This window comes from Odocoileus virginianus, chromosome 7 (assembly GCF_023699985.2).
Source record: "Odocoileus virginianus isolate 20LAN1187 ecotype Illinois chromosome 7, Ovbor_1.2, whole genome shotgun sequence".
NCBI classification, from domain to species: domain Eukaryota; kingdom Metazoa; phylum Chordata; class Mammalia; order Artiodactyla; family Cervidae; genus Odocoileus; species Odocoileus virginianus.
In genome coordinates this window covers 9,781,463-9,853,551 of record NC_069680.1, presented here as the reverse complement: position 1 = coordinate 9,853,551, position 72,089 = coordinate 9,781,463, and positions in this window count along the sequence as shown.

Below are 72,089 nucleotides of genomic sequence, written 5' to 3'. Positions count from 1 at the left end.
AGAAGTCCCACATGGTCTTGCTTGGTTTCAATATCTGTGTGAACTGTGAAATTTCTTTAAATTTTCCCACAAGGTTCACTGCAAAATTATAGACAAACCCACTCCAGTGTTCTTGCCTGGAGAATCCCAGGGACGGCGGAGCCTGGTGTGGTAAGGAATCTGCCTGCAATGCAGGAAACAAGAAGGGATGCAGGTTCAACCCCTGGGTCAGGAAGATATCCTGGAGCAGGACCAGGCAACCCACTCCAGTATTCTTGCCTGGAGAATCCCACAGACAGAAGAGCCTGGTGGGCTACATTCTATAAGGTCTCAAAGAGTTGGATATGACTGAAGTGACTTAGCAGGCAGGCATGAAATAAAAGCCATGGTAAATATGAGACTGTTTGCCTCAGAGGATTTATTAAATTCTCCATTTCTTCCAGCCCTTGCTTTTCACTGAAGTTACCATTTAACAGCTGTCTTCATTTTCTCACCCTCATAGCTGAACTCTTGGCTGGCTCTTCCTTCCTCATCCTAAACTGGGAGATTGGTTATTCAGACCTAGATGAGTATGGACTAGAAACCCATAAAGAGGGGAAATAGACCTTTGTAACCTCATCTCATTTACTGACCATAGTACATGTAGGCTGTGGATCAGATAAGTAACACAATTATAAATGTCCCATGGGAAGATTAAGTATATGCTGAGTCTCAAGTACAATATATATATAGTTAGAGAATATATGTTTTTATTTTTCTATGGAAAGTAGTCCCATAAAACTGTAGGCAACTTCAACTCTAGTTAAATAAAAATAAAATGTAGCTCAACCACTAATTCAGAATAGAGGATATTGGCTAACATAAATTATAGGATTACCAAACATCCATATGATCTCTTTTTGGGGAAAATAATAATTTTTAATTAATTTTTTTATCAAAAGGAAAAATAAACCTGCCAAAGTCTTCTTAACTGGGAGAAAAATGCTACCCACATTGTAAAGGAGATAATTTCATTATACTGATACTGTCAAAAAATCAGATAAATACTAAATCAACATTTTATTTTCTGTAAACAGAAAGAAGTACTTGGAATATTAAAACTCGATCTTAGAAGCAAAAGCATTGTATATATGTGTTCTTGAGATATATCTATATAGACATGTATATCTACTTAATGCTTCTGAAGGGGACGACAGAGGATGAGATGGCTGGATGGCATCACCGACTCGATGGGCATGAGTTTGAATAAACTCCAGGAGTTGGTGATGGACAGGGAGACCTGACGTGCTGCGATTCATGGGGTCGCAAAGAGTCGGACATGGCTGAGTGACTGAACTGAACTGAACGGAACTGAAAGTAAGACTCGAGAAATTAGGCAAAATACCTTGATTCTTATAGTTAAAAAGATAGAGTTAGACTGATATTTTTAAATTAAAATCAAACTTTGAACTCAAGTCTCCACAATTCCAAGAATCACTTTCCACTGTATCATTTCAGTTCAGTTCAGTCGCTCCGTCGTGTATGACTCTTCGCGACCGACCCCATGAACCGCAGCATCACCAACTCACGGAGTTTACCAACTCGTGTCCATTGAGTCGGTGATGCCATCTAACCATCTCATCCTCTGTCATCCCCTTCTCCTCCTGCCCTCAATCTTTCCCAACATCATGGTCTTTTCAAATGAGTCAGCTTTTCACATCAGGTGGCCAAAATACTGGAGTTTCAGCTTCAGCATCAGTCCTTCCAGTGAACACCCAGGACTGATTTCCTTTAGGATGAACTGTATCATGTCTTCCTAATACAGAAGTTTTGATGGAGAGCCTGTCAGAATTTTCCAGACTGTTAAGACATTTGATGAAAAGGACAATATAGCCAGTCACTTCCAAAAATAATCAAAATCCATTTTCAGTGAGCCAGCTATAGCACTGCCAAAAATAATGGTGTCCATAACAGAGAAGGAGAGTCCAAAATGGCAAAGTAGTCAAGTATGTTTGGGATTCTCTGACAGGTTGAATGACATCAAACGCTTATGCTATTTTGCCAAAATTGAAATGTAATCAGATTTGCTATCCTTTGAAATTAAGTATTCGTAACTGCTATCTTTTCATATTATTTTATTTCATGCCATTAAAATGAATAATAATAGTAATACTAACAGCAAGACAAAGAAGGAAATACTCCATATATCCAAAGAATAATTAATATCCCCAGACCCTCCATGGGCTGAGATAAAGAAAAGAGGTAAGCTGGTCAGGAATGATTTGAAATCATTGGATTTGGGGCACAGAAGCAATCTCCAATACATCTCAGGAACAGATGGTAATGATAAAATCAGTCTTCCGAATTGGTTGCATGTAATTTCAGATCAGAAATCATTACTGTTCTGAGGGAAATAGGAAAGATATTTTGTAGGTTTTGTGTATTAGACTTAAAAGTCAGTACTGCAGTTTCTACCTCATTATTCCACCTCACCAACGTTAATGGGTAATTGAAGTAAAACTGGCTCATTATTGCTCTCACCATAGAAATACCCTGGTCGCAGCACAGTGGTACAAACAAATGGCCACATATCGACTCTAAAATGTTTGAAAAAATTATGTACATCTTTACCAAAGATTTTCTTAAGGGGACATCAGAGGGAAACTACACAACACAGCCTAAAGCAAAGCATCCTAAAAATCCTCTCTACTCAGTTACCTCCCCCAAATTATGTCCATCATGAAACAGTGCCTTATGAGGCACAAGTCTGCTAACTAAAGACCCAATCTGCACATCAGGCTCCACTTACCACATGCTTTAGAGATGGCAGGCTCATTTATACTTTGAATATGCATGAACATAGCACCAATTGGAGAAGGAAATGGCATCCCACTCTGGTACTCTTGCCTGGAAAATCCCATGGACGGAGAAGCCTGGTGCATGGGTTGCAAAGAGTCAGACATGACTAAGCGACTTCACTTTCACTTTCAATTATGAATTAGGCATGGAAAGATCTTTATCATTGCATTTTTTAAAGCTTTATGATTACATAATTATTATAGTTTCTCTTTAATGAAAGTAGACTACATGGTTACACAATATTTCCCTTATTTGGGGGGAGAGTCTGTCCCTTATTACCTACCTTGCTTAATGTCCTAACATCTCACAACATGAACTTGATCCCTTGAGATGTGTGTCTGTAACCGTGATCCCTAACACTGAAACACAGGCGATCTTGGTCTGTTAGTGATGTCCTAAACAAAGAAGAAATTCATTTAATGACCTATGTGGAGCCTATACTTTCAATCACATTTATATTCCAACAATACAAATTGAAGGTGGTATCTCTGTACATGATTAAAAAAAAGATACATAGTTTTATTTATTTCTGTGTGGACTTGAAGACATTGTACACAGGAAAGTTATAGAAAGGCAATACATGGTAAGTGGCCCTATTCCCAAAGAGCACTGGCCATTTTCCCAGCATATGGTGCTTTCCTGTCATCCTCTTCTTTTCCTCCTCTTTCTGCTCTTCTCCTTATTTTCTAACTTGACCTAATAATGTCTAGGATTTCAAGAAAAGATAGTAAAAATGTTTATGAGGTTATTAAGAGAAATGTCACTACCACTGCTTCAGGTATTCTTGAGATGACAGAGGACTCTTGCAGGGCACACAGTTGTGCTGAAACTCCTCGGTTGTTCACATTCCTCTTCACCTTCTCTTCTCTTCAAAATGTTATTTGTTTTAGGGTGGGGGTGCACAGGCATGGTCTTCTGTTTTTGAGTTAATGGAGAGAAGAAAAATGTAATCCATGTGATATAGTGCTAAGGAGGACATTTGAGAACAGCCCACCTTTTTCAAATAACATATGAGAGAGCAAAAGTTGAGAGAAGTGAAACAGGTTACTCAGTGTCAAACAACAGAGCAGGGACTGTCTTTCCATTTGCCATCATCCACAGATACCTACTTGCACCTGGTACATAATATGCACTTTATAAATGTTCACCTAGTAAAGAAACTGATGAATGAATTTGTTAATGGCATGGCTGGTAACAGTACTCAGACTCTCTAATTCCTTCTATTTTTCCCTGGTCCAGCTCACCTTAACAAAATTTCACTTGGGTTGTGATCCCCTTTGGATCCTCCTTGCATATGAAGGGAATGGTCATTAGGGTAAGATGACAGACAATTGAAAGTCAAACAGTTTACAATTTTGGGTGGACAATAGCAGTTTACAATTTTGGGTGGATAATAGCAGTTTACAATTTTGGGTGGACAATTTAGTAGACAATAATCATAAGCACAGTATCAGATGATCTAAATTCATAGTATTTTGATATGTAGTCAAAATATCAAATTGTAAGGTATAAATGCATTATTTTTATGTTTTATTATAATGCACAATGTATTAAATTTTTATAAATTAGTACACTTAAAATACATGAGTATATTTTAAAATACTAGAAATGCTACCCTCTATATAAAACTACTGTTCCCAGTTTCATTTATACACATCTACTTTTTCCTGTGTCATTGTATGCGTCTGTATTTTTACTTTTGAAAAATTACAGTGATAAAATATTAAATTCCTTTTTACCCTCTCTTGTTTAGGGCCCTTTCTTTCTTCTAATTTCACTGGTACATGAACTTGTTTTGATAACAGTCAACTAGTGTAAGAATACTAATGAAGCAATTATTCTTATCCTGAGAAAGGCACAGTTATTCTGAACTCAGTCATGCTTTCATAAGGAAAAATATATATTCTGCATGTAAATGCGTGTGTGTGTGTGTAGCTGTTTCATTTTTTATTTCCAGTTAAGCATTTCTAATGAAGTAGATATTAAAACATTTTTGCAAGTTCAACATATGAAAAAGGGAGGTCAGGATTAAGAGTGAAGTTAGTTTAGAATTAAACATTTCCCCCTAGATCATCTATTAAGTGAAAAATTTAGAGCTGAATGTGGTAGAATATTTATGACACAAATTTAGATTCGTTATTTCTAAACTGCTCAGCCATTTGGTCACAAGCAGCTTTCAAGTAAGGAAATAAATTCACTAATGAGTGATAGCAGACTTTCAATCAGGGCCATTGAGGACTTTTTTTTTTTTTTTTTTTTTGCCTGTGGAGCAAAGAGGAAAAATGAACATCTACTATCTTCAGGAGACCATGTTGAATATTTCAGACCTGGACTGTCTAACATGATAGCTACTACGTACATGAACCTATTAATATTTGCTTTTAAATTGTTTAATAATGAGTGTAATAAAAGCTCAATAGCACTAGTGATTTTTCAAGTGCTCAATAAGCCACCAATGGCCAGTGGGTATCATATAGGAAAGTGCAGATTTAAAATATTTCCTCAGTCCAGAAAGTTCTATGGACAGAAAACTCTATTTTGAAGAACATAAAACTCATATCCTCCATAGTACTGTTGAAGGGAAAAGATACCATGAGTGTGTGCTAAGTCGCTTCAGACTCTTTGCGACCCTATCTATGGATTGTAGCCCACCAGGCTCTTCACCAGGATTCATTAGATCTTCCAGGCAAGAATACTGAAGTGGATTGCCTTGCCCTCCTCTGGGGGATCTTCCTGACCCAGAAATCAAACCTGCATCTCTTAGGTCTCCTGCATTGGCAGACAGGATTTTTACCACTAGCACCACCTAGGAAACCCAAAGATACATACTATTTTAAATGCCAAACGCATGAGAATCATGATTTTAGCTAAGGTGATGTCAATCCATGGAAGTATGTAATTAAAGTTCAGACCTCATAGACCAGATCACACTTGAAGTGGGCATCAAAGAAAATTTCAATTTGGAATAGTAGAGAATAAGGTGAAGGTTTTCAGAGTGTGGATCCAAGGACAAAAAGGAGGGACTCTCACTAAATATAAGAATTTAACATTTTCTTGTCTGTGCTTATATCATGAATTGCTTTTTCAATCTATGATATCTTTCTACAGATTTTTTAAGTCACATAGACATTTCCTGGTCATTAGTAAAATTAACTGAATTTTTATTAATTGTCTTAACTGGACAAGTATAGATTCATTAAGTTGCAAAACACTGAAAATAAATAAGGATTTTAAGGTGTCTATATTAAACCCATTAACTTTTAAAAGTCACCTTTTTTATCAGGACATCTCTCATTGCATGTGATGAGTATCCACAACAACAACAATCAAAACAGCAATGTAGGAATGCATTTGAGTCAGTTCTAATGAGTTGGATGAATCTAGAACTTATTATACAGAGGGAAGTGAGTCAGAAATAGAAAGATAAATACCATATTCTAACACATATATATGGAATCTAGGAAAATGGTACTGAAGAATTTATTTACAGGGCAACAGTGGAGAAACAGACATAGAGAATACACTTATGGGCATTGGGAGAGGGGAGGAGAGGGTGAGTTGTATGGAAAGAGTAACATGGAAATTTACATTGCCATGTGTAAAATAGATAGCCAATGGGAATTTGTGTATGGCTCAGGAAACTCAAACAGGGGCACTGTATCAACCTAGGTGGAATGGGGAGGGGGATGGAGGGAGGTTTAAAAGTAAGGGGATACATGTATACCTATGGCTGATTCATGTTGAGGTTTGACAGAAAACAGAAAATTTTATAAAGCAATTATCCTTCAATAAAAAATAAGTGAATTTTAAAACAGCAACAATGTAAAGATCAGTAAAGCTCACTTTTTGTTTTTTTATAAAAATAAATACAAATGAACTTAGCAAAGTAAAGATTAGTAAAGTGTACCTTTTAAATTTTTTATAAAAATAGATACAAGTAAATTAGTTCTAGTATTTTCTTCCTTTATCCCAGGTTGAAGACCACTTCTAGAGAGATACAATTGAAGTCCTTGGCTCCACATATAACTCAGGTAATCACTTGCTGCAGTAAAATGGTGCATGTCATCTATACCGTAGTAAGATTTAATTACCTTTCCTGATATCAAGAAAACGTGACTTTGAATTGTCTTTCCTAAGAGCTCAGAGAAGCAAATGAAATATTGTATGAAATTACTGCATGTGAAACCTTTCTTTCAAGAGAACCAATTGCTGTAATTGAAACATCTCACAATATTTGATTTGCTTTTGCCCTATAACCAAATGTTTCAATTAAACTGATTTGTCTTTGCGAGACTGGAGATAATTCCAGTGCTTTGTCTAAATTATCACAGACTTCAGCCTGGAATCTCAAACTCAGACTTCAGAGGACATCGCCCAAGCTCTGGGCAGCTTGTGGACCAACTGTAACAGAGATCTTTATCCTTCCTGTATGGGAGTGCTCATTAGTGACTTATACACATTTTTTTTCTTTCTCTTTATACTTGAAACAGAAATTCTTCCACAGAGAGCTAATCAGCAGCTACAGCCCCAAATGGAATTCCAAAGCAGTTTTTCTATTTAAAGAGGTGTCTGGTTTCACACATAGTAATGGAAGATGAAAATACTCTTTTTGCTTGCATTTTGGAGCTATTCAAAATATTGAGATGTCGCTCTCGGCAAAGAAGTTGAAGTTCAGAACTCTCTTTCAGACCCCTTAACTGTGCTTCCCCTAAAGAATTAATGAGGACTGAGTTCTGAAATATTTGTCCAATTATTCTGAGATCTGGAATTTTATCCATTATATAAATTAAAATTTAATCACCTGGCAATATTATGGACTCCGGGGCATCCCAAATTGTGCCTAAATGTGAAGGAATAGTCCACTTCCCAGGCACAGTCCTAATTTGGGTATGTGGCATATCAATGGCATAAAGAGACCTCAATGGAACGAAGTGATCTGCATATTGATTGGTACTCACTGCAGTTTGGGCACCATGAATCACAGACTTAAAATTCAAAGAATGTGAAAATACAATCTGTGTTCCCCTAGATGATAATCTTAGGCCAGTGGAGGAGAAATGCCTTTGATTCAAGGTTGCAAAACTGTTCTCAAAGGGACGCAAGACTAGAATCAAGATCTTAAGGACCTCCATCTTGCACGTCTTTGAAATTTGTTTCTCTCTCTTTTTCTTCTCCTCTCTCCATCTCTTGTGTGAAATGTCAGAAAGGATTTTGAAGGTTTTACACATTTTCATTCTTTGAGTTTGTTAGCCTAACCCTCATCTCCAGTGCTCCAAAACCAACCAAGCAAAGGTTGATCTTGTGATTGAAGTTTATAAAGACTCCTTGCCTGAGCAAGTAGTTTTATCTTTAGTAAGTAAAGGTTGTGTGGAAGAGCAGCCCTTAGATCTTCAGAGCTAGGTTCAATACTCCCAGGATAATTTTGCTGTTCTTTTGTTAAAGGCTAGACAGAATCTCTAATCTGGACTTTTCTCTAGTAAACAATAATTTTGCTCTACTATGGGTACTTGACCAATTATTCCCTGATTCCAGAGAAGGTTTCATAATTATCATTACCACACAGGAGTTATCATTTGGAGGAGGAGAAACATAGAGGTTGAAGATTGTTTGGCATCAATTTCTGTTGACCAAACAAAATAAAAAGGCAGTTAGTTCCTAACTGTGATGAGTGGCCAATATCTAAGCAAATAGGAAAAGTTATTACTGGAAATAAAATATACTCACATCATAGAAGGCTTATTTTCTTATTTTTATTTTTCTTGTATGATTTCTGTGTCATCATTAGTTGATTCACAGAATGTGATTTCATGACTGGTCATCTACATAAATTTAAACACCAACAAAAAGCAAAGGATCTATAACTGAAGGTTGTCAAATATAATAGGAAAAAACTATTAGCTAATATGACCTTTGGTCATGCTAAAAAATCACATGAGGTTATTTTAAAAGGTAACTCTAATTTCTGTATTGAGATTGTTCTTCAAATGAATTCACCCCCATCACCCTTTTTCAGTCCTGTTGGAATAGCTTCAACATTAATACAAATTTCATCAAGCCCATCAAATTCAAGCTGCATCAGGGTTTTATAGATCTTATTACAGCCCCAAACAAACACAAAAAGAGAATTGTTCTCTAAAAGCAAAAATAACTAGTTGGCTTGATAAGGGACACTTGTTTCTTAAATTCTGATAATGCAGCAGGGATTAGCATGTTTAGTCTTCCTTGCAAACCAAGTACTCTTTTAGTGAAGAAAATCTCTATGCAAAATTCTGGTGAGACAAAGCAGTAATGATTATTAGTTTGTTGTTTTGGTTGAAGAGATGCTCATGGAAGGAAAACTCAGCTGCTGGAGTTTGTAGCATTCATATTTTCCAAAGTTGTGAGACAATCTAAGGAATTCTGATAACTTTAGCAAGGTACAAAATTGGTAGGTAGCTGAAAGACAAATTATGTAATTTTCTCCAAAGCTTTTCTGATATTTTTACATTAATTTTAAGTTAAGTATAGTTGATTTACAATATTACATTAGTTTCTTGTATACAGCATAATGAGTCAGTATTTTTGTTATGCTCCATTAAAAATTATTACAAAATAGTTGCTATAATTCCCTATGCTATACAATATATCCTTGTTGCTTGTCTATTTTATAGGTGATAGTTTGTATCTCTTAATTTCATAACATTATTTTCCTTTTCCCATTTCCATCTCTCCTTTGGTAACTACTAGCTTGTTTTCTATGTCTGTGAGTGTGTTTCTGTTTTGCATATATATTCATTTGTATTATATTTTAGATTCATGTATAAGTGATATCATATAGTATTTATCTTTTTTGTCTAAATTATTTCACTAAGCATAATAATTTCTAGGTCCACCCACTTTTTGCAAGTGGCAGAATTTCATTCTTTTTTATGGCTAAGCAATATAGCATATGCTTTTTCTTTGTCCATTTGTCTGTTGATGGCTATTTAGGTTGCTTCCATGTCTTAACTGTGATAAATAGTGCTGTTATGAACATTTGAGTGCATGTATCTTCTTGAATTAGTGTTTTTGTTGTTTCTGTATACATAGCCAGGAGTAAAATTGCTGAATTATATGGTAGTTCTATTTTAGTTTTTTGAGGAACCTCCACACTGTTTTTCATAGTGGCTGCACTAATTTATATTCGCACAAAAGTGTAGAAGAGTTCACTTTTTATCATACTTTCTCCAACATTATAGACTTTTTAATGATAGCCATTCTGACATGTGTGAGGTCATATACCATTGTTGTTTTGATTTGTACTTCTCTAAAAATTAGTGATTTGAGCATTGTTTCATGTGCCTGTTGGACATCTGTATGTCTTCTTTGAGAAAATATCTGTACAGGTCTTCTGCCCATTTTTTGATTGAACTATTTGGTTTTTTGGTTCTAACTTTTAAATATTGTAACTCATTACTACATTTGTGAAAATAGTTATGGAGAATAAAACAAGGAAACAAAGTTCTAGAACCATAGTGCATGGATAAACGAATTAACCCTCACATAGACACAGTATTCTTCCATCTGTTGTGTCATCTACTATTCTATGTTATATGAAAAGTCAGTTATACCTATTACCATTTTGCAGATTGGAAACTAAGGTCCTGAAAGAACCAACATTACTCAGAGTACACTCAGGCATCAGCCTGGTCCTAGGCTGGAGCTATTATGAGCCAAGAGGTAGAATTTGAGATGTTTGGGGAGAGGGGTTTTGGTTTTAAGGAAGTATGCGCTCTAGGAGAGGATACTGGGTTAAGTTAGCTTGCTTGAAAAACAGCAGTAGGAGCAGGTTCACTGGCGACTGGAAAGCACCAATTATCTATACATAGATATGCAAATATCCATACAATCTCTAGCACTGATGAGATCTTGTTGTTGATGTTCAATTCAGTTGCTAAGTCATGTCCAACTCTTTGAGACCTTGTAGACTGGCAGCACACCAAGCTTCCCTGTCCTTCACTATCTCCTGGAGTTTGCTCAAATTCATGTCCATTGAGTTGGTGATGCCATCCAACCATCTGATCCTCTGTCACCCCCTTCTCCTCCTGCCCTCACTCTTTCCCAGAATCAGGGTCTTTTCCAATGAATCGGCTCTTCGCATCAGGTAGTCAAAGTATTGCCATTTCAGCTTCAGCACCAGTTCTTCCAATGGATATTCAGGGTTGATTTCCTTTAGGATTGATTGGTTTGATCTCCTAGGTGACAAAGGGACTCTTAAGAGTCTTCTCCAGCACCACAGTTTGAAAGCACCAATTCTTTGGTGCTCAGCCTTTTTTGGGATTTTAGTGAATGCCAGAAAGAAATCAAAGAATACTCAGGATGTTAAAAGCAAACAACCCTGATGAATTCAGAGACTTCAACAACAGTTAACTTGAAATGATCACTTACCTGTCCACCACAGAGGAATTCATAGCATTAGGTTTGGTACATTCTTGGGACTATTATGAACCAACAGGTAGAATTTGAGATGTTTGGGAAGCAGGGTTCTGGTTTTAAAGAAATATGCTCTCTAGGAGTGTTTTTTTTTTTTTTTTTTAATTCTGGCTGACATCCCTGGGAGATTTACTGGGACTTTGGTGAAGAAGGCAGGATTAATTTAAAACATTTTTTCAAGGAGTCTCAGAAGTTACAAGAGGGATTTCTAGATCTCTGCAAGCTAATTCTGTGTGAAATAAAATAGTAGAATAAGTCCAAAGTCTTTTCTCACCACTCACCATGTGAGATATCAGTCTGGACTTTAGGAGAATCTTCCATTCTTCTCGATGTCACTCTTTGTTTCTTAAAAGGTGTGTTGCCAATCACAGCTACTCCCATGTGTCATCCTTTGCATTTCATCCTTGCTAAAGCAGAACATAGCAAGGTGGATAGTCTCTCCCATAATGAACTTGTAAGAGAATATTGTAATTGTGTAAGAACAACAACAAAAAGAAGTATATAGTATATTTTGTATATTTATATAGAAATAGGTGGAAGAATGTAAGAAAGAAAATTTATAAATGAATATAAATACATAATGTTGTTGTTCAGTCACTCAGTCATGTCTGACTCTTTGAGACCCCATGGACTGCAGCACGCCAGGATTTCCTATCTTTCGCCATCTCCCAGAGATTGCTCAAACTCATGGCCATTGAGTTGGTGATGCCATCCAACCATCTCATCCACTGCTGACCCTTCTCTCCCTGCCTTCAATCCTTCCCAGCATCAGGGTCTTTTCTAATGAGTTGGTTCTTCGCATCACGTGGCTAAAGTATTTGAGCTTCAGCTTCAGCATCAGTCCTTCCAATAAGTATTCAGGGTTGATTTCCTTTAGGATTGACTGGTTTGATCTCCTCCTACATCCAAGGGACTTTCAAGAGTCTTCTCTAACACCACAGTTCAAAAGAATCAATTCTTCAGCACTCAGCAATCTTTGTTGCCTAAACATGGCAACATTTCAAGGGTCATATGGTGCCCAGTGCAGCAAGCGGTTATTGTACTTATACACAGATTTACTCAGCCAAATTTCATGCTTTATTCTGATTTAAAAGGTTTCCCTGGCAGCTCAGCGGTAAAGAATCCTCCTATAATGCAGGAGACCCGGTTCCATCCCTGAGTTGGGAAGATCCCCTGGAGGAAAGCATGGCAACCCACTCCAGTACTCTTGCCTGGAGAATCCCATGGACTGAGGAGCCTGGCAGGCTTCAGTCCATAGTGTCGCAAAGAGTTGAACATGACTGAGCATGCAAAAGGCTGCCACATGTATGGTACCACCTTGTGAACTTAGTCATGTCTGTTATTCTCTATAACTAGTTTGCATAATGGCCCCTAACCCTGAAAAGTCAAAAATACCTAGCACAGCATTGTTATGGTCTCCAAAACGTATGCATTTTTGCCTCTCCCAGTCTTATTTCACTGTCCCTTCATCTTCCTCTGCTCCAGCCATATTGATTTCTTTTCACTCCTTGAACATACCTGCATTTTCCCTGACTCTGGGCCTTTTCCATCTGACGTTCTTTCTTCCTAGAATACCCATCCTCCAGATTTTTTATGTCTGGATTTCTTAATATTCAGATTTCAGCCCATACATCACTGCCTTATAGAGATTTTCCATGATTAGTTCTATTAAGCATCCCCTCTCCCCACACAAACACCAGCAGTCTCTCGTTTCCCAGTTTTATTTTTGTAATGTTTACCACTATTTGAAATTCCTAATTTTTAGTTTTCTTACTGTTTATCTCCATCTGCTAGAATGTAAACATTATTAAAATAGACATCTTTGTATCTTTTTTAGTGTCATTACCAGAATTCAAAACAGTGCCTGGTACTTAGTAAGTGATTAAAGTTTGAATGATTACAAGTCTAACAAAATAAACTATACCATTATTGCTATGAATGATCTAAATTAGGAATTTCTGCCAGATACTCTGGAAATTGTTTCATCAGCCAGGCGCTATGCTTTCTCCAAGGGCTCTTCCTTTATTCTGTACCTCTGGATCCAATAATTGAACATATCTAGGGTTTGTAAAGAGTTGAACTTAGTAGGGTGCAGTAATAAAAGCAATGTTTTTTTCCTCTCCTTTTCCCACTAGTCTTGCCTACAGATCCCCTCTTCTTCAGTATCTGGATTAATCTCAGTCAGGCCTCTTGGCTTTCTCAGTCAATTTTAGACAGTAAAAAGGGTCTTTGTTCATGTTCAAGCATTTATGATGTAACTTAACAACTCTAAAATCTTTGAAAGTTAAAACTTTTTCTCTAGCTATGCTCCAGTGACTGCTGTAGGAACAGGGATCTTGGCTGGCTTCTTTCCTTTTTTAATTTACCACCTCAAACTATTAGCTGGCTTCTGATTCTTCCCCTTACAGGGTTGAACCTCTGGGAGAAGAGTTTAGGAGGAAAAGGGTAAGACTTCACATGGAAAATATAGATGCCTTGGCACCCTCTAGGCACAGATTGACCAAAGATGACTCTTCTTCAGGAACATTTTGCAGGGTCTTCACATTTCTTCTAGGCTTCAGTTCTCTCACCCTGAGTAATGCCTCCCCTATGTGAGCCAATTATGACTCATTCTCCACTTATTATATTGGAACCCTTTAATCTCTCTCTGTGGTCTATTTCTGTAGGACTCTGTAAGTAAACCTCAGTCCACTTTGTTTTCTGAGGATCCACATCAAAGTTTTAAAAAATATGCAGATATTTTATTCCCTGTAAAATGCGAGGGAAAACGCAAGTTGACTCTCCACACAGCCCTCCACACTGCAGGGTCAGAAAGGGATACTCCATAGCTTCCTCCGGGGCACCCTGGGCAGTGTGGAGCTACAAGCACTTGTGTGGATAATTTTTTCTCTAGGTGTGTGTGTGTGTGTGTGTGTGTGTGTGTGCGCGTGCGCGCGGGCGTGCATATACATACATACACTTCTCTGTAAATACAGAGTAAGTTCTCTGCTGGCAAAGACCATGTTTTTGCTGCCTGTGTATTCTTCTTGTCATGTAGCACTGATGAGTAACAATGCATCACTCTTCATTTGCTCCCATCCTTCATTCCACTTATCCTTGATCTAGAAGTAAAAGAGCTCAAATTAGATATTGTAGAGGAAGCTAAGCCAACATCATGTTTGAAGCATCTACCTGTCTAGTCATTACTTACTTGATTCTCTAAATTTACTCAAATACTTTTATTCTAGTTCAAGCTGAAAAATCAGACACATGTGGAAGTATTCAATGTTATATCTGTAGTCAACATTTTTTTCAATAGTTCTATTTTTCTTATTCATATTGTTATTATTCTCAAAGCCCAGAGGGTAAATTCTAAGATAAATTTATAAGAAAACCTCCTTCCCTTATGTAAACTTTCTTGTAAGGGTCTTTTGGAAAATGATCTTTTTCCCCTATTCACAGCTTCACTTACAATTTTTTTTAAAAGTGTATACATTCACAACTTTACTGGGTTATCACTACCTCTTATTCTCACATTTAAAACTGACTTTAAAAAGTATGATATCTAGGAAGATTCTCATGAGTTTTGCCATCAACAGGGTTACTTTTTTTTTTTTTGCAGTGTAACAGCTTTGGAATACAAAGACTTTTGAAATAGGCATCCTTGATACAAATTGCAGATTACTTTCTCACTACTCTTGGCTGTGTACTCCCAAATCAATAGAAATTCATGGGATCTGAAAATTAAATCTTGTGGTGCCTTCTTTTCATTCTGACTTTATTGACAAGGCTATAATCCTTCTGCACCATTTTAGCAAGTTCAGGTGGAAAAGTATTAACATTGACATTTGAAAATGAATGTGTTGGGTTGGAGAGGTAGAGGAGATGTTAGGACTTCACAGCCCAATTACCTAGGTCCTGTTTAAATTTCATAGACTACACTAAGCACATCAGAGATACTGCTGAAAATCCTTGCTCATGACCAGTTGGTTCCTTTTGCATTATCCAAATGCAATGGGCATAGACTCATCAAAAAATCTTGAAATAAAGCTTAGTCTTTTCCAATAAAGGAACTGCTCATCAAGATCATCAATACTCAGAGCTGTCCTACAAAATTGAAACCAGTTTTATAATTATGATGGCTACAGACTCCTTTCTGAAGGTTCAATGTAGTGCACTTTATTAAAAATTAATAGATTCTGAATTTAAACAGAAACTAGAACTCCATATGTTCTTTTGGCTGTAATATACCATGTAGTAAGAAACAAGGTATTTCTGTAGCCCTTTTCTTTCTTGGTAAATCACCCATCCATGCATTGTCATATGTACTATGACTTATCAGCCAGTCTCAGGAAGAGGGTACCATTAGAACCATTTGGAAAGACCCATTTTTTAATGTCCTTGTTTGTCTCTGTCATCATTAGAGATTTAAAATTTTGTTTTATCTCTACATAGATTTTTTTTCTCAGTGTAAATATACATATCCTCCAATTTTATTCAGTTCCATGCTTGTCTTTGTTCTCCCCCAAGCTCTCAAAACACACTGAGTCTGATAATCCATCATCATGAAAATCCCCCATCTCTTTAATTTCTTCAGTTATTGGTCTGTCTCTTCTTGTTGTGGATAGGTTGATGTTTCTCTCCTGAATCCATTGCTTCACCTACAGCTCATGAAGTCACCATTGTTTTTTGCACTCCCACAGTCCTTACACAAGTTCCAGAAATTAGACTGGGACTAAGATAGCATCTGGATTATTGTCATTTCCAGGCCCTTCTCCCTCAAACACCCCTGTTCCTTTGTGACTTGACATCACATTTAACTACCTACTGCCCCTTCATACTATGCTCATCTACCAACCTACCAGTTTAAGCATCAAGCTCACTGTTTTTCTTTTGAGCCCTGGGCTCTCAGATTTTACTACTCGGCCTCAGCCATCCAGTTCTAAATTCATTGCTTAGTAATTATCAGTTATCGTTATGTCATCTCTTCCAAATCTGTTTCAAATCCTCTGACTGCTCTGTCTTACTTTTCATGCTCATGTATTACATTCCATCCATGGCCACAGCTTGACTCCTTTTGGAATTCTAATCCATTTATCCTATCACTTCCTCTCTTACACAGCTTAGGCTCCATGGTTCATTATTTTAGATACTTGCTTTAATGTACCTTTAATTCCTATTGAACCTATTCCCACCAACAATCTCACAAAAGTCCAATGGTTCTTAAACCCAGCTCTCCTTCTACTCTATTCCTGCTCCCTTAAAGCAGTGTCTCAAGAAATCACACACTCTTATTAGTAGGATTCAATTTAAATTTGCAATAACAATTTTAAGTTGAGGAGTCAAAACCTCTCAGAAGTGCCCAATACTCTTTTTTGTTTTCCTGGTCGAATCACTTTCACTTTTTCCAGAATGTTTCACATGTTTTTTTCCCTTCAAACTTCATATCCTCTACCAGATCCCCTCACTTTCAGTGAGAACTCATGGAAAATGAGAAATGTTATCTTCCACCAACAAATCTACCAACGTATGTACAACTAGCCTCACACTCTTAGCGTTCTTCCACATTGCTGTGTATGGCGCATCTCTGCTTCTGACACTAACCGGATCTTACACTCAAGCTCTGAGTCCCATGGTTTCTTGTTTACTTAAGGACTGTATGCTGCTATTCCTCTTCTTTCTTGCATCATCACTTTTTTCATGTCTATCAGAGCTCTGTGAATCAGTATACAATTGTGCCATGAAATCTGGGATCTAAATAAGTAAGTAAATAAATAAGGAAAATCAGCTCTCTAGACTTGACAAGTCCCTTCAATTGGAATGTCATATCTCCATGAAATATTATAACAAAAAATTGGGGGAGAATTTTGCTTATCATTTCCAACCCCTGTCTCCCATTCTCTCTCTCCTCAACTCTTCATTTTCATTGCTACTAGTTGATTGAAAACATTCTTGTCATATCAGCAAACCTATCCTTGCTGAATCCAATGGTTAATTCTCAGTTCACAACGGAATCAATCTCAAAACAGGATTTTTATGCAGATGATCACTGTCTCTTAATAAATTCCTCACCCCCCACCCCCAATTGCTTAGCTTCCAATATATCATGCTATCTGTTTTTAGATGGTGATGATAATTGTGCAACCTTTTGACTATGGTTAAACTCATTGATTCACACATTTTAAAAAGACTTTAATGGCATAAGAATTGTAGATTTAAAAAATGAGAAAACTATTGCAAATGGAGAAAAAACAAGACAGCACGTTATGAACAATGCTGCTATGAATGTTCGTGTACCTGTTTTTGTGTGAACATATTTTTATTTATCTTGAATATGTGTGTAGAATTGGAATTGATGGGTCACATGGTAATTCTGTACTTACCTCTCTAAAGAATTGCCAAAATATTTCCCACAGTAGCATTTTACATTCCCACCAGCAAAATATAAGAATTGCAATTTTTAAAATATATCTTGGTCAGCATTTGCTATTTTAAGGAATTTTTTCTTTTTGTTTATAGTCATCATAGTGGTAGCTTATTATAGTTCTGATTTGGATTTCCCTTAGCTAATGATGAGCACTTTTTCATGTTTTTTCTTATTGATCATTTGTGTATCTTCTTTGGAGAAGGTCTATGCAAGTACTTTGACCATTTTTTAATTGGGATAATTTTAAAATACTGTTTTTTTAAGTTGAATTGTTATATTTATTTTTGTTTTTATTGTTGCATTCTACATCATATATTTTTGATACTGGATAATTTTGAGGTATATTGTTTGAAAAAATCTTTCTCCCATTCTATCAATTCCTTTCATTTACTTAATAATGTTCTTAGAAAGCACACATATTTTTTTTTCTTTTTCAGTTCAGTTCAGTTCAGTAGCTCAGTTGTGTCCGACTCTTTGCAACCCCATGAACCGCAGTACACCAGACCTCCCTGTCCATCACCAACTCTCAGAGTTTACCCAAACTCATGTCCATTGAGTTGGTGATGCCATCCAACCAACTCATCCTCTGTCATCCCCTTCTCCTCCTGCCTTCAATCTTTCCCAGCATCAGGGTCTTTTCAAATGAGTCAGCTCTTGGTCATCAGGTGGCCAAAGTACTGGAGTTTCAACTTCAACATCAGTCCTTCCAATGGACACCCAGGACTGATCTCCTTTAGGATGGACTGGTTGGATCTCCTTGCAGTCAAAGGGACTCTCAGGATCTCCTCCAACACCACAGTTCAAAAGCATTAATTCTTTGGTGCTCAGCTTTCTTCACAGTCCAACTCTCACATCCATACATGACTATTGGAAAAACCATAGCTTAGACTAGATGGACCTTTGTTGGCAAAGTAATGTCTTTTTCTTTTTAATGAAGTCTAATTTATCTGTTTTCCCTTTTGTTGTTTTGCTTTATATGTACTATCTAGGAAACTGTTGCCTAAACCAAAATCATAAAGATTTACAACAGTATTTTATGCTAACAGTTGTATAACTTATCACTTAATTTTGGGCTTTGATTCATTTAGAGTTAATTTTTAAATTTGGTATGAAGTAGAAGTCCAAGTTTATTGTTTTGCCAATGGATATCCACTTATCCCTGCATCATTTGTTGAAAAGATACTTCTTTCCCTATTAAATGGCCTTGATGCTCTTGTTGAAAATCAATTGACCATCAACATATGGGTTAATTTTTAGACTCTTATTTCCATATTATTGATTGGTGTATCTGCACTTATGCCAGTATCATACTGTCTTGGTTACTGTAACCTTGTAGTAAGTTGCAGTTGGAAAATATGAGTCCACCAAATTTGTTCTTTTACAAAGTTGTTTTTACTATTTTGGATTTTAGTATTCTCTATGTGAATTTCAGGATCATCTTGTCCATTTCTAAAAAAAGAGGTAATTTTGATTTTGATAGGAATTCCCTTTGATTGTAGTTCAATTTGGGGAGTATTGGCACCTTAACAATATTAAGTCTTCCAATCTGTAAAGTGATATATTTCTATATAACTTAGATTTTAAAAATTTCTTTTAATATTTTGTAGCTATCAAGAACATGTCCTCTGCTTCTTTTGTTGAATTTATTCCTAAGAATTTTATTTTTAATGCTACAGCCATGTCTCAGAGATATTGCATGTCTAAGTTCAGATAAGTGCAATGATGTATTGCAATAAAGTGAGTCACATAATTAAAAATAAAATTCTCAGGGAATAAAAGAAAATGTTACATTTACACTATACTGTAGTGTAGTAAATGTGCAGTAACATCTAAAAATTATCTACATTAATAAAAAATACATTATTGCTAAAGACTGCTAACCATCATCTGAGTCTTTAGCAAGTCATAATCTTTTTGCCGGTGGAAGGTCTTTCCTCAATGTTGATGGATGCTGACTGATTATGGTAGTGGTTACTGAATGTTAGGGTGGCTGTAGCATTTCTTAAAATAAGACAACGATGGCATTTGCTGCATCAATTGAGTCTTCTTTCATGAACAATTTCTCTGTAGCATGCTATGCTATTCTATAGCATTTTTACCCAGAGTAGAACGTCTTTCTAAATTGGAGTCAGTCCCCTCAAAACCTTATGCTGCTTTATCAAACTAAGTTTATGCACTATACTAAAGTTTTTTGTGGTCATTTCAGCAATTTCACAGCATCTTCACCAGGAGTAGATTCCATCTCAATAAATTATTCTTTTTTGCTCATCCATCAGAAGTGGCTCTTCATTCTTTAAGGTTTTTATCATGAGATTGTAGCAATTCAGTCCCATATTCAGTTTCCATTTCTAACACTAATTCTCTTGCTATCTCTATCACATGTGTAGCTACTTCGTCTGCAATTTTGAGACCCCTCAAAGTCATCCATGAAGGTTGGAATCAATTTCTTTCAAACTTTTGTTAATGTTAATATCTTGACCTCATCCTGTGAGTCGCACATTTCTACCTTGCATCTAGAATGGTGAATCATTTCCTGAAGGTTTTCAATGGACTTTTCCCAAATCCATCTGAGGAAACACTGTCTATGGTGGCTATAGCCCTACAGAATGTTTAATAAAGAATAAGGTTTGTAAGATCTGAAAGAGACACATGCACCCCAATGTTCATCGCAGCACTGTTTATAATAGCCAGTTCATGGAAGCAACCTAGATGCCCATCAGCAGACGAATGGATGAGGAAGCTGTGGTACATATACACCATGGAATATTACTCAGCCATTAAAAATAATTCATTTGAGTCAGTTCTAATGAGATGGATGAAACTGGAGCCCATTATACAGAGTGAAGTAAGCCAGAAAGATAAAGACCATTACAGTGTACTAACACATATATATGGAATTTAGAAAGATGGTAACAATAACTCTATATGCAAAACAGAAAAAGAGACTCAGATGTATAGAACAGACTTGTGGACTCTGGGAGAAGGCAAGGGTGGGATGTTTCAAGAGAACAGCATCGAAACATGTATATTATCTAGGGTGAAACAGATCACCAGCCCAGGTTGGGTGCATGAGACAAGTGCTCGGGCCTGGTGCACTGGGAAGACCCAGAGGGATCGGGTGGAGAGGGAGGTGGGAGGGGGGACTGGAATGGGGAATACATGTAAATCCATGGCTGATTCATGTCAGTGTATGACAAAAACCACTGCAATGATGTAATTAGCCTCCAACTAATAAAAATAAATGAAAATAAATAAATAAATTAATTAATTAAAAAAAAAGAATAAGGTTTGTAAACCATGGTCATGGGCTGAAGAATGGATGTTGTGTTAGCAGATATGAAAAAAAAAAAAAAAGAACACACTAATCTTGTCACACAGCTCCATCCGAGTGCTTGGGTGACCAGGTGCATTGGGTGACCAAGGGCAGTATTATTTTTTAAAGAAATCTTATTTTCTGAGCAGCACTTCTCAACAATGGGTTTAGAGCATTCAATAAGCTATGTCATAAACAAACATGTGTCATACAGGCTTTGTTCTTCCATTTATAGACTACATGGCATGACTCTTAAGGGCTGTAGGATTTTCAGAATAGTAAATGACCATTGGCCTTAACTGCAAGTCACCTAACTCTCTTGAATCAGCCTGTCCTTTGAAGCTCTGAAGGTAGACATTATTCTTTCTAGCTATGAAAGTCCTACATGGCATCTTCTACTAGAAGGCAGTTTCATCTGTATTAAGAATCTCTTGTTTAATGTAGCCACTTTCATTAATTCTCTTAGCTAGATCTTCCAGGTGGCTTGCTGTAGCTTCTACATCAGCACCTGCTGCTTCAACTTGCACTTTTATGTATGGAAATTACTTTTTTTCTTAAATCTCATGAACTGGGAATTCCCTGGCAGTCCAGTGGTTGGGACTATGTGATTCTATTGTTGGACGTTGGGTGCAGGTTTGATCCCTGGTTGGGGAAATAGGATCTTGCAGGTGATGTGGCCCAAAAACAAACAAACAAAATACCTCATGAACCAACATCTGTTAGCTTTAAACTATTTTTCTGTCTTTCCTCACCTCTCTCAACCTTTACTGAATTGAAGACAGTCAAGTCCTTGCTCTGGATTAGACTTTGGCATAAGGGAATGTGACTGGTTTGATCTTCTGTCCAGACCACTGAAGTTTTCTTCATATTAGCAATAAGGTTGTTTCACTTGATCTGTGTGTTCACTGGAGTAACACTTTTAATTTCCTTCAAGAATATTTCTTTGCATTTACAACTTGACTAACTGGCACAAGAGGCCTAGATTTCAGCCTGTGTCTGCTTTCAATGTGCCTTCCTCACTAGGCTTAATTATTTCTAGTTTATGGTTTATGGTGAGAGACCGTGACTCCTCCTTCCACTTGAACACTCTGAGGCCATTGTTGGGTTACTCTGTGCATGTGTACTCAGTTGTGTCTGACTCTTGGAGACCCCATGGACTGTGGCCTGACATTCTCCTCTGTTCATGAACTTTCCAGGCAATAATACGGGAGTGGGGTGCCATTTCCTGCTCCAGGGGATCTTCCTGACCCAGGGATCGAACACATGCCTCCTCCATTGGCACATCTTTACCACTGTGCCACTTGGGATTTCTAGTTTATGATTCACAGTGAAAGACTTGTGACTCTTTCTTTCACTTGAAAACTTTGAGGCTGTTGTTAGGTTATTAGTTGGCCTAGTTTCAATGTTTTTGTGTTACAGGTAATAGGGACTCACAAGGAAAGGGAGAGCAATGAGGGACCTGCCAATTGATATAACAGTCAGAACATACACACAGTTATCAATTAAGTTCACCAACATGTATGGGATCAGTTTGTGGTGCCTTAAAACAATTACAACAGTAACATCAAAGATCACTGATCACAGATCATTATAATAAATATAGTAGTTAAAAGGTCTGAAATATTATGAGAATTAGCAAAATGTGACAAAGATACACAAAGTGAATAAAGGCCGTAAGAAACATGGTGCCAATAGACTTACTGGATGTAGGGTTGCCACTGATCATCAAAAAAAAAAAAAAAAAAAATCTAAAACACAGTATCTGTGAGTTGCACTAAAGCAAAGCAGACTAAATGAGGTAGGCTTGTCTTGTAAATAGAAAAAAGTGTAGTGAAATTTCTTGGTTTTATGTTTAGATTTTTAATCTACTAGTGTATTGATTTTATTTCTATATCTAACTTATATCATATAAACATGCTAATCTTATTAGCTGTAACAATTTCCTTTGTGTGTGGATTCTGGAGCATTTTTTATATAAAACATTATGTCTGCTACGGATAGAGATAGTTTTAGTTCTTTCATTTCTCTCCATATGCCACTAATGCATACAATGTTGAATACAATGTTGAATAGAAATGGTGAGGGTTGACATTCTTGTCTTAAAGGAAAAGCTGTCAATCTTTTACCAGTAAATATGATGCTAGCTATGGATTTTTTCATAGCTGTTCTTTATCATATTGAGGAAGTTCTCTCCTATTTATAATGTATTGAATATAGTTATAAAGAAAGATTGTTGATTTTTGTGAAATGATTTTTTCTATCTTACTGAGAGGACTATCAGCTTTTATCCTTTATTATATTAACATGGTATATTGCATTGATTTATCTTCATATATTGAACACACCTTACATTGTCAGGATAAATCCTAGTTGATCATACTATACTATCATTTTACGTATAGCTGGATCTATTTTACAAGTACTTGTTGCAGATTTTTGCATCTATTTACATAAGGGATTGTGTTAGTCCAAGTTCTCCAGAAACTTGGAGAATAAATATATGTGCAGATATATGTATATACCCCCATCTCTCTCTCTCTCTCTCTCTCTATATATATATATATATATATATATATATATATACACACACATACATATGCATATACATATGTATATATACTCATATGTTTATAGTATGTGTATATACATGTATATCTCCTATTGTATAATTTATATCTATATATATCCTATTGTATGTGTGTACGTGTATTTTATATTCTATTGTGATAGTGCATGTATGAGAGAGAGAGATTGATGTAAGGCTTTGGCTCACATGATTGTGGAGGTTGGCAAGTCCAAACACTGCAGGGTAGGCCAGCAGGCTGGAGTCCCAGAGAAGAGTTGATATTTCAGTCTGAAGGCAGTCTGCTGGCAGAATTTCCTCTTTTCAGGGGAGAATTTCAACTGATTAAATAGGCATCCATATTATGGAGTGCAATTTGCTTTACTCAAAGAGTGCAGCTTTAAATGGTTTATCTCATCTAAAAAGTACTTTCTGAAAAACACTGAGATAATATTTGGCCCAATATCTAGGTAACTTGGCCAAGTTGACACATGGAATTAATTATTATAGGTATATTGATCTGCTTTATTTTCTTGTGCTGTCTTTGCCTGGAATTTACATCAGAGTAGTACTTGGCCTAAGAGAGTAAGTTAAGAAGGATCCCTGTTTCGCTTTGTGGAAGAGTTTGTGAATTATTGGCATTAATTATTTTATAAATATTTGGTAGGGTTTGCCAATGACACAATCTGGATTTTTCAGAACAGAAAAGTTTTGTTTACTAACTCAAGCACTTTAATTGTTAAAGTTCTGTTCAAATTTTCTATTTTCTTGAGGTCATTTTAGTAGTTTGAATCTTTCCAAGGGTGTGTCCATGTCATCTTGATTATTTATACATTTTAAGGGTACAGATAGTTTATTTTTGGTATATTTGTATCATTGTACAACTATCATTTCAATCTAGTTTTTGAACATTTTCATCACAAAAGTTCCTTATTATAGGCCAGCTCTCTACCCACTCCTAGACCCCAAAACAATATACTTTATGTTTCTATAACTATGCCTTTAAAAAAAAAGAGTCTTCATATAAGTGGAATTGTGCACCTTATAGTCTATTGTGTCTGGCTTCTTTCACTTAACATACTGTTTTTGAAGATACAGTCGAGTTGCTTGTAAAAAGAGTTCTTTATTGTTATTTCCATTGAATTGCTATATTAAATTTTAGTTACTTATCCTTTAATTGAAAAACATTTTATTTTTTAAAGGTTTTGGGAATTATGAATAATGGTGCCATAAGCATTTGTGCCAACATATCTCTTTATATCTTTGAAAAGAAGCATATAGAGTAGAATTGCTGGGTCATATGTTTTCAGAAGTATATGTTATTTATTTTTTTCCCAAGAACTGCCAAACTATTTTCCAAAATAGCAGTATATTTCCACTTGCAGTTTAAGAGTTTTACTTTCACCATCCTCTCACTGACAGTACTGTCATTCCCTTTGAAATGCAAATTAAAACCACAATGAGCTAAGATTAAACAGCCACAAGGCTAGCAGTATCTCATTATAGGTTTAATTTGTATTTTCCTAATGACTAATGATGTTGAGCTTCTCTTCATGTGCTTATTAACCATTTGTATATCATCTTTGGTAAAATGTCTTATATGGTGAAATTAAATCTTATATCAATATTTTTAAAATGGAGTTTTAAATTTTATCATACAGTTTTTTTTAATATAATCTAGATATAAGGCTAAGAGTCAATATATGATCTGCAAAACTGTTCTCCTACTCTATAGCTTATCTTAAATTGTTATTAAATAACATATTTAAAAATTTTTAAGTAACTCCAGTTTATCTTTTTTTTTTTTTCAATGGACCATGTTTTTGGTATTATAGCTAAAAACTTACTTCTGAACCCAAGGTTATGAAAATTTGTTTTGTGCTTTCTTGTATAACGTTTATGTTTTGGATTAAAGCATTCTTTCTTGATCAAGTCTGCTGATAAATTCCTCTTTTTAATTTGTTAGTCGTCTTATTCTATAGCTGCAGGCTCTCTGTAGTTCTTTTTTTAATGGCTACTCTTTTTGTTAAACTTCTGATTTTGTCCATGCATTATTTTTCTGATTTTGCTTAGTTGTCTATTAGTATTCTCTTGTAATTCACTAAACTTCTTTAAGATCTTTACTTTGGATTCATTGTTTGGCAAATGTAGGTTTTTCTTTTTCCTTCAGTGTCAAACACTGGAGCATTGTTTCGTTCCTTCATTCTTATCTTCTTTGAAGCCTTTTTTTCTTGTCTCCACGTTTCACTCTAGCCCTTACTGACTTGCTTTGGGAAAGACAGATCTTCACTAGCTAGTCCATCTAGAGATACTGATCTCTCAGAACTTTTCTATGGGTGTACTTGCTCCACTCTTCTTGTTTTGTCTTGAGGGTGAAGTTTTAGGATCGTGTGCCTTCTTTGATCCTGCAAAGCTAGCCTGAGCTGGCTGACACATAGAAATTCTGTTTGTTTTTCCTAAGGTTGTATCTTGAAGTATTTAAGGTTGTGCACATTCTCCCAGTTGGGCAGAGTTGAGAGCAGCAGTAGTGTTAGTTGCTCAGTCATGTCCGACTCTTTGTGACCCCATGGACTGTAGCCCTCCAGGCTCCTCTGTCCATGGGATTATCCAGCAAGAATACTGGAGTGGGCTGCCATTCCCTTCTCCATAGAATCTTCCCAACCCAGAGACAGACCCTGCTTCTCCGGTGTTGCAGGCAGATTCTTTACCATTTGAGCTATAGGCAAGTCCTTAGAGTTGAGATGTCCATTGATATTTATTTCATGTTTTCCATAGGACTTCATGTATGCCATCTGGGAAGGCTGGCACACACCATCTGCAGAGATTCCTGTTCACACAATCTGTGGAGAGTGATAGGTCAGCAGCATGCAGGGTGTGTAGCATACTAGGAGCACAGGTTGGATCGCTGGGAGTGCCTGGTAGTTAGAGTCACCTAGGGTTCACGGGAGGGCTCTTAGTGGAGACTGTAGACCACTGAGTGGGACCTGAGGCTGACTCTCATGGTCCATGTGCTGTTAGCTATGGGTCCTCATCTCTTTTCTCTATTCCTAGCTGTTCAGTGTTCTGGGTGGAGAAAGTCAGAAGAGGATCTCCCAGAGACAGCTCCCTCCAGGTCTGGGGAAGCCAGGAGAGCACTTGGCCTTTACTTTCCTTTCTGGGAGAAACTGTGGGCCAAGAGGTTCTCTTCAGGGCCTGAACTCTGCCACCTTAGGAGAGAGGTGATATGGATAAAGTGAAACTGTTCTTCTAACCGTCTTCAGTTCAGCTATTCTCAGACTTTTTGCCCTGCTGAGGTGCTGGGGTCTCTCACCTATAGTCCTGGACTCCTATAAAGTTTTTCTTACCCATGGTGGTTGTTAAAATCAGTGTTTATTTCAAGGACAGGAGATCCAAAACCTCCTATTCTGCCATCTTGCTGATGTCCTCTGAAATAATGAGTTTTTAAATCAGGCAATGCAAATCCTAGCTTTCTAGATCCTTTGAATTTTCATACATAATTTAACTTTTAAAATTTCTAAATAGAACATTCCTGGCATTTTGGTAAGAAATGTCCTGACTCCAGAGATGGCAGAGGAGAAGATGGTTGGATGGCATCACTGGCTCAGGGGACATGAGTTTGAGGGAGCTCTGGGAGATGGTGAAGGACAGGGAAGCCCGGCATGCTGCAGTCCATGGGGTCACAAAGAGTTGGACACAACTGAGCAACTGAGCAACAGCAACAACCAGAAATCAGTTTGTGGAAAAGTGCTATCCTAACGGTATTGAATCTTCCAAATCATGGGCTTAATATAGATACCTATAATATATTAACACCAAATTTAGTTTTATGATTATTGCTTTAAGTTAAGCCTAGTGAGAAGACTATGACCCCACCAGTCCCCGGGATAAATAATAAAGGGACACGCACTTCCAGAAGCCTGCATGTGTACAAGGTCAGTTGTATCTGACTCTTTGAGACCCCCATGAACTGCAGCCGGCCAGGCTTCTCTGTCCAGGGATTTTCCCAGTGAGAACACTTGGAGGGGTTGCCATTTCCTCCTCCAGGGGTCAAACTCATGTCTCCCACATCTTCTGAGTTACAGGAGGATTCTTTACTGCTGAGTCACAGGGAAGCCCCTCCAGAAGTCTGAAGAAGTGAAAGTGTAAGTTGCTCAGTTGTGTCTGACTCATTGCAACCCCATGGACTATACAGTCCATGGAATTCTCTAGGCCAGAATACTGGAGTGGGCAGCCTTTCCCTTCTCCAGGGGATCTTCCTGGGATCGAACCCAGTTCTCCTGCATTGCAGGCAGATTCTTTACCATCCAAGCCAGAAGCCTAGCTCAGGTTTATTCACATTGTTCTCATGATGATCTTGTTTCCAAGTGTAACAGACACAAGACCCGAGGCAAAGCACTTCTAGAATCTCTACTTATATCACATTTGCTCCATGTATGTTGACTGAGTTACAAGGCCAGAGTCAAGGGATTGAAAGTAAAATTCAGAGTGAAAATTGAATACAGAAAAGGGAAGAATTTGTGGAAAGGTGGTAAAACATCATAATGAAGGGAATGACCAGGTAATATGCCTAGACAAATGGGGCCTGAGGCAGCCTTGCAAACTTTTCCAGGGCCTCAGCAGGGCCCAGAAGTATCAGGAAGATCCCTTTGCACCTATAAATGGCACAAAGTTAATAGAAAAACTGGTTAATGTAAAGGGGCTTTGTGGACGGACACAAAGAATGACTTAACAATGACAAGGTGAACTAACAGCTTGATGAGACCTCATGACTTGGTATTCAGAGTCAATCTAGAGAGAAAAGCTGTGAAGGGCAGATAAAATGAAATAGATTGAGTATTCCTAGTTTGGAAGAAATGGGGCTTGAAACAGAAATTTAGTTGCAATACAGAAAATTGAAGGAATGTTCTATTTTTTGCAGTTCTTAATTTGTGGTCTAAGATTCATTCTGCTAGTTTGAGTTTTCTCTGTTATTCATCCACTTTGTTCCCTACTAAACAATGATCACAGTAGAGCTTGGCCAGGGCAAAGGCTGCTTTTACATGGCGAGGATCAACACACTGCTTTTTAAAAAATCTTTTTTACTTATTTGAAGGAGTTACTTTTCCAAAATGTCACTGCCTTTGGCCATACAGTTTTAGAGCTCTTGCCATGTCCAGTAGCTAAGCAGCAACTTAACGAGTCCTTGATGAATTGTACCTAAGTGAGAACATTATGGGCCCAGTTGGCCAGGACTGTGTTATAACTTACTTAATGAACCCTTTGGAATAATATTCTACCAATTTTACCTTTTAATAATTTTATTTATTTTTATTATTCACTTGTTTTCCTCTTGTAGCCCATTCTAAACTCTTTTGTTCTCTTTTTTCTTCTAACCCATATTTTTTAATGACACAGATAGCTTTAGAGATAAAAGCTATGAAGTCCAAATTGAATGATCAGATTTAACACTGCTTAAAAAATTGTCCTTCATATTACTTGGCAAAGACATTTTCATATTAATAGCATTCCTTCATTTGAAATATAAAAATTTATTTAACTGACATTTAAGCTGCTTCCAAGATTTTGCCAATATAGAATGAATAATGATGTAATGAATATCTATTTCTCTTTTATCTATGTATCTATTTTAATGTATGTCACTGATTATTTACTGGGTAGGTAAAGACAATTAAAAATCTTGTTTAATAAGCACTGTTAAATTGCTTACTATCCTTGAGAATGTCTTTGTAATGAGGGTAGAGATACTCCTTAGTACTGAAACCTCTTCTAGGCTTAAAGAAATAGAAGTGCATAGTTGAGGCTGGCTGTAAAGATGTTCCTGTTAGGAGCTCCTATGGAGTATAGCCTGGGCACTGGGAGGAAAAACCTGAAACTCTTGGGCTAATTCTATAGTTAGATACACAATTCAGAATCACAAGGTAATACACATATCAGGAGAAAAGAACATCCCCATATATACAAGCAAGCAATTTCAATAGACAGGAATCATGAAAACACTACTAGAAGATAATGAATTGGGAACAAAATCTGCAGGGTATGAATGGGAAAATTCAGATGAGAGGTAGTCCATTGTTTGTCATGGGAAAAATCCCATCTCCTTCTGCCCCTGAAAATCTGGGACAATGGATCTCAAACCTTAATATGCATCATATTCACCTGGATGTGGTGGTCTGCATGAGGGGGTTGCTTACAGGACTCCCTCCTGAGATTCTGATTTAGTATAGCTGAATTGGGATCTATGCGATCCTGGGTAAGACAGTCCTTTAGAGGCATTCATTTCGAATAGACTGATCCCTATAATCCCTCCACAAACACTCAAGAATTCAGTCCAGATCCTTTCAAATATATGTTTGAGGGGCTTTGAACTGTCACTGATGGCTTGGATGTGAAGCGGTGAATAAAGCATATACATCTTCTCTCCTAAGGAATTTATCCCAGTGGGCAGTTGTTATCCTACCTACTTTTAAACCCTCATCTGACTGTGAGCAGTTGCTGTGTACTGAGTCTGAGAGCTCAGTTTTTGCTCATCATTTTGCTTCTCATTCTATGTCCCCTCATCCCCCTCCCTCCTCTGTACCCTCAGCAAGGACACTCATTAAATGACATTGTGTAGCCCAGCCGATAAAGCGTGATTTCTCGGAGCTGAAAGCTGCCTCCCTTCTCTGAGAACGTGTTCTGAGACACCGTCCACAGGCAAGCAGCATTAGTATCTGATCTGCTTTATCCTGCAGCGGCAGAGCCCCGGCGCTCTGAGGCGGAAAGCTCTTCTGCAGTGCAACTCGAAGATAGGGAGCTTCTCCGTGCTCAGCTTGTGCCAGGAGCCATGCCTAAGCCTTGTTTCTGGTAGTGCTGTCTGTGACAAACGCCTCCCTAGAAGCAGACAGTAGGGCTTTACTGATGCCCAGCTCGCATCCTCAAGATTTTGATGAACATGTACCTTTCAGGCATCCGCTGAAAGAAAAGCTTTTTGCAACAGAGCTAGCAATGGAATCCATTGCTCCTTTCAAACTTTCTTGGAAAGTGCCAAAATATATGTGTAATATTATGCAGATTTGGTGTTTGCTCATGTCCTGGTTCTTTGATAAGCCAAAAGAAGGAAAAGAGAATGTAACTATTTCTTCTGCTTGCCTGTGAGGTGAATGATGAGATTGTAGGTTAGCTAATTGCAAAAGAGCCAGAGAAACACAGAGCAGGATGAAACCCTGGCTGGAGCTCACTGTGGTCACCCAGAAGCAGAGAGGACTTGGATACAGTCATATCTCTGCCAAATGGAACAGCTTGACTTAATCTTGTCCAAGCAGGGCCCTCGGAGGATGAAGTGTGCGGTACCATAGTAGCCTTCCTTGTGAACACTGAAATGCAAAGCAATTAAAACTTGAGTCAGCAAAAGCTATTAGGAGTGTCCCCTCACTTGACCATATTGTCTGATTACACACACTGTCTAACCTCTGCCTGCCCTTGCTGTCTTCAGCTCTGCCTCTCACTAGTACTATGCCTGCTTCCTAGTCTGAGTTGGCATGAGTCTTTTAGCCTATTCTCTTTAGAAAAGAAACTGAAGCCTTGACAGAAAAAAAAATTGCTAACCATGGAGAAAAGCATTGAAAGAACATACAAACAGAACTGAGACAAATTCCCAAAGATGTTCTACTAATCCCAAAATCAGCATCTCTCAGACTCGAGAGAAATCAAGGTACAGACTTTCATGTCATTTCTGAGTTTCCAGTTATAGTATCAAGTTATTATCAAGTGAGAAAAGTTAATGCAAATTGGTTTATTTTAAAATTTTTCACTTAACAAACTGACACTTTCTAAAAATTTTCAGTGACTGCATATATAACCTCTTATAATGTTAAGACCAAAGTCTGAGGAGGACTTTTGTGACAACTAGGCTCAGCGCAGGTCTCCTTGCCTCCTGTTTTGCTGTGTTTCTACCTAATGGCTGATACAAAGACTCTCATCAGCCTGGGCTCCCTTAGCTTGCCAAACATCTCAGGATCTTATTTCATGCCACAGTGCAGGAGTTACCCGCATTAGGATTAAGTCAGTATTCCCAAACAGAAAGGGGGCCGATTGAAAGCATCCAGACCCCTTAGACTCTTGTTTTTCAGGCTGAGGATACAGACGAGTGATCTCTGTCTTCAAATAAGATCCACATTATCCACCCCTGCTCCTCCCCATCCACAGAGAGGCAAATCACTGAAGTCACAGCAGTAGGAAACCTTCAGCATTTTAACACCAGAGGCTTGTATGACAAATCCCTGCATGCCCCGCAGAGCATGTCAGCCCCTCGCCAGCAGTCTCTACTCCCAGCGGAGAGCACCAGAACTCCTGCATCACCCCAGGTTATGGGAGGGCTGACAGTCAGGCTTTGCAGTGCCGCCTGCAAAAGGCACCGTATCACAACACTGATACAGAAATTCAGTGTTTTTGTATACTTCCTCTGACTCATCAATAGAGTGGCATACCAAACAGAAGGATTTCATCATAAAATAGCTGCCTTTTCCTAAAAGTGACAGTTTGTTCAACCTTGTGTCAGGCTCAATTACTTGAGTTACCCAAAATGGATGTGCATCCCCCCCCCCACAAAACCCAGATTGTTTCATGTAAAATGATTTAAGCCTTTCCTTATCAAACTCTTCACAAGGACACTGCAAACAGCAAGTGGGCATGTGGTACCAGCTCACTCCTTGTCACTGTCAAGCATTGTTAGGCTGTAGAAAGATTAGGGAGGGCTTTGGTGTCACAACTCTCGTAGGCAGCTTCTTCTGCTGCATCTTCTGTAGGTAGCCAGTTACCTCTGACATGGTATGGCTACTGTTGTTTCTAGGTAAATAAAGGGGATAGAGGTTTTATTGTAGAAAGGAAATGTGGATTGATGACTGAGGATTATGGCTAACTCATCCAGCATATAAACTTAACAAAGCATAGTTGAGTGTTAACCATGTTGTGAAAAGTATTTCCGTGTTATATCCATCCAATGCACATTCAATCCCTTAATTTTCTTTCACTTAACTTAATTTTCAGTAACATAAATGGTTTATTTTTCCATGGTCTTCTCAGAATCCATCCTGGAATCATCAGAGATCTGTTTATAGTTACTCATCGTTCTTTCATCAGGTGCTTGTGGGACATCTATAACGTACTACATTCTATTAGGAGATGTGGAGACACAAATGAAAACACAGGATGACCTGAGTCCTGAAGAGGGGTTTAAATTCTAGAAGGACTTCAGTTAAATGTCATATGTTTGTTTTAAAAACCTGGTATCATCCTGGAATCTTGACTTTGCCATGTGTTAGCTATAGGAGCATGGGAAAATTTCTTAACGTATATAAACCCTCAGGATTTTTTTTAATTATAGAGAGGGATGATAATAGTGTTCACTCAGTGAAACAGGTTACATGGAAGAATTGCAAAGCATAATGTTTATAAAGAAATTAATATCTAGGGAGTGTCACAAAAGTTAGGGCTGTTTTTAATAATTGCAATATTATAAACATATGCATATAGGTATACACATAATATTCTTTTATCATTTGACTTTTAAAATTGCATGTATATAGAATCATGAATGTGAAAGAGTATGAATTTCTTGAAAATAGAGAGGCCACCTTCATTGTATTTAGATATTGAAATGTTCTTTAAAGCCTTCAGAATAGGTGACTCTAAAATGTTTGTTGATTTTATATACTGATTCATGGATTAAATCATAATTTCTTCCAAAAGCCTGAGTAATATTTCTAAGAAGCTGGAGATTGTAAGAACTCAAAGATAGTGGTGAGTTTGATGCCTTTAGACCCAAGAACTGTTATTTGAAGTTCACTCGCTTGCTATTTGACCTGAGGCAAGTACCTAAAAATCAATGCCTTCCTCTGGAGAACTACATTAGTACTGCTTTCCCCCAAAAGTGTTGTTTTTAAGACTGAATATAATTATATATATGAAAATGTTAATGCTGTGCAAAATAAACATGGAAGACTTGGCCGTTCTTACTATAAATCTCGGCATGACCCATCAGTGTCAAGTAAATCACATATACAAATATGTCAAGGCCTTGTGAGTGCTGGCTTTATGTAACTGAACTTGGAGATAGAGTTGAGAAGATTAACATGCAAGAATGGAAGGTGGGATATGATGAAAATTCTTTCCTTCCTTTGAGGTTTTAAGAATAATGTGGGGACCATTATTTTTGGCTTGATGGGCACACTCTTAACTTGTGTCAGAAAGAGAACAGTTGCTGGCATCTGTTGATCCTCTATTTGTACTGAGCAGTATGTAAAGTTCCTTAAATGGTTTTACCACTTAAATCTTATGGCCAGTTTGAGGTAGATACTGTTATTATATTCCTTTTACAGATGCTTCATTCTGCTCAGAGTCTTTCAACACTAATTAAGGCTGATGAGGAGCACTTGAACCTAGGTTCAGTCTGACCCTAGGTTAGAAGGGGCCTGTCCTTCTAACCATTGTATTATACTCTATTTACCAAAATAGGAGAAATAGTCCTGATATTTGTTTTTAAGGTTTATGACCCTTAAATCTATCCTATGTGTAATTGTGATATTCAGAAAAATTATAGCCAAGTTCAAAGCAGTAAAATTTCTCAGTTTCTCTTTGAACTTCTAAACATTTAGTATAAAGGATAATAAACATAACTTGAGATTTATGACCAAGAGATGGTAACTGATATACTTGAACCTACAGTTTCTTTTTTCTATGTATCTTGCTTGATGGATGATGACCTGGAGAAGAGAATAGTAAGGCAGTTTGTTATTCATTCTTTTGAAGAGGCAGAATACAACTGTTTCTCCTGTCTCTCAGGCATGCACTTAACTGTAGCCTTTGACGTAAATTTAAAAGCTTTTTTTTAACGGACATGGTGAAACAGTACAAAGAAAGAAAAAAGAAGAAGAAATGCAAAATATGCTCATACCTTTAAAAGAAGAGTTTGTAAAGAACAGTTTCAAATGCCACTATATTTTTAATCTTCTTGATAGCAACGCTTATATTGCAAACAGAAGACTAAAAGTTTGTGGGGTTATTGCAAACATTTTATCAGAGATGAAAAGCATGAATAAAATGAGCATGATTTAAAAATAGAGCTTTATAAAATCTACCTAGTAACACTGATGCCAAGTGATTTTGCAAAATTTTATTCATAGCATAGACTTTGAAGGAACAATTACATTTATAACCCTCATTCACAAGTTAAAGTATGAATTGGGAAAGACAGAAAAGTATTCTGTGTTTGTGCCGTGAGAAAGACGCTCATGATTGTTTTCAAGTGTGTTAGGAAATAAGCTTATACTGTGTTATTTAATAAACTAAGCTTATTAATATTTCTCAGAAACCATGTGTAAATGTTTGGCCATATCTGACCACAGGAGCTTAGTATTGTCAATATATGAAAAACATTCAAAGTTAAATACGAATTTGAAGCAATAGTATTCCCAGCATTTTGCCTAGCTATGTTTTGCTAACTCTTCCTCTCCAAATTTTAGACAGATCCCATGGATTTCCTGTCATGTCTGGATAGCATTTAATCCAGGTAATTTTTTTTTTAACATCACAGCCCCCTCCCCTGTCATTTGTTTTTTCCTTAGCTCAGGGACTTGCTCTGAGGATAAGATTTGTCAGTGTCTTCCCTATCCCTCATCTTGAATTTCAGCCCTCACTTTAGTATTAAAAATTTCAGCATTATGTGTGTTTGCAGAAAACTTTTGGGGGGTTGGTACTAGAGACAAAGAAATGAATTTGTCCTTTACTCTTAAAACACTCATAGTCTGTGGGAAAGAAAAACATTAAAACAATGCCATTATAATGCCATGTGATATGAGTCACAGTGAAGGGACAAATAAAGGGAAAACAATCATGATCATAGATGTCAGCTTGCCCCAGAGTGGATTTCAGGGAAGAGACCATAGAGAAGAAGTTGGAGTTGTGTTTTGAAATTGACTCAGAGGATCAGGTGGAGAAACAGCATTCTGGAAAGCAGGGTTAAGATGCCAACAAAAAGGAGGGATATAGTCTGATATTTCAGAGGATGCAAGTAGGTATTATGTAAAATAAATGAAAGCCAAAGTTAGTAAAGTATAAACTAATAACAGTTATTCTGTTTAGGGACCTAATCTCTAATGTGAACATTCCATTATGATGCGTTTCTCTTTGTGATATATTGAACTTGCCTGAATCCAATTGTTATAGTATCAATCTAGTACGAGAACTTTGGGGAATTCAGAAAGAAAGAACCACAGCAAAGGTGTTCTTAAAGGTACTTGAAAATGTATTGAGGTGATGTGTGTCTACTCACTGTCTTGTACTATGTATTGTTGCCAACTATGTGTAAGCTACATGTTGGCAACTTAAAGAGTAAGGGCACAGTTGCTCTTTTCCAGAAACTTACTGATGTAAGCAATGTGGGAAGTGCCTTAAGAAAGGGATAGAAAGCAAGGGTGTCAATTTATCTGGTGCCTCAGTGGTAAAGAATCCTCCCTCAGTGCAGGAGACCCAGATTTCAACTCAAGGTAGGGAAGATCCCATGGAGAAGGGAATAACAACCCACTCCAGTATTCTTGCTGCAGAATTCCATGGACAGAGGAGCTAGGTTTTTGAGGTCCCAAAGAGTTGGACAGGAGTGAGCAACTAACAAAACTTCAAGCAGATACCTTCCTTTTAGCTTTAACAAATGGAACTTGACTAAGGCCTCAAAAGGTGAGTACAATGTTGATACCAAAATAAGTATAGTGTTGGTAGCTTATGAGTGACAAGAGCTTATGGAAAGCATGAAGGTAAAAAAAAAAAAAAAATGCACAAGACTGGAAAAGGTCAGTTTTCATTCCAATCCCAAAGAAAGGAAATGCCAAAGAATGCTCAAAATACTGCACAGTTACACTCATCTCACGCACTAGTAAAGTAACACTCAAAACTCTCCAAGCCAGGCTTCAACAGTGTGTGAACCATGAACTTCCAGATGTTCAAGCTGGATTTAGAAAAGGCAGAGGAACCAGAGATCAAATTGTCAACATCCTCTGAATCATTGAAAAAGCAAGAGAGTTCAGGAAAAACATCTACTTTTGCTTTATTGACTATGCTAAAGCCTTTGACTATGTGGATCACAACAAACTGCAGAAGATTCTTCAAGAGATGGGAATACCAGACCACCTGACCTGCCTCCTGAGAAATCTGTTTGCATGGCAAGAAGCAACAGTAAGAATTGGACCTGGGACAACAGACTGGTTCCAAATAGGGAAAGGAATGTATCAAGGCTGTATATTGTCACTGTGCTTATTTAACTTGTATGCAGAGTACATCATGCAAAATGTCAGACTAGATGAAGCACAAGCTGGAATCAAGATTGCCTGGAGAAACAACAATAACCTCAGATACACAGATGATACCATCCTTATGGCAGAAAGCAAAGAAGAACTAAAGAGCCACTTGGTGAAAGTGAAAGAGGAGAATGAAAAAGCTGTCTTAAAACTCAACATTCAAAAAAGAAAAACATAGCATCTGATCCCATTACTCCATGGCAAGTAGATCAGGAGACAATGGAAACAGTGAGAGACTTTATTATATTTTGGGGCTCCAAAATCACTGCAGATGGTGACTGCAGCCATGAAATTAAAAGGTGCTTACTCCTTAGAAGGAAAGCTATGACCAACATAGACAGCATATTAAAAATCAGAGACATTAGTTTACCAACAAAAGTCTGTCTAATCGAGCTATGGTTTTACCAGTAGTCATGTATGGATGTGAGAGTTGGACTATAAAGAAAGCTGAGCATTGATGAATTGATGCTTTTGAACTGTGGTGTTGTAGAAGACTCTTGAGAGTCCCTTGGACTGCAAGGAGATCCAACCAGTCCATCCTAAAGGAAATCAGTCCTGAATATTCAATGGAAGGACTGATGTTGAAACTGAAACTGCAATACTTTGGCCACCTGATGCAAAGAACTGACTCATTTGAAAAGACCCTGATGCTGGGAAAGATTGAAGGTGGGAAGAGAAGGGGATGACAAAGGATGAGATGGTTGGGTGGCATCACTGACTCAATGGATATGAGTTTGAGTAAACTCTGGGAGTTGGTGATGGACAGGGAAACCTGTCATGCTGCAGTCCATGGGGTTGCAAAGAGTGAGATATGACTGAGTGACTGAACTGAAAAAGCAGAAGCATAACTCTGGTACTGAGAGAAATATGGCTCAGGTAAGAGAGTGGGAGAGATAAAAGTGGGAAGAATGTTGTAACTGGAGAAAAGATGACCTTTGGCTTTGGACAAATGTGCCTCAGGTTTGGACTGAATGAGAATATTCAGATACAAAGGTCCTGCATTCATATATTTTATGCAGTATGACTTGTAAGAAGTTTGACAATGAAGAAATTTGCTTTGTAAAAATGTTTACTTCTCAAAGGAACATTTATTCCAAATTAGTTATCCTTTATGTTATTGACAGAGAATGCTATCTCTTTATAGGTAGAAAAGAGCTACTGTCAGTACACTGCATGAAGTTGAATAATAAGAAAGTTTTTCCTGTGGGTAAAAAGTGGTCAATTACAAAGAAGTACTATACAAAAAGACCTTCACTACCCAGATAATCATGATGGTGTGATCACTCACCTAGACCCAGACATCCTGGAATGTGAAGAAGTCAAGTGGGCCTTAGGAAGCATCACTACAAACAAAGCTAGTGGAGGTGATGGAATTCCAGTTGAGCTATTTCAAATCCTAAAAGATGATGCTGTGAAAGTGCTGTACTCAATATGCCAGCAAATTTGGAAAACTCAGCAGTGGCCACAGGACTGGAAATATTAAGTTCTCATTCCAATCCCAAAGAGAGGCAATGCCAAAGAATGCTCAAACTACCAGACAATTGCACTCATCTCACATGCTAGTAAAGTGATGCTCAAACTTCTCCAAGCCAGGCTTCAACAATATGGGAACTGAGAACTTCCAGATGTTCAAGCTGGATTTAGAAAAGGCAGAGGAACCAGAGATCAAATTGCCAACATCCACTGGATCATCAAAAAAGCAAGGGAGGTCGAGAAATATATATGCTTTATTGACTATGCCAAAGCCTTTGACTGTGTGGATCACAACAAACTGTGGAAAACTCTTCAACAGATGGGAATACCAGACCACCTGACCTGCCTCTTGAGAAACCTATATGCAGGTCAGGAAGCAACAGTTAGAACTGGACATGGAACTACAGACTGGTTCCATATAGGGAAAGGAGTGTATCAAGGCTGTATATTGTCCCTGTACTTATTTAACTTATATGCAGAGTACATCATGAGAAACGCTGGGCTGAATGAAGCACAAGCTGAATTAAGATTGCTGGAAGAAATATCAATAACTTCCGATATCCAGATGACACCACCCTTATGGCAGAAAGCGAAGAAGAGCTAAAGAGCCTCTTGATGAAAGTGAAAGAGGAGAGTGAAAACACTGGCTTAAAATTCAACATGCAGAAAACTAAAATCATGGCATCTGGTCCCATCACTTCATAGCAAATAGATGGACATACAGTGGAAACAGTTACAGACTTTATTTTGGGGAGCTCCAAAATCACTGCAGATGGTGACTGCAGCCATGAAATTAAAAGCTACTTGCTCCTTGGAAGAAAAGTTATGGCCAGCCTAGACAGCATATTAAAAAGCAGAGAAATTACTTTGCCAACAAATGTCCATCTAGTCAAAGTCAAGGTTTTTCCAGTGATCATGTATGGATGTGTTAGTTGGACTATAAAGAAAGCTGAGCACCAAAGAATTGATGCTTTTGAACTGTGGAGAACTGTTGAAGAAGACTCTTGAGATTCCCTTGGACTGCAAGGAGATCCAACCAGTCCATCCTAAAGGGGATCAGGCCTGGGTTTTCTTTGGAAGGACTGATGCTGAAGCTGAAACTCCAATACTTTGGCCACCTGATGCAAACTGACTCATTTGAAAAGATCCTGATGCTGGGAAAGATTGAAGGCAGGAGGAGAAGGGGACGACAGAGGATGAGATGGTTGTATGGTATCATGGACTCAATGGTCATGAGTTTGAGTAGGTTCCATGAGTTGGTGATGGACAGGGAGGCCTGTTGTGCTGCAGTCTATGGTATTGCAAAGAGTTGGACATGACTGAGCGACTAAACTGAACTGAACTTATCACGAGTGTTCTTCTTCTACATGCCCTGTAAGAATGATATAGAGGAAAGAACACTGAGTAAAGCACACAGAGAGCCTGAGTTCTGGTTCTGTTTCTCCGATGAGCTAGACATAGAGTCATTATCAGTCAGTTCAGTGCCAAAGCTTAGAACAGAGAACTACAGAATGGTAGAGCCATGAGATGTTTATAAAGAAGCTTATTTTATCGGATCAGATCACATATATGTGTGTATGAAAGCAGAAGTGAAGTCGCTCACTCATGTCCGACTCTTTGCAACCCCATGGACTGTAGCCTACTCAGCTCTCCTGCCATGGGATTTTCTGGGCAAGGGTACTGGAGTGGGTTGCCATTTCCTTCTCCAGAGGATCTTCCTGACCCAAGGATTGAATCCAGGTCTCCCGCATTGCAGGCAGACGCTTTACCCTCTGAGCCACTAGGGAAGCATAGGTGTGTATACAGGTTATATAATACACATAGTAAGCACTTTATCTATAATTGCTCTTATTATCAATATTATACAAAATTCTTTGCTAAAAGATTCTTGCTGCCTTCACTTTTCATTCACCCCTAATGGACTAGTGCTTCACTGTCAGTGGTCAACTTTGAAACCACGTACAGATCCCTGGGGATGGGAATCAATCGTGACAGCAGCTAATTGTGGTGCTTGAACATGGAGAATCTTAATTGAGATAAATCAATGATATCAAGGAATGGGATAAAGGCCCAAATGGAGAGGTTTAAAATGGAAAATAACAAGGGCTAAATTGCACTTTAAAACTTTCGATCCAGTCATCATCCCTTAGAGCAGAGAGTGTTTTATTAAAGAAAAGTAACCAAGCAACTACTGTACAGAAAGAAAACCGTGTTTCAGGAGTTGCTGATGGTGTTGAAAGCACTTTGCTAACATTAAACCCAATTAGTGATGGGATATGCTCTTCAGTCACTTTAGCCAAGAGGAAGTGAAAAGAAGCTATTGAGTGCTGACAATATGAGAGGAGGGGGAGAAATCAGCTTCAAGGTCAACTGCTAGTAATGAACAAATTCAGTTTTGTTTCTCAGTTCTTTACCTTTTATTTGCTGCCTGCCCTTTCTCTTTACCCTGAGCTCATAGTAACTTCCAGCTCTCCCAGTCACAAATCTCCAGATTCCTGCAAAATAGAAATCGCTCATGAATCTTGATACCTAGTAGACAATAGGGACAACATTAAATACAGAGGAAAAAAATGGTTTGGGCAGGGTGTCTCAAAAATGAATGAGCAATTTGAATCCAAATTTTGAAGATCAGCATTTGCTTACTCAAATAACTCTTGTCATTTGGGTTTCTGCTTCTAGTGTAGCATCAAGGTCAACAATCAATAAACTCATTAGGACTTACAAGCTTCTTTGATTAATATTCCTTGTCTAATTCCCTGAGAAATGTACTATATCTTCTAGCTTAATGGAGACAAGGCTGAGTTATTTAGGTGTGTGTTAGTGAGGCTTATTTGCATATAATTAACTAGATTCTTTGTGTTTATAGCAAGCAGTAAAAAAACTTTATACCAATAGATGTTTTTTTTTCCTTTTAAAATGAATAAGGTTTTTAAAAGTAGTTTTAGGCCCACAGCAAAACTGAGAAAAAAGTATAAAATTGTCATATACCTCCTATTTCCCACACAGCACAATTTCCCTTACTGTCAACATTCCACATCAGAGTTTTGTTATACACTTTCTATAAGCTATGATCCTACATTGATATTTATTATCACCCTAAGTAGTTTAAATTGGGATTCACTCACAGTGGTGTCCGTTGTGTGCATGTGCGTGTGTGTTCAGCCTCTTCAGTCATGTCTGACTCTGCAACACCATGAGCTGTAGTCTGCCAGGTTCCTCTGCCCATGGGATCCTCCAGGCAAGAATACTGGAGTGGATTGCCATGCCCTCCTCCAGGGGATCTTCCCAACCTAGGGATCGAACCCATATCTCTTATATTTCCTACACTGGCAGGCAGGTTCTTATCACCAGAGGTTGGACAAATGTATAATGTCATGTGGATCATATAGAATAGTTTCATTGCCTCAAAATATATTTTGCTCTATCTGTTCATCCCTTTCTCTCCCCTAACTCATGGCAATCACTAATTATTTTACTGTATCCACAGTCTTATATTTTCTGCTATGTCACATAATTGTAATCTTACAATATATTTTCAGATTGACTTCTTCCACTTAGTAATAAGTGTTTAAGTTTTCTTTATTCTTTTCAAGGCTTTAGCAGTGAATATTCCATTGCCTGGATGTCCACACATATATTTATCCTGTTTGGGATACATTTTCATGCATTGGAGAAGGAAATGGCAACCCACTCCAGTGTTCTTGCCTGGAGAACCCCAGGTACAGAGGAGCCTAGTTGGCTGCCGTCTATGGGGTCTCACAGAGTCAGACACAACTGAAGCAACTTAGCAGCGGCAGCAGCAGGGATCCACTTATTATCCATGTATTTAAAGTTTGGTTGCTTCCATAATTTTGAACAGTTATGAATAGAATTGCTATAAATTGCTGTATCATATTATGAGTATGTTTAATTTTCTAAGCAAGAGCCAAACTGTTTCCAAAGGGCTATCCTATTTTTATCTCCACAAGCAATGACCAAGGGTTCCCATTGCTCCATATCCTTGCCAGTATTTGAGGTTGTCAGTGTTTTACATTTTAGTATTTTAGTACGTTGTGTTTGGTGGTACCTTGTTATTTTAACTTGTGATTCTCTAATGATACATGATGTTGAATATATTTCTATATGCTTATTTGCTGTCTATATATCGTCTTTGATGAGGTTATCTGTTCAGGTCTATTGTTTGTTTTTATAAAGTATGTAGTTTTTTATTTTTGAGTTATAGGAATACTTTGTTAATTCTGGGTAATAATTCCTGATCAGTTCTATCTTTGCCAATAATTTTCACCTAACCTGTGATTTCTCTGTCTCTTAGCATTGTCTTTCACAGAGCAGAAGTTTTTAATTTTAGTGAATACAGTTAACCACATTTTCCTTCCTATACTACACCTTTGCTGGTATATATGATCATTGTCATACACAGGTCATGTAGGTTTACTCCTATGTTGTATTCTAGGAGTTGTGTAGTTTTGTGTTTTTTATTTAGGTCTGTGATCCATTTTTATTTAAGGGCATAACATGTGAGTCAAATTTCACTTTGCTTGCAAACATATGTTCAGTTGTTCCTATTGTGTTACCTCTGTTCCTTTGTTAAAGATCAGTTGACTCTACATACATGGGGGTATTTCTGGGATCTCTATTCTGTTCTGTTGATCTATTTGTCTATTCTTTCACTAATACTGCACTGTCTTGATTATTGTAGCTTTATAATAAGTCTTGAAGTTGAATAGTGTCAGTCCTTGAATTTTGTCCTTCTTCAATATTGAGGTAGCTATTCTAGATCTTTTGTCTATTGAGCTTTCTTAAAATGCAATTTATTTATTCTTTTGGCTGTGCTGTTCTTGTTGTTGCACAGGCTTTTCTGTAGTTGTGACAAACAGCTAGCTAGTTGCAGTGGCTTCTCTTGTTGTGGAGCATGGGCTCTAGACCATTCAGGCTTAAGTAGCTGCAGCACTTAGGCCAAGTAGCTGTGGCTCCCAGGCCCTAGAGCACAGGTTCAGCTCTCCCAAGGTATGTGGAATCTTCCTGAGCCAGGGATTATCTTTTGTCTCCCTCACTGGCAAGTGGATTCTTCACCTCTGAGTGACCAGGGAAGCCCCTCTGTGTGAACTTTGGACTCCGTGTTTTTGATTTGTGCAAAATCACTTGGGGCTGCATTGTCTATAGATTAAGTTGGGAAGAAATGGAAATTCTTGGAATGTTGACACAATAGCCAAGAATTGTGTCCTTTCCTGGAATACAGAATGCTTTTAACCTCAAGCGTTGTCTCAAAAATGTTTAAATATTGCATAATCTAACTTTGTTTTACTACAAAGTGAAATTTTGCAATTCCTGGGTAGAATGGATGCTGCCAAAGATGTGTTCTATTTGTTCTGTGCTTCAGGGAATCTCTAGTCACCTGGAAAGTACCAAGGAGGGGGTCTGTGTTTTCTCATTTAAAAAGTAAGATATCATTGTTATAAATTTATATCACAGAACTTTGGGCTCATATTACAAACATAGTATTCACTAAAAAAAGATGAACATTTGTCACCCTGCTAAGCAAACATATCTATGACTATTTTATAAAATAATATCATATGTAATTTTAAAAACTGACAAAAGTTGAGAAAAAGCCTTTTATAAAATCTGCCCAAGCCAAACAATGTTTCTTAACAGTTTTTAGTTCTTAATTTCTTTTGAGAATGTGATGGTTATGAACCCTCTCCTGAGAAATAATGCTTCTGAGCAGATATACTAGAAATTTTTCATTCAATTTTCATGTATCCTCTGTGGGTTTGGACTCCAAACTGAGAACTCCTACTATGTGGATTATTAAATGAATTAATCATAATGATAGCATATATGAGACATGCTGAAGCGAAAGTGTGACATGTGGCCTCTATCTCTTTTCTCCTTTTTGAGAGAAAATATAGGTATTGTTGTCTAAATAGGATGGGCTTTATTTCTTAATACAAGCATGTGGTAAAAACTACTAATGGTACAAAAGGTTTTACATTGAAAATGTTCTGTCCCTCAGATGTTGCAGCTATGGTCAATTCCTATTGTATCTTCCAGGAGATGCACTATACATACATAAACATATGTTTCATACATATATAATATATACATATAGTATACACACATATGCTAAAATATTTACACATTTTGCAGAATTTTCTGTCTTCCTTTTTTTCTCCCACTAGCAGTATATCACAGATATGCTCAGTGATTTTTAATATTGCAGAGTATTTCATTTATGTAGCATTGTTTATTATATTAATAGCTCTAATTGATATAGTTAAGGTACTATAACTGTACATCAAGGTCATCTCCTATTGACATGCATTTAGGTTGTCTATGACCCTTTGCTACTTAAACCAATGAAGCAATAAACATCCTTGTACATATGCATTTGTTCACATGGGAGTTACTCAACTTTAACAATAATGAATGACTGGAATTTTTTCTCCGACTCACCACATTCAGCACAGCACGTTTAGTCATAAGAATGCTGTGGGGAAATTAATTCATTATATTCATGCCACCTCAGGGTACCAATCACCCTTTCTATTCTTGCTTCTCTGTCTCTCATTGTCGCTTGATTCTGTAAGGGAACAGAAATGAAGCTGATTATGTTTCACCATCTAGTTTGCCTGAATTACAGAAGGACAGAAAAACTTTCGGTGCTCTGTCCCACGTCCTCAAGGCACGTCCTTCCCTTCTGTATTATGAGACTATTCTATTCTAGAGGGGATCAAGCTTCAAGACACTTTCAATCTTCAGCCACAATGCATCTCTGTATCAGTGCTCCTTTGTTACTCATGGAGGCTTGCCTGACACTTGTGCACATGACAGATAAAAGCTAGTTGTTGTTTGAATTGACAAGCTTTTGCTCAGATATGCTGGTTTCCTATTTGATTTTACCCTCTGGCCAGCTTCCTTAACTTGCACATGGGCATTCGTTTGCTTCTGGTGCTTGATCCACTCCTTTATATGCCCCAACTGGTGCTTCTAGGCTTCAGATTGTTCAGAAAACTTCTGATTCACAGTACTTCTAGATGTTTTTTCCAAGTCCAACTGGCCTGTATTCTTTGGATGAGCTTTATTCCTATACTGATTCTTGTGCTGTTTTATGTATTCACAACTGGATTTAGGTATCAAGAGAGAAGTCACTATGGGAAAATAAGAAGCAAAATGGGGAGAAATCACCCAGGTTCAGAGGTCAGAGTAGAACAGAAGCTAGGTAAAGCAGACTCAAAGTCATGAGAAATAGTGGGTCAGAATGCACTAATGTAGATGACTTACTACAAACAAGATCCAAAAACCAGACTCAGGCAAAGTGAGAGAGCTAACAGTCAGGCTAGTTGACATGGACTAAGAGAGCTGTGGATGTTGGAGAGGAAGATAAGAGTTGGAAAGAGATAAGGAACCAATGCCTTATTACTCACTCAATACCTATGAGATGTTCCTTCTATGTATTGGCAACCCAGCTAGGCATTGGAGATGCAATAAACTATGAGGGAAAAAAATACAAAAATCCCTTTTCTCATGGAGCTTTTCTAGAACAATGTTTTTTTAATTAAAAGAAAGGGAGAATTAAATCTTTGCATGAATAACCTGATGTTTATATATAGAAAAAAACTACAATTATCAGATTGTATAGGGAAATATTTCTTAAAATATTTTTGGGTTAAAATAATTCTTTAGAAGAATTATTTAAGTTCTGTGTTCAAATACATTTAATAAATGCTAGCAAACATTAAGATTTTTCAAAACTGTAATTCTTCATACCATTAATTAATTAGAGGGTCATGTGAATGTACAGAGAAGTCATACTTTAGAGTGTTTTCCAAGCCTACATATTAGAATGTACAGGGAAGTTATACTTTAGAGTGTTTTCCAAACCTACATATTAATTGAACCCTTCTTTAATTATCTTTTGGAGCTATAATTTATAGCCCATTTTGATAAATATTAATGTAGGGAAAGTGAGTAGGACAAACAAGATAACTCTTGTCACCGGATATGATTCCACTGGCTCCCCATGCTGCCCCAGTGCCAGTACATCTCAGAATGTCATCAATTCTGTGTGGGAAAAACATCTTCAGCAGCTTAACTTCCTTCCCTTCATCTGGCATGAGAGTCACTGGGTCACGTGAAGAAAGTCTGTGGAATTATTTTCTGTAGCATATGGAGAAGTTAGATGCTAGTAGAAAAGATGGCAGGTGCCTTCCTTCTAGCTGAAGTGGCTGTTGACTTTGAATACGAAGAAAGCGTTAACCATCTGTCCATAAAATCAGCTGTCACACCAAATGTGAAAATGTGTGAAGTGGCTATCCCAGATTGCCATTCTGTTTTGACAGGTGAAGTAGTGAAACATTTTTCCTCTAAATCTGCATTATATGATTCTCTTTCTAATGTAAGTCAATCCCATCTCATTGCTTCCAAGTAAAATCCCTTTAATCTATATCTAATATGATCAGTCCTGGGTGTTCATTGGAAGGACTGGTGCTGAAGCTGAAACTCCAATACTTTGGCCACCTCATGCAAGTTGACTCATTGGAAAAGACCCTGATGCTGGGAGGGATTGGGGGCAGGAGAAGGGGATGACAGAGGATGAGATGGCTGGATTGCATCACCGACTTGATGGACATGAGTTTGAGTAAACTCCTGGAGTTGGTGATGGACAGGGAGGCCTGGTGTGTTGCGATTCATGGGGTCACAAAGAGTCGGACACGACTGAGCGACTGAACTGAACTGAGCTGAATATGTATCCCCAAATTAATTTTGAGGGAATCTCATAATTGTTTATGCATGTTCATCACATATCTATTTCTTTAGAATAATTTAATATAGGGGGTAAAATGCATATTACCCCCTATATTAAATGTAAAATGTGTTTCCCTGGTGGCTCAGTGGTAAAGAGTCCACCTGTAGTGTGAGAGACCCGGGTTGGACCCCTGAGTTGGGAAGATCCCCTGGAGAAGGGAATGGCAGCTCTTACTCTAGAATTCTTGCCTGGAAAATCCCGGGGGTGGAGGAGCCTGGCAGACTACAGTACATGGGGTTGCAAAGAGTCAGACACGACTGAGTGACCTTCACTTTCAAAATGTATATATGTAAATGAAATATTAGTTATTTTAATTGAACTTGTTAGTTTATTGAAGACAAGAGAAAGAATAACATGTTTTGAAATACTATTTTTTAGTTTCATTAAAAAAAATGGTCATAACTTAGTTTAGTATATTTTTTCATTAGTTTCATAATTCAAAAAAGAATTCATCACATAATGACTCTGATATATAATAAAACCAGAGCACTTGGTCTGTATACTCAAGGTCATCAGAACAGAGTCCTTCAGTGAAATATCCAATGCAGCAAAAGGTAATGTCATGAATTATGTCTGATATTTAAGAGAAAGAGAGGATGCCCTTATTGCTAGTTTGATTGAGGTATAAAGGTTGTTTCAGAAATCATGAGCAAGTAAGAATGCTTTTTTTAGAGCACATTAAGTTGGTGTACTTCTCAACTTAGTAAGTCTTGATGGAATACGGTTAACCTCATTGTTCAATCAATTGAAAGTAAAATGAGGTGTTGCTTAGCCTTGGTATCTGTTCAGTTCATCTGGGTATGCTGTGAGTCTATATCCAGTCTGACACTAACTGGTGTATAATTCATAGAAAATGGGAGTTCAGAGGCTAAATATCCTAATCTTCACAAAAATTTTCTACTTAGGATGACAAGAAGCAGAAACATGCAGAAATCACTTGTCTGTAATGATGAGCATCATGGTGAATGAAGAGCAGAATGTGTGCAAAAGTAATTAACTGGGATAGACAGAACCCTTATTTAACATCCTTTCTTTCTTCTTGAAGATGTTAAGGCAAAAGGCAAACGGAGTCTACACAAACATAAATAACAGGAGATACCTGACGTACCTTTGGGAATGCAGCTTAGCAGGGTTAACCTAGGTTAACATCTTAGTTCTAGTATCATTTTCTAGAATGATACTAGAATTTTCTAGAATGATACTGGGACCTTAGGCAAATTTCAGAATCATCATCTATAAAGATGTGTTTGCGGTGAGGTACCATCTCACATTGGTCAGAATAGCTGCTATCCAAAAGTCTACAAACAATAAATGCTGGAGAGGGTGTGGAGAAAAGGGAACCCTCTTACACTGTTGGTGGGAATGCAAACTAGTACAGCCACTATGGAGAACAGTGTGGAGATTCCTTAGAAAACTAGAAATAGAACTGCCATATGACCCAGCAATCCCACTGCTGGACATATACACTGAGGAAACCAGAACTGAAAAAGACACGTGTACCCCAGTGTTCATCACAGCACTGTTTATAATAGCCAGGACAGAAACAACCTAGATGCCCATCAGCAGACGAATGGATAAGGAAGCTGTGGTACATATACACCATGGAATATTACTCAGCCATTAAAAAGAATACATTTGAATTAGTTCTAATGAGATGGATGAAACTGGAGCCTATTATACAGAGTGAAGTAAGCAAGAAAGAAAAACACCAATACAGTATACTAACACATATATATATAGAATTTAGAAAGATGGTAACAATAATCCTATATGCGAGACAGTAAAAGAGACATATATATATAGAACAGTCTTTTGGACTCTGTGGAAGAAGGCAAGGGTGGAATGATTTGAGAGAATAGCATTAAAACATGTATATTATCATATATGAAATAGATCACCAGTCCAGGTTTGATGCATGAGACAGGGTGCTCAGGGCTGGTGCACTGGAATGACCCAGAGGGATGGGATGGGGAGGGAGGTGGGAGGGGGGTTCAGGATGGAGAACACATGTACACCCATGGCTGATGCAAGTCAATGTATGGCAAAACCACTATAATATTGTAAGGTAATTAGTCTCCAACTAAAATAAATAAAAAATAAAGATGTGTTTGTTGGCAGAATGCATATGTAATGTATAAATGAGAATGTATAAAACAAGCTGGACATATTAATTTAATGATTCCCCAATAATAATAAATGATTTATTCTCTATACCTCATATCACATTTGTATTTCAAACATATTCCTTTTTTTTTTTTTGTATTTTATTTATTTTTTTCCCATTTATTTTTATTAGTTGGAGGCTAATTACTTTACATCATTGCAGTGGTTTTTGTCATACATTGAAATGAATTAGCCATGGACAAACATATTCCTGTTCTACACCTCTGATTTTCTTCTTGGTTGTCAGAATCTCACTTTTGTATTTAACTGATTGCACATGCTATGCCTTATGGCATGTAAATATAAATACAAATATGCCTGCATGCACCCTAAGTCACTTCAGTCGTGTCTGACTCTGTGGGACCCCATGCACTGTAGCCTTCCGGGCTTCTTTATTCATGGGATTCTCCAGGAAAGAGTTGGAGAAGGCAGTGGCACCCCACTCCAGTACTCTTGCCTGGAAAATCCCATGGACGGAGGAGCCTGGTAGGCTGCAGTCCATGGGGTCGCTAGGAGTCGGACACAACTGAGTGACTTCCCTTTCAGTTTTCACTTTCATGCACTGGAGAAGAAAATGGCAACTCACTTCAGTGTTTTTGCCTGGAGAATCCCAGGGGCCGGGGAGCCTCATGGGCTGCCGTCTATGGGGTCGCGCACAGTCAGACACGACTGTAGCGACTTAGCAGCAGCAACAGCCAGGAAAGATTACTGGAGTGGGTTGCCTTATCCCCTCCAGGAGATCTTCCTGACCCAAGGATCAAACCCACAGCCAGTGTCTCATGTCTTCTGCATTGGCAGGTGGGTTCTTTACCACAAGCACCACCTTGAGGCCCCTAAATACAAGCAGGTGTGTGTGTGTGTGTGTGTGTGTGTGTGTGTGTATGACTGGTTAGTGTTGTTTGGAAATGCGTAGCAACATGAATGATTTTTATTTACATGTGCAGTGGCACTCTATTAGAATATAACTTTATAGAAATAATAGGACAGCATGCATCATGTTTAATGATTAAAGGCTTAGGAAAATAATATCTTAGAAAAATTTTAAATCGGTCAGTTGATGACCTCATGCCTGTATTATTCTATCACAGTGACTCCATTTTTTCTGTCAGCTTGGTGACTATAATGTGCACCCTTGAATTTAACCCCATCTTCTTTTTCCAGTTCCCTTTCCCTATAGAAACACATGCCAGCCTGACCTAACCCAGAGAGCACAGATTGGGTTAAACTGCCACTCTTCCCAGGTTTCAAAATAGCATCATTAGTGCAGAAATGTCTATAGCTTTTAAAAATAATTTAAAAGCCTTTCATATTTATTTCTCATTCTATCTTCCTATCTTTTCTTACAAATATGATGGCTTTTACTTTCTTCAACATATGAGGATACAGGAGCTAGAGAGAGGTAACTTCTTTGAAAGCCAAGCATCGAAAAACAGGGTGGATGTGAAAGCTCCTGATTAACAGCTGTACATTTCACCACTCCATCTTCCCTTGTGAAACCCAAAGTTCAATTCAAAATTTGAATGGAAGTCTAAATAGAAGGCTCTGGAGTGGGAGAACATGATAAATTCTTCCATCTCTGCTTATCTGTGTTTATTGACTTGAAACATATAATTGAGTTGGTTGACAGACCACTGAAATATGGTTAGATTTTCTTCCTGGCAGAATCCCACCCTTGAAACTCATTTGTTGAGAGCAATAATCCTTCTTTTCAGTCCCACCAGGTGGGCTATTTGAAGGTGAAGATCATTTTACTTAATTATTTTTGCCAAAACCTACACTGAGATCCTGGTAACTGGGGTGCTCAATTTTGACTTAATATGGAATTGCAAACTTTGTTCACTCATTTTATAAATTTTAGTAGCAAAAGGAAAACTTAATTATTATCTAATTCAAAGTATTAGTTGCTTAGTCAAATCCAACTTTTGGTGATCCCATGGACTGTAGCCTGCTAGGCTCCTCTGTCTGTGGTATTTTCCAGGCAAGGATACTGGAGTGGGTTGCCATTTCCTTCTCCAGAGGATCTTTCAGACTGAGGGATCAAACCTGGGTCTCCCGTATTGTGGGCAGACTACTGTCTGAGCCATTGAAATGAAAGTGAAAGTGTTAGTCACTCGCTAATGTCCAACTCTTTGTGACCCCATGGACTGTAGCCTGCCAGGCTCCTCTGTCCATGGGATTCTCCAGGCAAGAGCACTGGAGTGGGTTGCCATTTCCTTCTCCAGGGTATCTTCCCAACCTAGGGAATCAAACCTGGGTTTCCTGCATTGCAGGCAGATTCTTTATCATCTGAGCCATCAGGGAAGCCTGTCTGAGCCATTAAAACCCCTTATTTCACAGATGGAAGTTGGTCCAGCAAGTCAGTCAAGCTACCCAGAAAAGTCAATAGCTCATGGTGTTTTTGTTTTTTTACTAGAATCTAGACAGTTTGACTCATAACCTTAGGGTCAATATTCTTTTGTCTTTTAACTGTATTTTACTGTCAAATTAAGCCAAAGGATATTTTAAAAACATATATATATATAATTATAAATTGCCTCATAATTTATAATCTTTAATATCATATTTTGATGAAATGCTAAGCTCCATGAACTGTACATATCTTTTTTTTTTTTAATGCTGTACTACTCTTTCTTTACTGAAGTATAGTTAAACTAAAATCTGTGTTTCAAGTGTAGAGCAAAGTGATTCAGATATATATATATTCCTTTTAGGATTGTTTTCCATTATATGTTGTTACAAAATATTGGACATAGTTCTGTGTAGGTCCTTGTTATTTATCTATTTTATATATTGCAAAGTGTATAAATTAATTCCAAACTCCTAATTCATTCCCCCTCCCTGTTATCTCTTTTAGTAGCCATAAGTTTGTTTTCTATGTCTGTGAGTCTGTTTTGTAAACAAATAAGTTCATTTGTATCATTTTTTTATATTCCACATATAAAGGATATCATATGATATTTGTCTTTAATTTCTTTCACTTCACATGATAATCTCCCAGTTCTGTTCAGTTGCTCAGTCGTGTCTGACCCTTTGTGACCCCATAGACTGCAGCACACCAGCTTCCATGCCCTTCACCATCTCCCAGAGCTTGCTCAAACCCATATCCATTGAGCTGGTGATGCCATCCAACCATCTCATCCTCTGTCATCCCCTTCTCCTCCTACCATCAATCTTTCCCAGCATCAGTGTCTTTTCCAATGAGTTTACTCTTCTCATCAGGTGGCCAAAGTATTGGAGCATCAGCATCAGATTTTCCAGTGAATATTCAGGGTTGATTTCCTTTAGGATTGACTGGTTTAATCTCCTTGCAGTCCAAGGAACTCTCAAGAGTCTTCTCCAGCAACACAGCTCAAAAGCATCAATTCTTCAGTGCTCAGCATACTTTATGGTTCAACCCTCACATCCATATGTGACTACTGGAAAAACCATAGCTTTGACTAGATGGACATTTGTCAGTGAAATATTGTCTCTGCTTTTCAATATACTGTCTAGGTTTGTCATAGCTTTTCTTCCATGTAGCAAACTATGTCCATCTATGTTGCTGCAATTGGCATGCTTTCTTTTTTTTTTTTTTAATGGCTGAGCAATATTCTATTTATTCTATTTAATATACTATTTAATGGCTTAGCAGTAGTCTATAATTCTTCTACACAGAAGAACTATACAAAAAAGATCTTCATGACTCAGATAACCATGAAGGTGTGATCATTCACCTAGAGTCAAACATCCTGGAATGAGAGAAGTCGAGTGGGCCTTAGGAAGCATCACTACAAACAAAGCTAGTGGAGGTGATGGAATGCCAGTTGAGCCATTTTAAATCCTAAAAGATGAGGCTGTGAAAGTGCTGCACTCAACATGCTAGCAAATATGGAAACTCAGCAGTGGCCATGGGACTGGAAAAGGTCAGTTTTCATTCCAATCCCAAAGAAAGGCAATGCCAAAGAATGTTCAAACTACCACACAATTGCACCCATCTCACACACTAGCAAAGTAATGCTCACAATTCTCCAAGTTGGGCTTCAACAGTACATGAACTGTGAACTTCCAGATGTTCAAGTTGAATTTAGAAAAGGCAGAGGAACCAGCAGTCAAATCAGCAACATCTGCTGCATCATCAAAAAGCAAGAGAATTCCAGAAAAACATCTACTTCTGTTTTATTTACTATGCCAAAGCCTTTGACTGTGTAGATCAGAACAAACTGGAAAATTCTGAAAGAGATGGGAATAGCAGACCTCCTTACCTTCCTCCTGAGAAATCTGTATATGGGTCAAGAAGCAACAGTTAGAACTGGACATGAAACAACAGACTGGCTCCAAATTGGGAAAGGAGTACATCAAGGCTGTATATTGTCACCCTGCTTATTTAACTTGTATGCAGAGTACATCATGAGAAACACTGGGCTAGATGAAGCACAAGCTGGAATCAAGATTGCTGAGAGAAATATCAATAATCTCAGATATGCAGATGACACCACCCTTATGGCATAAAGTGAAGAAGAACTGAAGAGCCTCTTGATGAAAGTGAAAGAGGAGAATGAAAAATCTGGCTTAAAAACTCAACATTCAAAAAATGAAGATCATGGTATCTGGTCCCAACACTTCATGGCAAACAGATGGGGGGAAAATGTAAACAGTGACAGACTTTATTTTCTTGGGCTCCAAAATCACTGCAGATGGTGCCTGAAGCCATAAAATTAAAAGATGCTTACTCCTTGGAAGGAAAGCTATGACCAATATAGACATATTAAAACATATGTTAAAAACATATTAAAATGTTAAAAACAACATATTAAAAAGCAGAGACATTACTTTGGTGACAAAGGTCTTGAATTCAGAGCTATGGTTTTTCCAGTAGTCATGTATGGATGTAAGTTGGATTATAAAGAAAGCTGAGCACCAAAGAATTGATGCTTTTGAACTGTGATGTTGGAGAAGACTCTTGAGAGCCCCTTGGACCACAAGGAGATCCAACCAGTCCTTCCTAAAGGAAATTAGCCCTGAATATTCATTGGAAAGACTGATTCTGAAGCTGAAACTCCAATACTTTGACCACCTGATGCAAAGAACTGAGCCATTGGAAAAGACCCTGATGCTGGGAAAGATTGAAGGCAGGAAAAGAATGGGGTGACAGCAGATGAGATGGTTGGATGGTATCACCAACTCAATGGATGTGAGTGTCGACAAGTCCAGGAGTTGGTGATGGACAAAGAAGCCTGCTGTGCTGCGGTCCGAGGGGTTGCAAAGAGTTGGACATGACTGACAGACTAAACTGAACTAATATTCTATTGACTGTATATATATAGATACATATTATGTGTCTATTCATCTGCTGGTAGACATTTAGGTTACCTCCATGTATTTGGTGCTGCTATGAGCATTGGGATGTAGATGTTCTTTTGAATTAAAGTATTCTCCAGATATATGCCAGGAATGGGTTTGCAGGGTCATATGGTAATTACATTTTGCATTTGTTTGGAGGGTCTTTAAAAACTGAAAATAGGGAACAGTCATTTTTGATCACTGTAATCTTTGCTAAATTTGTTGATGTCTAAACTAGCCTTTGGGCTTCCCTGGTAGCTCAGCTGGTAAAGAATCTGCCTGCAATGCAGGAGACCCCAGTTCAGTTCCTGGGTTGGGAAGTTCCCCTGGAGAAGGAACAGGCTGCCCACTCCAGTGTTCTTGGCTTCCCCGGTGACCCACACAGTAAAGAATCTGCATGCAGTGCAGGAGACCTGGGTTCAAACCCTAGGTTGGGAAGATCCCCTGGAGGAGGGCACATCAACCCACTCCAGTATTTTTGCCTGGAGAATCCCCATGGACAGAGTAGCCTGCCAGGCTGCCATCCTTGGGGTTGCAAAAAGTCAGACACGACTGAGCGGCTAAGCACAGCACACAAAGTAGCCTTTAAAGCCAGTCGTGTGCTCATTTTATAATTGCCTTGTTATTGATTTATTGAGGTATACTTATAATATAAATGTGCATATATTTAATGAATACATTTTGATGACTTTGTATGCATGCTAGATATTGATATTGACCAGGGTCTTAGCCTTCCTTAATCTATAGAAACTGATAAAGGCCAGACAAGAAATGAGGAGGGCTTTACTGGGGCCTCTGCTACAGCAGGAGGGAGCAAAGCAAGTCACAGGTTTCTTGTCTGCTCCCCAAGAAAGACAAGCTGGTTCCTTACATGAGCTGATGTTAAGATTAGTCCTGAGGTCCGGTCTGAGGGGTCACTTAGGTGGTTTGTCCACCCCTTTGGTGCTGCTGGGTGCAAGGGGGGCATGCACAGTACCCTACTTTTGGTGCCAACATATTGCTTTTTCTCCTGGCTCTTCAGAAGCAGCAATTGGGTTTTTTATTCTTTTTGTATCTTGTCCATAATTTGCCGTGACCGTACATGCACCCATTAGTTTTAGTCTCATAGTTTCTTTGCATATTGTCCAGGTGCAAACACTGCAGGAAAAGGTCCCAGATCCCAGCCTGTCTCAGTATAACTTTATAATCAGTAAAGAAGAAATATACATTTCCTCATTACTCTGCATTCTTTTCTACTATATTTGCATTTTTCTTTTGCTCTTAGGTGATTATACATATTATAGGTTTTTTAAATGAAAGACTACTTTTAGCAATTTACATATCAATAAGCATGAACATCTAGATTAACTTTATACATTTTGGGAAGCATAAAATGCCAAAATTAGCTGAAAATGAAACAGTGAATAATACAAATGATAGTAACAAAAATTTAAATTAGTAATGAAACATCTAACTCCATTTCCATCAAAAATCTCGGGCCTATTTTAAATGGGAGTTCTGCTAATTTTTCAAAAAACATAATCCAAATCTTATATAAGATGTTATAAAAGGTAAAACAAAATTAAATAATGAAGGGAATTATTCAGCTGCTTTAATCAAGTTAATTTTTATTGATACCCAAACAATTTAAAGGTAATATAAAAAGAGAAAGCATAGGTCAATTTCACTTTTAAATATAGATATAACATTTTTGAATTAAATAAACCTAGGAGAAGGAAATGGCAACCCACTCCAGTGTTCTTGCCTGGAGAATCCCAGGGACGGCGGAGCCTGGTGGGCTGCCGTCTCTGGGGTCGCACAGAGTCGGACACGACTGAAGCGACTTAGCAGCAGCAGCAGCAGCAACAGAAGCAAATGGTATATTAAAAAAATACATCATGAACCAATAGTATATTACAGAAATGTAATTATGTTTTAACATTAGAAAAATATAACTCTAGTTAATAATGAAATATAGGGGAGAGATGCACATAAATAGCTGAAAATGTGCAGAAACATAATGTTCTATGTGCTTTATAACAAAACTGGTCAATTTCAAACAAAAGATATCTTTCTTAATTAAAAAATTGCAAAATTACAAAATTGGCATGTATTAATGTACTGCTGAGACTATAATAAACGTTTGTATATTGCTAGCGGGTGATTAAACGGTTCATTGTGAAGACGAGATTATCAGTGCCTAGGATATAGGATGTATTTTTATATCATCAACATCAAGAAATTTTGTTCCAAGGTTTATATCCAATAAATAAATAAATAAATAAAAACCCTGCATAAATTTATAAAAAGACATGCACAGATTTTTCATATCAACCTTCTTTTTTTGATGGTGGCTGTCACTAGTTAGAAGCAACCTATATACCCATTCCCAGGGGAATGATTAATTAAAATATGGTATTTGCACAAAATAAAATATGATGCAGAGTCAGAAGCAAAGAGCTAGATTTATTGCAATTAGGCTACATCTCACAAACATGTTAATAAGAAAAGGGAGCAAGAATAAGATTTATAGTTCCATTTATGCAAATTAAAAACACATGTTAACACCATATATTTTCCAAGGATACACATATATCTAAATAGGTACAGAGAAGGGAAATTGGAAAGACATATATTAAAAACACTAGTGTGAGTACCTTTCAGAAGCAGGGCAATAGCAGTAGGGATGAGAAATGAAGGGAAAATAATACAATGAAACAGACAGGGCATGAATGATGTAATTGAACTGTGCACCTAAAGTACAGATAAAATTAAAAGATAAAAGTAAAATTGATTATGTGATATATGTACAAATTTCTTTTACTTTTTGTGTTCTTTGCAAGGCTTTCTTATATGTTCTCCAAATGCATTTAAAATAGAATTCAAATTTTATACCTTTTTTGCTACAACTGCTTCTGTAGCAAAGTGTTTTCACTACTGGTACTCTGAAAAGTGGTTACTTTGCAGGGACTCATAACTTTTCTATCTCTCCTTGACTGGAGGAAAGAGGATTGAAAAGCTTGCATATTTCCTTTGTCTATTCAGACAGTAAGATAAAAGAATGTCTGTGGTTTTGAGACAAACTGAGTTGACCAGCTGCCACCCTGTATCCAAATCAAATTCTTAAGGGTCAGGCTGACAAAGTGAATTAGTCTATGAATATTCTTACCTGACACTGAAATGGCCTGAATTGAGGACCCAGTTGTAAGGCAGCCCCAAGCTCCTATTGCCAAAATGTATATATAAGAAAATAAATGTAAATCAAATAAGAATAATAATAAAAGCACAGCTTTTCCAAGAGCAAGTATTATTTTACTAGAAACTGAGGCACGGGAAGAGGTAGTGACATAATATTCCCAACCACGGTGTGAATAAGAAAAAAGACAAAGAGAAGTAGAACCACAGTTTTCTGATTCCCAGCCAGTACTTTTATCACTATTGTATTTCCTCTATAAAGTGTTCAATTGCTCATGATTCAAAATACAATAACAAAATTCACCATCAATATTTAAGATCCTTCTTATGAGACATTTCATAGAGTTTGGAGGCTTATAGGAAGATGTAAAGTAGCAATTTGTGTTTGCGGTAGAGACATTTTAAATGACTGAAATTTTAATTAACCATGATCTTTTTTTCTTCCCGCAGTATGCACAGTAAACTTTATCTGTTTGCTGTCTGAAGCTTTCTCTGTGTTTGCAAATTAGAAGTGCCTACTTTTTTTCATTTTAATTAAAAATTGTGAGCTTGACATAATCAACTTTCCCTTTTTGGTTGTTTAATGAACATTAGTGAAACAAAATTAAAGTGCTATTTAGCATTCAGCCAATTTATTAATGGTTAGGTGGGATAACTTTGTTTTCAGGGATTGGAATTGAACTTGAATTATTGAGGGAAATTAACTTTTTCACTAGCATTTAATGAAACCACAATAGGCACGGGGCCTGCAAAATCAGGTCAACACACTGTTGATGTTACTGTTTATATTGAGAAGGCATCTTGAAATCAGAGAAACCATCAGAAGTTTAATCAGCAGTTGCTTCTACTTGATTAAAGGGATTTCTGATGAGGATGGAGTACTGTTTTCTCATGGTAGTGCTATTGTCTACTCATATGTTCTCTCTATAAGCACATGTGATTTCTAACCATCTTTTTGTGCATTTACTTCTCACATGTTAAATGTCTTCTTGATACCTGGCCCTACCCTATATTTTATATACTTTTGACTTTGTATTTATTATACTCAAAAGTTGTTTTTTAAGCCTATGAGAGGTAATATGATAGAGTGTTTTCTGATAAGCACTCATACTTTGACAACAAGAGCAAATCTCCTTAATTTGAATCGTAGACTTGCCCCTTTCCAGACGTGCAAACTTAGGGCAAGTTATTATTTTCTTTGATTTTCAAGTTTATCTCATCTGTGTCTGCCTCACAGAAGTTATTTAATCAGGAAATACTTTTGTGTCAGCTTTCATAATAGGCTTGCATTCATAAGGATGAACATAAGGAAGATATTTGTGCTCCCGTGGAATTTACCATTTAGTAGGGGAGAGAGACTTGAAATGGTAAATCACATAGAATGATTAGTATATTTTTACCAGGTTTCATGAAATCCTTAGAAATCTGGAAAACGTGATAGTCTTCCCTAAGGAAAAGAAACATTAAACTAGGACATGAATGATGAGTAGAAGTGGGCCAAGAGCAAAGAAAGGAAGAGCGTCTCAGGGAGAGTATAGGGCAGATGCAAAACTATGGAAAGAAAGGAGATTGCTTTTCATGAGTATCTGAGGGAAGTTGACAGATTCGGGCAGAGGGAAGGTCGTGCAAAACCTTGTAAGCCAAACTGAGAATGAGAGATTTTTCCTAAGTGAAATAAAGCATTGAAAAGTTTTAAGGAGCCCAGGAAAGAAGGGTGTATTCATTTCCTATTGCTGTTGTAATAAATTATTGCAAAGTTAGTAGCTTAAAGCAGCATACCTTTTTTTTTTTTTTTAAGTCTTACAGTTTTCTTGGTCAGAATCACAGCATAGGTCTCACTAGCTTGAAATCAGCATTGGTAGGACTGTGCTCCTTTTTGGAGACTGTAGAGAAGAATGCATTTCCTTGGCTTTCCAACTTAGAGACCACCATTCTTTGGCTCATGTTCAATGCCAGCAACAGCAGTTGGATTTCTTCTCACCTTTCATCACTCTGACCTCCTCATCTACCTTCCTCTTCCACTTTCAAGGATGTTTGTGATTATAATAGTCATACCCAGGTCATGTACTGTAATCTCCTTACTTAAGGTCATCTGATTAACAGTATATCCACTTAATCCAATCCAATCTACAGTCTTAATTTCCCTTCTTCATGTGATGTAATATATTCACAGATAATTCAGGCTATTAGGATATGAACATTCTGGGGGGTCATCATTCTGCCCACTACAGGGAAAAAGCCAAGAAAGAATGTGATTTCAGAAAAAGTCCTCCAGAGAAACTCAGGGGTTCACTTAGAGTTATTGAAGTGAATTCACTTCAGAGTTATTCCTTATGGGTTATACTAAATTCACTTCAGAGTTATTCCTGATGGGTAACTCCATTTTAGAGAATTGAATTCCTAGGACACAGCTCTTAAGAAAAGTGTAAGAGAAAAGTAAATCAGGGAAAGTACAATGTACTGTTATTTCACATAGCACTAAGAACATATATGCTGGTAATGAAATGACAATAGTCCATCAATTGTAACATGTTTCTTGATTTCAACTACAATACAATGTGAAAGATGTTCCTCTTACAATCAATAAAACCAGAAAATGATATTAAAATTTTATTAATCATTTCCTTGGTGGCTCAGATGGTAAAGCGTCTGCCTGTACTGCAGGAGACCTGGATTCTATCTCTGGGTTGGAAAGATCCCCTGGAGAAGGAAATGGCAACATATTCCAGGAATCTTGCCTGGAAAATTCCATGGATGGAGGAGCTGATAGGCTACAATACATGGGGTCCCAAGGAGTTGGACATGACTGAGCAACTTCACTGGTTCATCTTAAATAAAATCACCATTTCCTTTTATATTTTTCACACGTGACAATATAGAGTATGTTGTCAAGTTGTAGACTCCCATTTTTTTTTTATTCTTTTATTCTTCTTATTCTTCTGGTTAAACAAAGTATTTGTGTCAGGCTCATCCATTAATTTGGACATGGTGAACACGAGGTACATATGCTACAATGCCAACTCTCCCAGCTTTTTAAACTACTATTAACCCTGGGGAAACATCACTAATCAATCAAAAACATTCTTATAGAGTTTTAGGAGGACTTAGGATCTTTCTTGTAGGTGAGGTGACAACATAATTGATGTTGAAGCTAGGGCTCTTCAGAGAGTCTCAGAGAGAGAGCTATTAATAAATGCTTGAATAAAAGTATGAAATGAGAACATTCTAGGCAAAATGGAAGGAATTGTCTCTCCACTTATGAAAGTTCCATACTTCACTGTCAATTGATTAGAGTTATTATGAAAGTCCATGGAGTCATGAAGAGTCACACACGACTGAACGACTTCGCTTTCAATTTCACTTTCATATATTGGAGAAGGAAATGGCAACCTACTCCAGTATTCTTGCCTGGAGAATCCCAGGGATGGCGGAGCCTGGTGAGCTGCCGTCTATGGGGTCACACGGAGTTGGACATGACTGACATGATTTAGCAGCCGCAGCAGTATGAAAGTTGAAACATATTTGCCAACTTTGTCTAAAAATAGAATTCTGAGCTGGTGCACTGGGAAGACCCAGAGGGATGGGATGGGGAGGGAGATGGGAGACGGGATCTGGATGGGGAACACATGTAAATCCATGGCTGATTCATGTCGGTGTATGACAAAAACCACTACAATACTGTAAAGTAATTAGCCTCCAACTAATAAAAATAAATGAAAAAAATAAAAATAAATAAAAATAAAGTTCTATTGAAAACAAAAGAAACTTTGGGCTGGACTGGAGGCCATGTGGATTTATGATCTCATTGAGGACTGGTTCCAAATAGGAAAAGGAGTACGTCAAGGCTGTATATTGTCACCCTGCTTATTTAACTTATAGACAGAGTACATGATGAGAAACACTGGGCTGGAAGAAGCACAAGCTGGAATCAAGATTGCTGGGAGAAATATCAATAACCTCAGATATGCAGATGACACCACCCTTATGGCAGAAAGTGAAGAGGAACTAAAAAGCCTCTTGTTGACAGTGAAAGAGGAGAGTGAAAATGTTGGCTTAAAGCTCAACATTCAGAAAACTAAGATCATGGCATCTGGTCCCATCACTTCATGGCAAATAGATGGGGAGACAGTGGAAACAGTGTCAGACTTTATTTTTTGGGGCTCCAAAATCACTGCTGATGGTGATTGCAGCCATGAAATTAAAAGATGCTTACTCCTTGGGAGGAAAGTTATGACCAACCTAGATAGCATATTAAAAAGCAGAGACATTACTTTGCTAACAAAGGTCCATCTAGTCAAGCCTATGGTTTTTCCAGTGGTCATGTATGGATGTGAGAGTTGGACTGTGAGGAAAGCTGAATGCCGAAAAATTGATGCTTTTGAACTGTGGTGTTGGAGAGAAGACTCTTGAGAGAGTCTTGGACTGCAAGGAGATCCAACCAGTCCATCCTAAAGGAGATCAGTCCTGCGTGTTCATTGGAAGGACCGATGCTGAAGCTGAAACTCCAATACTTTGGCCACCTGATGTGAAGAGTTGACTCATTGGAAAAGACCCTGATGCTGGGAGGGATTGGGGGCAGGAAGAGAAGGGGACGACAGAGGATGAGATGGCTGGATGGCATCACCGACTCGATGGGCATGAGTTTGAGTAAGCTCCAGCTGTTGGTGATGGACAGGGAGGCCTGGCGTGCTGTGATTCATGGGTTGCAAAGAGTCAGACATGACTGAGTGACTGAACTGAACTGAACTGAACTGAGGACTGCTGATGGTGCATGCTTCCAACGAACTCTCTGGTCTATCTGTCCATTCCCATATCCCGATTTGCTCTGTGTCCTTCCTTAGCTATATTTGTCAACATTCCAGCCTTGCCGCTCAGGAACTCTGATTAGTTCTCTACCGAGGCTGCTGCTTACACTTTCTGTGCATAAGGCCGTCAATGCCAGTGTCACCCTGCTAGTGATAGTGGCTTAGGAATTGTTTCCAGTCATAGTCTGATTTGACAATTGGATTTATAATGTGTCAGATAAACCACAAAATAAACACCACCTGCAAGGATTGTATTATGATGAAGAAAGAATGAAAATGCAAACTTCATAATTTGTAAAATGTCTTACTTGTTTCTTTGACTTCTGACTAGAGACTTTGAAAAAAGCATAGGAACTATAAACATTCTAAAAGAAAGGAACCGCATATAGAAGTGAAGTGAGAAAAATAATTCCATTAAATGGCTTGATGTTTTGGCTATATAATGTGAATAGTCTAAACAAGTGAAAAGACAAAAATACAGCATAGCCAGTTACCTTGTGTTCTTTGATTCAAAGTACAAAATTAAGCACAAAGTCCAACATTTTAAAAAGTTAAATAAAAATTTGTGCCATGATGTTCCTTATTCATTAAAAAAAAAGTTAAATCATACACCAGGCTTATTTCTATTCTCTTCTGTCTTGAGGGTAAAAAATGAATGCCACGTGGCTTAGAAATACTGCTCTTCTTTATCATAACACAGTTGCTTTGTTCAGCTGTTTTGAAAGAAGGATTCAAGCATAAATAGTTCTGTCATAAATATTAAAGCTTATATTTTAATTACATAATATATTTTGAAGGAGGAAGCTAGGAAGAAGGAAGAGACAAAGATTAGAAAGAAAGTAAAGGAAAGAAAGATAATGAACACTTAAAGTAGAAAAAGCTGTTAGGTACTGAAGACAAAGGCAGTTACATACCTACCCTCTTTCAGTATTTCCTACCAAAAATACAAAACATTAAGAACAGATGCAGATGTAGATATGCATATATATCTGTACACACATATCTCATGATATATCATTTGTATATATAGCATGATAAACACATCATCACCTCTCATAATTTAAAGTTAAAAATGTCCAATTTTCACAATATGTTAAGTACAGAGAAAATAGCCAGATGCCAGCTGTAATTGCTAATCCTTCCACTCTATCCCTGCCCTGGTTAAAGCTTTGTGATAAATAAAGACAGAGAATAACTGGGGAAGAGAAGGCACAGTTAACTACAAGGTCTAAGCCTACTGCAAAGTCACCATTAATGGTATGAAAATTCTAAAAATGTTTCTTGGTAGATCAGAGCATGGACTACAGGAAAAGACCTCTAAGTATGCATGATTTAAAGATCACTTTGACAGGCATAGTTTCTGAAGGATGAAAAGGGCAGAAAGGGAGACAATAAACACATTTTGACAATTGAATGAAGAGGAAAAGAAGCAAAGGGGCAAAAACAGGGTTTCAAGACAAAATTTAGGATCTACAAGCCACATAATCTCAAAACCTATAACTGCTCCCCCAACCAGAAAAGCAATAAAATCTACTCAAGTGTTTACACTGATAGAATACAATATCTTTAAACTGAGAATTTTATAAAATGCAGTACCACAAAAGTTCACTTTAGGAAAATCAAGTTTTCCTACAGATCTATTGGGAAACTTCAGAAAACAAAATTCCAAACACATCACCTGTAGATAATTCTCCAGATGCAAGTCAGGAAGCAGAAGAAAGTAGCAAGTAAAACTCCAAACAGGAATAAATACACTTAAAGAAGCATACGAGGATTTGAAAACTACCTTGAATCAGAAATTCAACAACTGTACATGTAAAATAGTATCAAGTGAAAGGATTTCCACAATGGACCATATTCTTCAAGAAGTCTTTTGTTTACCAAAAGTTAACTAATAATTAAAGTCTTAAAGTTGTACATAAAATAGATGTCTGTTTGCTAATTAATTCAGTTATCAGTGCATGCTTAAAATAACATAATTACCTTTTCACAAATTCCATAAAACAGCATTATTTGAATTCTTTTGGTCAGTTTTGCATTCCTGTTTCCATAATTATTGAAGTTACTTTTTAAGTCTTCTACCATGTTTACCTGGAGTATGCCATCATTATTTTTCTGTAAATTATTTGAGAAAAGTTATTATTTCTGTAAACTATTTTCTCTAAATTTTTTTTTTCCTCTAAATTACTTTAAGAAGTGTGTGACAGAGAATGAGATGGTTGGATGACATCATCCACTCAATGGACATGAGTCTGAGCAAACTTTGGGAGATGGTGAAGGACAGGGAAGCCCAGCATGCTGCAGTCCATGGTCTCACAAAGAGTCAGACATGACTGAGTGACTGAACAACAAAAATTACTTTTAAATTTATCACTCAGGTGACTCCTAAAATTTATATTCTGAGACATGATACTAAATCATGAGAAGTTAGGACAATTTTTTTAATGCATCTAAAATTAAATTGAAAAGTTTGACTGAGTGATAGAGCTAGTTACCATCTTATTTTTAAGGAGTTTGTCAACAGGTTTATTTCATTTAAAAAGTTCAACACATAATTGAAAATAATGATTAATAATTTATCTTAAATCCCTTTGCCTGCTTTTAAAATTGTTTCTGTCACAAGAATTTATAGTTATAAAAACTCATATTGTTTGAAGTCTCTCCAATCTAATATGTAGTTCCCCAGATAGTCCTTTTATGTAGAAAGTGAATTCAGAAGCCACTTCATGGTATGAGATTCATAAGGTGACATTTTTTTTTTAACTCGGGGAGAAAAAAATAAATAAATAAACTTGGGGAGAAAACAGGGCATATACTACATTTCTCTAATATTTTACGTTAAAGGAAAATGTCAAAAATCCAACAGACTTTAACAAAAAAAAACTTCTTGTATAAGTGATTTAGAACTGTGTGCACACTTCCAAAATGGGATTGTTACTTCACATGGTACTTCACATCACGCCTCTGTTCATTGGATTTGCTGGACTACATAGATTCATGTCATCCCCTGACCTCTCTCCCTATTCTGTGGTTCTGATGAAAACAGAATGGCTTCAGGAAAACTTTATGGTAGCAGATAAAATTTACCACTTTTTTTGTGGAAATGAAATGATGTCTGACAACTGGTCAGAGATAAAATGAGATGCTTACTCAAGTGGCCAGGTCCAGGGTATACTGCTTGGTAACAGCTGGAGATGAATCTGTCAGCAGAATTTTATTTTCCCTGTCTCTAAGTCCATACAGTTCTTTTCATACACATGGTTTTTTGTTTGTTTGTTTGTTTCGCAAAGCTGCAAATCAATATTTACTTTTATTGGAGAAATGTTTATGGCAGATATGACTTGGTTCCCAAACTCAAGTATGCAAGAGAACATGGATAGGGAATCCTCTCCCAGTCATTTGTTGATGGTTCATGGGCTTCTGGGGAAATCCAGTAAGTTCTACCCTCCCATCTGTCATGGTGGTTGTTTCTGGCCATGTTGTTCTAGGATTCCATGCCAAGTTCTGGCAGGTGATTCTTTATTATGTTGGCAAGAACCAGGAGCCAAGGGTCAAATAACGATGTCCTTCAATTTGCCAGTCTACCCTCCATATATTTTATCGTTACACTGGAGTGAAGTACAGAACTGGAAACCATGCTGTTCTTGTTGCCTGTGAAACCCAGAGAGGAGGAGGGGCAGAACACAGGAAAGAAGGAGAATAGATCCTAAATAAAACCAAATTGATATCCTGAAAATTAACTTGAGGCAGCTAAGCAAACTGCAGTTGACCAAAGTTGTGGTCAAATAAATACCAGGAAAACATATTACAACTAACTTGTAAGGGGACAGTCAGCCCTATTTTGTTACAGTCAGAGAAGTCTGATTATTTGAATACAGAGGATGAAAAGCCTTATAAAATACATTTTTTGTTTCTATCTATCATCATACTCATCTTAGACACTAATTCTTCTAGTCAAAAATTGTTACCTTGTTCTGTGAACTCCCTCAATGCTAATATGTGTATCTCTTTGACTTAGCTCCTTCTAGCTTGTGTGTGTATGCGTGTGTGTGTATCTCAATACATGCTTTTCCTCCAAGCCATATGCAAGCTGAAGTTATTTATTTATTTATTTTTTAAAGTGCAGTTGGTTTACAATGTTGTAAACCATGTGTTTACAAAGTTAATCTCTGGCATATAGCACAGTGATTCAGTTATATATATTCATATATATGTGTCTATATATATATTCTTTTTCATTATGGTTTATTAAAACATATTGAATATAGTTCCCTGTGCTACATAGTAGGGCCTTTTTGTTTTATATATAGTGATTTGCATCTGCTACTCCCAAAGTCCTAATTCATCCCTCACTTCCTTGCCTTTAGTAATCATAAGTATGTATTCTACATCTCTGAGCCTGTTTCTGTTTTGTAAATAAGCTCATTTGTATTACATTTTGGATTCCACATATTAGTGATATCTTATTTGTCTTTCTGTATCTGACTTACTTCACCTCGTATGATAATCACCAGGTCCATCCATGTTGCTGCAAATGGCATTATTTCATTCTTTTTTATGGCTGAGTAGTATTCCATCGTGTGTCTGTGTACCCATCTTCTTTATCCATTTATCTGTTGATGGACAGTTAGGTTTTTCCCATGTCTTGGTTATGGCAAATAGTGCTGCTATGAAAACGTGGGTGCTTGTATCTCTTCAAATTAGTTTTCTCTGGATATATGACCAGTAATGAGACTGTTGGATCATATGGTAGCTCTACTTTTAGTTATTTAAGGACATGTCATACTATTCACCATAGTGGTTGCATCCATTTACATTCCCACCAGCAGTGGAGGAAGAGTCCCCTTCTGCCACATTCTCTCCAGCATTTATTGTTTGTGTTTAATGGGGCTCCCCAAGTGGCTCAGTGATAAAAAAAAAAACAAAAAAAAAACAAAAAAAAAACAAAAAAAAAACCACCTGCCAACGCAGGAAACATAATTTTCCTGTGGAGACACAGACTCGATCCCTGGGTTGGGAAGATCCCCTGGAGGAGGAAATGTCCACCCACTCCAGTATTCGTTCTTGGAGAATCCCACAGACAGAGGAGCCTGGTGGGCTACAGTCCACGGGATCGTGAAGAGTCAGACATGACTGAAGTGACTTAGCACACATGCATGCTTTTTAATGATGCCATTTTGACTGGTTTGAGGTGATTCCTCATTGCAGCTTTGATTTGCATTTCTGTCATCATGAATTTATGACACATGTTTGCTCTATAACTGTAATGTTGACAATATGAATATATTACCAGACATAAATAATATATGCTTAATCAATTCAGTGCAATTGAACTCTGAGTTTTTAGCACATGAAAAGGCAACTATACAGTCTGAGGAAAATAATAATAATAGCAAACATAGATTGAGGCCATGTAGCCTGTCATTTCACTCTCTAGCCTTTGGAACCACATGCTCTTAATTCCCTGTGAACTCTCCTATTTTATGTCCCTAAACAGTAGTCATGTATGGATGTGAGAGTTGGACTGTGAAGAAAGCTGAGAGCCGAAAAATTGATGCTTTTGAACTGTGGTGTTGAAGAACACACTTGAGAGTCCCTTGGACTGCAAGGAGATCCAACCAGTCCATCCTAAAGGAGATAAATCCTGGGTGTTCATTTGAAGGACTGATGCTGAAGCTGAAACTCCAATACTTTGGCCACCTCATGGGAAGAGTTGACTCATTGGAAAAGACCTTGATGCTGGGAGGGATTGGGGGCAGGAGGAGAAGGGGACGACAGAGGATGAGATGGCTGGATGGCATCACTGACTCGATGGGCATGAATTTGAGTACACTCCGGGAGTTGGTGTTGGACAGGGAGGCCTGGAGTGCTGCGATTCATGGGGTCGCAAAGAGTCAGACACGAGTAAGCGACTGAACTGAACTGAAACATACAGCAGGTACAAAGTTAGAATACTGTATAACAGTCTGCTGCTCCAAAGAAGTAAAGCTTACTGTTGAATTTAAGGAGAGATAATACAAAGCTTCTCTTTGGGGTAAACTGATGGCATGCTCAGGAGTAATATTAATTACAAGCACTGTTCATTTTCATGCCATAATTGTTGAACATAGTTACCATGAGTGGTGGGAACTTTAAGTGGGTCATTCTGTCTCCTTTCTACCTATTTTGTTTTTGAAGAGGTTGGAAAATATGAAAACACATTTCCTAGACTCCGTCACAGGTGGCTTTGAATATAAATCATGTGCTTCAATAAGAAGAACACTTGCAAATCCAGAATTCAGGTGTGAGTGGTTCAGATAGAAGTCATCATCCTTTTGTGGAAACTATTGGAACTGTTGGTGGTGGCTGGACCTCTTGCTCTAGTGTTTTCAATTTTCAGAATCATGGTTGTAAAAGACCTATTAAGACTTAGCAGAAACTACAACTTGCTAAACTTAGGGTTGTAACATCAGAATGTTCTTAAACTCAACAAGTCAGAGGTAACTCCCTCACTTGGACCACTCTGCCTCTTCCAACTGTTTGTAAGCATCAAATTCTGACTTTCAAATGCATAGGAGTTTTACAAGAAAATACCTATTTCCCCCTAGGAGGAAGCAGTTTGAAATGTGAATAAAGGTAGTTAAGATATATATATATATATGTGTGTGTGTGTGTATGTGTGTGTGCATGTATATGTATGCTATCAATATCTATGTATTTTACTAATTCTGTTACTTATAAGATCGTAAAATACCAGAGAAATAAGGAATCTGAGAAAGGATATGACCCCGCCCCCTTTTAAATTACAGATGGAAATGTTGAAGCTTAATGAAATTTTAGCTTGTTCAGATTTAAACAACCTTGACTTAGAGCTGGGTTACTACTCTGGTCTTTTGGTCACTAATTCAGGGCTCATGCTACTATATGACTCTGCTTCCAAAACATTTAAGAAGATACTCTTATGAATTTAGTTAAAATTACTCCTTATTACTATTCTTTCTCTATCAGTCTCTCTCGTCCCTTCATCACCTTTATGAGAAATAATATTGACCTAGTAACACTGGACTGCAAACTCGGACATAGCAACATAGCAGTCTTGGCATATATATTGGTTTTCTCATGATTAAAAGCAGATGTGAGACCTCTCCAAGCAGCCATATAAGCAATTAGAAGTTTGAAGAAGGGAAAAAGAATAGTGCAGATTCCTCTTGGTGCCTGGGGACAACAGAAAAGTTTAAAGGCACATTGAAAGCATTTGTAGTAGACCCCAAAATATGGCTAAGAAATACTTTAGGGAGGTTTCCCACCTTGCCTGTGGCAAAAGGTTCTATCAAGATAATAAATATTTGCATTATAAATTTGGAGATTTGCTAGCAAAACATTTGGTCTGTGTCTTTCACTAAAGAATTGGTATGCCATTCATATACAGCAACTGCATTTTGCCTTTTTAACTTAAAGAAGATTTTGCCTCTTCCCCATGGGGGAGTTTTTTTTTTTTTTTTTTTTACTTAACCTATTTCTTTAGTTAGAGTTCCAGCAATAGCTACATTAAGAGTTTCTATCAGCCTAAGATGATTAAAGACCTAAAGGAAGTCATTTACATCACTCACTGAATGACAAGGTTAAGGGCTATATATTTTGTAAAAGATCCAGACACAGACATTGATTTTGTGGTGGACCACCAATGTCTATACTCTGTCCTGGGGAAGCAAAATTTAGTGCCATTTAAAAAAAAAAGTTAATTAAATCCACTGATGTATGACCAGTAAAAATATAAGCACATCAGAACCCTGGTATTGTGAGTAGGCACTCATAGAGAAGACTTCATGACTGAGATGAGGTCTTAAGAATGGTGCCAACCCCTGCCCTCCTCTCTCCAGAGAAGCTGAGAGAATATAATCAGGAAAAGCTATTAAGAAGTCTAATGATATAATACAACATAAACTATACCAAATTACCAGCCTCCCTCATTCATGTATTTAGAAACATTTATTGAGCACCTGAAATGTCCTGGGCAGCATGTCAGCTCTGAAAGATCCAAGCCCTCAATAAGAAAAATGAGGTCTTTGATTTCAAGGAGTAGATATTCAGAAGCATTTGATTCCACTCACTGCCTGTTCTTCAACAGGTTACTTTTCCTCTCCGGCCTCAACTGCCTTATTTGTCAGTTGACTAATAGTCTGAGATTCTATTTTTGTCACAACCCTGGGAAACAGGATGCAAAATGATTCACAGATTTGGAGGAAGGCAATGGAAGGGTGATAGATCTGATTTTGGGCCAGATGTGAAGAATCCTGGGTTGGAATGAGGAATGGAGGCAGAGAATTAAATGGAGAGAAGCAGAATCCAGGGGGAATTGTTATCAGCTCCCTTCTAGAAGGAAAGTTGATGGCGGAAGGGGAAAGAGATGAAATACACAGAAAGCACTAGGCTGGCAGGCTACCACGTTACTGCCTTTAGTTCTCACAATAACTCTGTAAGCTTGGAGTCTGCTCTTGCTCCAATTGAAGAGATGAGGAAATTGAAATGAAGCTAGATGAAAATGTCAAAGGTAATACACCTGGTACCCCGTGAAGTCCGCTCCACGCCAGTTAACTCCACAGCCTCTGTTTGTCCTCCTCCATCATGCGGACTCTCTCAGAACTTACCGAGTAGAGAAGCAGCAAAGAACGAAAAAGTACTTCTTGCTGGGGCAGTTTTTGTGGAGTTATGTGGAGGAGGTCGCTTTTAGGCTGGGTCAGGTTAGGACATATGACAAGGAAGAGCAAAATTTAATATTATAGGCAAAAGGCCATATAAACAAAGAAATGAAAAATCAAACACTGTAAAAAGAATAGGAAGACTGAAAGTTTTAGTGTAGTAAAGAGAATAAAAATGAGTGGAAATGTAGTTTGGTACAGTTGGTTCAAGGCTTTAAATGCCAGGCCAAATATTTTAGACTAATAGCCAAATGGCATAGGGTCTAATATTGAAGGTTTCTGAGTAAAGCAGTGATATAGTCCAAATTATGCTTTGGAAAGATTCATTTTCCATCATTTTTAAACTATCAGTGCTTGGTTGACAATGCCAAGAACCCTGAAATTTGGGGAAAGAGAATTTTAAATGGTTCCTGGCTCATTTTCAAGGTTGGCCTTTGTAGTCTAAGCCTATTGGTTTGTTTTTTGTTCTCTCCCCATCCCTCGTCTTCTAAGATATGTTAGACTCAGTGTCAAAATATGTCTTACAAAGTTTCAGGCTTCTTCGTTCCTTTAAGTTAAGCCATGTCATGCAGCTCTACATGTAAGTAAGCTCTGATAAACATTGCTTCCTGTGTTTCTGCCTTGCTCACTGCATATGACCTTGATACCCATGGGTCTGTGCAGCAGAGAAGCTCAGATGCAGCCTCTTCGATAGATGTAAGAAAACACTCTAAACTCGTTGCATGTTGCCTTCTTTTCTACCCTCAAACTCATTCCAGCAAAACACAGGCTCTCTCTTTTGATATAGAAAAAT